Source organism: Notamacropus eugenii, chromosome 2 (genome assembly GCF_028372415.1).
Source record: "Notamacropus eugenii isolate mMacEug1 chromosome 2, mMacEug1.pri_v2, whole genome shotgun sequence".
Lineage (NCBI taxonomy): Eukaryota > Metazoa > Chordata > Mammalia > Diprotodontia > Macropodidae > Notamacropus > Notamacropus eugenii.
Window position 1 is genome coordinate 10,542,350 of NC_092873.1, and position 72,089 is coordinate 10,614,438.

The 72,089-nt window shown below is 35.8% G+C and overlaps 1 protein-coding gene across 1 annotated transcript; it reads right to left on the bottom strand.

Moving 5' to 3' along the window:
• Positions 1 to 1,363: 1,363 nt before the first annotated feature.
• On the bottom strand, positions 1,364 to 18,665 carry LOC140524351 (uncharacterized). Its single transcript, XM_072638743.1, has 5 exons — positions 17,577 to 18,665; positions 14,914 to 15,063; positions 10,652 to 11,449; positions 7,983 to 8,132; positions 1,364 to 1,519 (listed from the first exon to the last, which is right to left on the bottom strand). The coding sequence occupies exons 1-5, from the start codon at positions 18,312 to 18,314 to the stop codon at positions 1,403 to 1,405; spliced, it is 1,953 nt and encodes a 650-aa protein (XP_072494844.1). The 5' UTR covers positions 18,315 to 18,665; the 3' UTR covers positions 1,364 to 1,402.
• Between the last annotated feature and the right edge of the window lie 53,424 nt (positions 18,666 to 72,089).

Consider the following 72,089-nt stretch of genomic DNA (forward strand, 5'->3'; position numbering starts at 1 on the left):
AACTGACTTTGTGGAACAGGGGAGGCATTTCTCCCTCCCACTCAGAGGTAGTACTCTTAAAAGCAGTTCAATAAAAGCCCCGCAAAAACTAATTCTATCATAACACTGCTAAATTAAAGTCCTGGAAAATGCAGGACCATTTGGAGATTCTCCTCTCCCACTAATACGGCAACCTCTCTCCTGTGGTAAGAAGATCTGATACCTCAGCGGTGATAACTTCTTGCCACATTCAATTAGAAGTCATCCACTGGAATTCAGTTACAATGCAATTTGAAAGCATTAAATGCTTACCTTTCAAAAGTGTGACAGAATACAGAATTTAGACAGACTATGGTCGATGCTCTCATCCAAGTGGGATATGAAATAAATGTGCAGATAATGACAATATACAACCACGTGTAAGAGCTTTAGGGGAGTGTAATCGAAATTTCAATGTCAACTCTGATGGGGAAGGTCATTCATTACCAAAAACAGAGATCAGAGTAGGCCTCAGTGAGGAACTGCATTTGGGTGAGGATGAGTGTAGATACCATGGGTAAATATCACAGGCACAGGACAGATTTGGGAAAGCCCAAGGCATGTTTTGAAGCACAGAGAATAGTCCAGTTGAACAGGAGTGTAAAGTATAGAAGACAGAATAATATAATTGAAGAGAGAAAAGGCACGCTGCTGGCACATCGTGAAGAGCCTTATATCCCAGGTCAAGAAATGCTGTGGGGTCTAGCTCAAAAGTCATATACTTAACTTAGTTTGGCTGATCCCACAAAATTAGAAGATGCCTTTTACTCCTTCAGTCTCTGACTGCATTTCATTTCGACCATTCTAAAGCACTTAATACATTCTCATTTGCACAGCTTATTTGGGTCCCTACATTACCTCTTTGAATAGCCTACAATCACTCACTGTCAAAGCAGGGACTGCACATTAGTAATGGACCCCTGTCACTCCAGGACCAGCACAGTATTTTATATAGAATGGATGTTTGATAATACTTTTTGACTGAATGACAATTGAACAAATTAGATAAATAATGAAGGAAATAAATTAGGACAGAAAACATAGAAATTTACCTTAGAGAAGCATTTGTGTCCAGAAATAGTATACAGAACAAGCGACTGTCAAATGCTGTATAGTATCATTCCACCAAACATACTTTAAGGTACAGGTGCTATGCAGCATTTTACTATAGCTTCAGAGATGCAGGACACACGGTATATTTGTCAGCGGTAGGTTAGTGAAGAAAATGAAAATAAAAAAAAAAACCCCTTTGTTCACTTAGAATCATCCATGGTGGAATTCTTTAAGTGTTAATATACAAAATGAATTTGTACTCAGTATTTAACAAAAGAGTGAAATCCTTGCTTACTTAATGTTTCCTTTGAAAGGCCTGCCAAAAGGGGTCTTACCGATTTAAATCTTCCTCTAATTCATCATTTCTCTTCATTTGTAGTTCTAGAGAATCTTCCAGACATTGCTTCCACTCATTGAGTCTCGTGAATTTTTCCCTTTCAATACGAAGCTTTAAAAAAATTTTACAATGAAAAATATCACAATTGAACTGGCATTTCTCAAAGGGATTCTCTTCATTAACTCTAGCTGCAACTGTAAATATCAATTTAAGCATAGATTGTTAAACCAAAACAAATATGGAAAGATTTGAAAATGATTGATCTTCCTTGACATGACATACCTTTCCTGTGATTTCACTACAAACTATTTCTTTTCTTTTGAAATTTAAATCAATGAAAGTTCTGATTTGATTCAATATAGGTATTACTTTTACTGACAATATTCATAAATTTAGAAATGATTGAAATGAATAGGAATGAATAGAAAGTGGGCCAAGTTTCCCAACACACCACACCTTGGAGGAACATTGGCCTTTCCTATTTCTCTAGAGCCCATGATAATTATCCGTTCAGCTCCACTTCCCCTTTGCGTTGGCACACCTGACCCATGTTCCACACATTCCTATGTTGAAATGACAATGTATGTCTTTGTAAGTAAGGGTGTAAAACAGTTCTGCTAATCTCTTTGTACTGAAATAAGAGAGATGCAACGTGAGTAAATTGACGTTTTCTTTTTCTCCTTGAGTGGTTATCTGTTGTTCCAGATTATGAGCCAGGTGCTCTTTACTCTCTTGCAAAGAAAGACAGAAGCCTGCTCATTGTGGTGAATACTGCATGATTGTATTGTAGACTCACTCCTATTTCTCCTCTTTGCTTCCACATTTCTCCAATGAATTTTTACCACAGCTGCAATTTCTTCACTTCCTATTTCCATTTCATTCATCTATTTATCTGTAACTCTTCCCTTATTTATTTTCTATTTATCTGTGACTTAATTGGTATAGGAAATGCCCAGTCATAACGTTTATAACGTATCAGTACAAAGAGGTCCTGCCCTCAACCGACGTCTCAGAATCTGCAACTCTCAGAGTTTTACTGAATAACTTAGGGCACCAAAATTATGCAAAACTGGCCCAGGATCATGAAGCCATTTGTGTCAACATTGGGATTTCAACCTATGCATACGTCTGAGGCAAGATCTCTATTCCTAAAACGTAGTGCCTTTCTTCATTGCCATAAAATCAGTTATTCCCTCCTTACTAGTCTACTACAACTGCATTCTCAAGAGGTAGAAGTCATACTGGTATCCAAAAACTTTTCTTCTTAGTCTCTGACTTCACTGAAACATAGATCCTCTTTCTCTTCTGTGATTGGTAATTTATTTTCCCTATAAATTATCCTTTCACCCTGTTTCTCTTTCCTCTTCTATCTCATGGAGACCCCTTTGGTCCTGGATCATGACTTCAAGCCGAGGATCAAAGAGTGAGGGAGGTGAGCATTTAATCCCACCTTCTCATTTTACAAAGGAGGAAGCAATCACACTGGTGTTAAATCAGTTGCATACAGTTTAATTAAAAACAAAAGGGCTACAGAGTCTTTCTGTTCTAATTTTGCCCGCACACCAATCTTTCCTACAAAATGCTAAGCCAAGTACTATCAAACATCGTTGAGATCATGTTACTGCCATGTACAGGAACTTCTATGGGCTATCAGATTGAGGCTTAAATTCTCCGTCTTCTTTTCTCTTATATCTCACTTCATCACATTTTTCCAACTTTTAATTCTAATTGCTTTACGGCTCCCCTCCTCACACTCCTATGCTTTTCGTATTTTCCTATCGCTCCCTATCCTACTAATCCATCACTTTCTTAGCCTATTGGACTCCATTGCTCTCCTGTACTGCTGATCCCTTCCCAAATCTCGAAGGCAACTCAAAGTTCTCACTTTTCTTCAATGCTTTCCTTACTATTTTGCTTCAATGAACCTTGCCTTCACTACATTCTTTGAGATTTTTGTCTGCAGCATTGAGTGAGTATGCTATTCGGGTTAATGCCTACATTGAGAATCACCTCTCATTTTAGTTCTTTATTATTTCAGTGTCTACTGGTGATATATTGTATAGGGACCTAGCAGGAATTCACTAAATATTTTCAGGATAATCAACTGCACTATACTCATTTAGAACTATAAGCAGAGCAAAAATGGACAAGTCATGAGTTAGTACAGATTTTTTTATAAATGAAGAATCCAAGGTTTGAGAGAGAAAAACATTCATAAAAACAAGTTGTATGCCAAGAGGCTGAGCCAGGACGCAAAATTTTTAAAGTTCACCCTCCTATATATGCTATCAATAATTAATATACATATGAACAGATGTATAGATGTGTGTACGCATATATAAAATTCAGATATTCGGCAATTTTTCTTCCACTAGAGTTGCTACCTCAGCAAATTTGCTCTGGGAACTTCTTGTACTGAGAACAGGACTGGATAATACCATCTGCTCTAACCTCCACCTATAGTGATCTCTCCTTTTCATAAATGCTTACATGTTTACCATGCACTTAGTAGTTGTTTATATGCTACATTGTATTAAACATGAAATTCCTCTATTTGGCATTGGAATGCTAGAGAGACTGAAAATTCTTCAAGGAGAGAGTGCATGTCTTACACATAGCTTTTGCTACCTGCTCAGAACCTCTCATAGTGGAATTCACATATGGATTTTCACTAGTTGATGAGGTAAATTTTGAACAAGGAAGAAATTGTAATTTGACTAATTTTTACAGAGCGAAAACTTGGATGATCTGGGAAATTAGATTAGAAATGGGTGCTAGTTTGCACTGAATACCAATTACATGAGGTAATTCGTACTGACAAAGAGGGACTCTGACTTTTTTCTTCCTTACTTTACCTTCAAGGTCTCAGTCCACACCTAGTTTCTGGACTGCAGCCTGAAACTAAAAGGTTTGGAAGGGTAATATTTCAATCGATGTGTTCCACAAACAATGTGAGCGAAATGAAGACAATGAGGGATAGGGGAGTTAATTGGGAAAAAAAAAGTTGTTTCACTCTCGTACTGCGTTCTGAAACCTAGAAAAATGTCTCAAGGGTCAAATGCCAGAGTAAAGAAGTTTTTCTAAGAATGAGATTGGACTTTGTAATAATGTCATAGCTAAGGGAAGTATACGGAAATTAACGAGTTCAAAATAAGGCTTTTGAAAAATTAGGAGGTAGATATGAAAATTGGGGAGGCAGTGGTTATTTGTATGAAAATGACAATGGTCTTTTGTTTTCAGTGTAGAGAAACTAGCATTTAGTCAGTGTCTAACGTGTGCAAGGAACAAAGGCCATAAAGTTGAGTGATTTGCAATTATCATCTCATTTGATTCTCACAACAACCCTGGGAGGTAGGTGCTATTATCAACCCCATTTCATGTTTGAGAATACTGAAAAGATTAAGTGACTTGCCTAAGATCACACCAAGAGCATCTGAGGCTATATCTGTAATCAGATCTTTCTCAGCCCAGGCTCAAGATTTTATCCATAATTGCTGCCAATCCCCTTCAAGTTGAGAAACATCTCATCATACAAAATTCTCTTTTTGATCACTTTGGCTTAGATTTCCCTTGCTTTACCACTTATGATGGGTACTAATTTGAAAATATGTTTGAGGAATGTCAGAAATATCCACTTCTATACTTTTTGGCAGGCATAATGATGAATAGCACACACAACTAGATATAAATATGGGAAAGCAAATGAAAAAGGAGAAAGGCACTTGACCTAATAATGGAAACCCGTTAGGGGAATTTGATTGTGTTGGTATTCTATGCGTAACCTCCCCTTCATTTTAATAATTTCTAATAATAATAACAACAATATTTTTTTTACTGAATTTATATGTGGCCATTGGAGGCTCTGGGAAACCGAAAATATATAAAAAACCAGAATAGACAAACTCAAGGTGCTTTCGTCCAAATATCACCTTGAGCCAATTTTCATTTTAACTCCATTTTCAACCTAGGCAAAGCCAAGAAATGAATATAGAGTTTTGTCCTTCTTGTTTTTCCACTAGTAATACTACTATTATTACCAGTACCACTACTACTTCTACTAGAAGTACTACTACCAAATCTATTACAACTACTACTACTACTTTTGCTACTACAATAATAACAATTACTCTACTGCCAACATCCTGGGAAAAGGAATTTCTATGGAAAATAAGGAAGCATGAATACTCCCTGTCCTCAAGGAACTCCATTATAATTGGGTAAAAAACAATGAGATAAAGCAATTGATAGTTTGATAAGAAATGCGATCACCATAGGACAATCTATCTGTAATTAAATACCAGATTTTGTGGTATCAGATGAAAAGTGGATTTGAGGAGATTCAGGAATCAACAGGGGTGAAAAGCCCAAAAAAGCATTATGAGAAAAGAATCATACTTTTGTAATTCAAAAACATCTTGAATGTGAAGAGTAGAAAGGTTTTGAATAGGTAGCACAGATGAGGAAGTGTAACTAAACAAGAAGAGTAACTAAACAAGATGGAGGTATGGAGGTGGAAATCCACAGGGTGAGATCAGATTGATTAAGTTAGGGAATATTAATGAAAGCATCCATCTAATTACTTCAACTCCAATTTATCCTTTCCATGTACAATTTCTATATGTACAAAATGTGAAGAAATAACATTTTCTTGTTATTCAAGGAGGAGTTTGAACAGAAAGAAACAAAGAATTTGTACTTGACAGTGCTGTTTGGGGGATTAAATGAGAAAATGAAGGTCAAGGTGTTTCTAAAAATCAAGTATGATAGGAATGATTGAGCTATTATTGGTCCTGGGACAAACACCTCACTCTTTGCATAAGGACAGATAAACCAAATGGTCAACCACAGAAAGAGTGAATATAAGTATTAAAATTTACGTGTACAGATTGTGGAAGTTGGAGGAGTAATTCTAAGTCAACGGAAATTACAGACACAGTGTTCAGAAAATTGACAAAACTGGTAAAATGAGAAAGCAGCAATTCCCCAAACCACTTGGTAGTAGCTAAGAAAGAGAAGGGTAGAGAAGTGGAATGGGCTAGGTACTCAAGAGATAGCAGGCAATGAATATAGCAGTCTCTGGGTTGATAAACTCAAGGACCCCTACCTTCTGGGATAAGAACTCACTGTTCGAGAAAATTGCGGGGAAAACTGGATAACAATGTGGTGGAAACTAAGCATAGACCAATTCATGACACCATGCACAAGAATGAATGGGTACATGATCTAGGGATAAAGATTGATATCATGGACAAAGTGAAGGAGGAAGGAATAGTGTATTTATCAGATTTATGGAGAAGGGAAGAGTTTTTGACTAAAGAAAAGACAGTAAGCATTATGAAGGGAAAGGTGAATAATTGTGATTGCACTAAACTGAAAAGTTTTTGCACAACTAGACCCAATGCAATCAGGATTCAGAGGGATGTAGTACATTGGGAAAGAATTTTGACAGTTAATGTTGGGGACAAAGGCCTCATTTCTAGAGTATATAGAGAACTGAGTCAAATGTACCAGAATACAAGTCATTCCCCAATTAATAAATGGTAAAAGGATATGAACAAACAATTTTCAGAGGAAGAAATTAAAGATACCTATAATCATAGAAGAAATGCTCTCAACCACTTTTGATTAGAGATGCAAATCAAAACAACTCTGAGGTACCACAACACACCTATTAGATTGGCAAACATGACAGAACAGGAAAATAATAAATGTTGGCGAGGATGTGGGAGAGTTGGAACACTAATTCATTGTTTGTGGAGCTGTGAGTTCATCCACCCATTCTGGACAGCGCTTTGGAACTGTGCCGAAAGGGCTACAAAAATGTGCATACCCCTTCACCCAGCAATATACAGCAATATGACTGTATCCCCAAGAGATAATAAAAATGAGAAAGGACCCCACATGTACAAAAATATTTACAGCATCACTCTTTGTAGTGGCCAAAAACTGGAAATCAAGGGGATGCCCATCAATTGAGGAATGGCTGAAGACATTATGGTATCTGAATGTAATGGAATACTATTGCGCTATAAGAAATGATGAGCAAGATGACTTCAGAGAAGCCTGAAAATATTTACATGGTTTGATGCTGAGCAAGAGGAGCAGCACCAGGAGAACTTTGTGCACAGCAACCACCAAAGTGTGCAAGAGCTTTTTCTGGTAGACTTCGATATTCATAGAAAAAAAAAAAATTCCCAATGATGCCCTAAGGCAAAATGCTTTCCACATGCAGGGAAAGAACTATGGAATTCAATCGCAGAATTTAACAGATCATTTCTGTGTGTGTGTGAGTGTGTGTGTGTGTGTTATATTTTGTTTTGTTATATGATTTCTCCCATCTATTTAATTCCTCTACACAGCATGACTACAGTGAAAATGTACTCAGTAGGAATGTATATGTAGATTCTATATAGAATTGTATGGCTCTTGGGGAGGGAAAAAAATCTAAGTTTTGTCGTAGTGATTGGAGAATATTAAAACTAAATATATTGCTTAAAAATGTGAAATGTCACACTGAATATACTTTCCACTCATTTGTTTCCAGAACAAATTACTGATCTTTTTGCATACGTACTTGACTTTTGGTTTCATCTACTTCCTTCTGTAGTTTTTCCTTATCTTCATAATCAATTTCCTTAAATGATGTGACTTGTTGTGAAACTCCTGTCAGGGACTGATAATTGCAGGAAACAGGTGGCTCTCGCTGAAGATTTCTTACTCTAGCCTGATAGAAATATGTCCAAATTACTAATATTACAGATTTCATAAAGCAACATTAGCTCGTATAAAATAAATATAATTTTAAAATTCAAATCAAAAGTCTATATAATTTTGCATACAACTTAATTTCTTCAGTATGTTCATAATTATCAAAGATTGAAAGACAGAAATCTCTTAGGGATTAAGGAAACAACCTCATTTTGCAGGTGAGAAAAACTAAACTCCAAAGAGGTTAAATGAGTAACCAAGGTCCTAAAGGTAGACGTTTAGAAAGAAAAAGATTAAAACTTGGCTCCTGAGACAGCAAAGTTGTTTAGATCATATCACTCAACTTCCATTTAGCATGGAGCAAATGAGATCTTTCTACTCCCTCAGAATACTCCTCAGAAATCAGTACAGTCAGCCTGCTTTCCCCATTACGTCTTAATTGACAAGAATGAGACCACCTCCAAAGCTATCTAGGCACTAAAACATTTTACGTGAAATTCCCACGCAAAGTAAAGGAAAGAGGAGGGAAGAACGTACACTTTCTTATGCTTGGTAGAAAATGTAAAGGTTTCCCATTCCATTTTTCGGAAAAGTTGACTACCTTATTTCTGTGTGCCAGTCCGTAGAAGAAAGACATCTACAAGAAAAGGTTTTGCTTTCTTTCCTCTCATGGTTTACGCTGGAGAATGAACATAGGCACTGATATGCTTGTCAGGCTTGGTAAAAGCACTTAACATGCCCAAAGTCAAAATGTCAACAACAAATATGGGAGCTAGGTATTATTCACATCTTCAACAGTCTTGCTAAGCCTTCAAGGAAGTTGCTTTCTCTGTTCAGATAAGAGTTACACTCCTGGTTTCAGTCAATGGAGAAGAAACAGGAAACTATGGAAAATATGCTAGTTCTACACGCTATGTGTACATAGCATGTTAGAAGTACAGAGTTTTGGACATACAGACGTATTCATCCGTTCACATATATGTATATGTAGATATCCACACAGAAAAACATAACTGTATGTGTATAGAATGATATACTGCAACAATTCTTCTCCTCTTTCACTACAGAGCAAGGGGAATTATTACATAAATTATGAAAACCAAATGAAGCCAAAAATCAAAAGAAGCCAAATGTTTTTTTCTAATTAGACAAGATGAAGTACTTTGTAAAAGTCAATTTTAGTAGAGTCACGCCAAATTTTTTGAAGAAAACGTAAGGCTAAGAGAAGACAATGTAAAGTCCAGAAAGTAAAATTGGCTCAATTCACTGAATTTCTACAAGTAAACTGTACTCTATTATGGAATGACTAGATAAAATTTTAAATTTTTTAGATGAAATCATTACCCAGGACAATACGTGGTAGAATCGACCCTCACTGCATATATGAAAAATCACAGATAATGTGATCTGCTATTAGACTGTATAAATTATTCATATTAAGGAACTAAAAGGAGTGATTCCAGAACCGGCAACTTTGGAAACTGAGCAAGACTTGTTAGTCCAACCACAAAAAAAAAAAATAAAAAAAGAGATGAAAAAATAGTGGAGTACAATTAAAAAATAAGATTAGTAACTGAAAAATTAACGCTTAATGAAGAATCATAATGTTTCTGAATAGAAGCACTGTCCTAAATTTCAAAGAAAAGTAGTGGCTCGACTACGGAATTTCACTACAAATAGAATCCAATCGTTAATGTTTCAAAAATTAGTTCAAAAGTGTCTAAATTGAAACTAGTTAGACAGATGAGTATGTTTAAATTTTAATGAAACTCGTAAAGGGCATATTGCACAGTTATGTCAAAAGAGATTTTATACTTCAACTGTAATATTGTTCCTAGCATTATGTTGGAAGACTTTTCTTAAATTGCAGCATTTGAAAAAATTTGTGATATTTCAGTATTCAAATGGAATAATAGAAAAATTAATGAAATAAAAATTTATCTTTATTTGGATACTAGAGATTTCCTATACAAATATTTATTAAGCCAAATGTCATGGACTGCATGATTTCTTGAAGCAAAATGTGTCGTTACCTAAAAGAAGAATTTGTAAATTATTTTTATACTTTTAGCTTTTATATTATTATTTTTATGTTTAAAATTGCTTTCGATTGTTTGCTTTATTACTTACATTGTATTACAGTACATGTTATTTTCATTTTTATATTCATTTGATCTTAAAAATTATTATATTACTTGTTCTATTTATCATATCATGGATTCTCACTCTCAATTCTTATATATCAGAATTTGTACAATGAAAGATAATAGCATCACCAGCCTGTCGAATATTCAAATTCCTAAGATATCTTGATAAAAATTAAATTGAATTTCATTTCAAAACGACTAAAACTTATCCAAGCAAAATACTTCAAAAGCGAACCCTCTTGCGGCCTTCTCATTTTCATATTTCCACGTTTGCTCTCTGAAGTGGTTCCATTCACACATTAACTAATACTTTATTGCTCTCTTCTACTATAAGAGCTTGTTTATCAATATCAGCATAAACTTTATTGAAGAGATCAATAAATTGCACCTGGGCATCACTCATTTGCTTTTCTTGAATTATGATTTTCTTCTGTGTGTCTTCAAGCTCTTGCTGCAGCACCATATTTTCACTCTGGATTTGGCCTAATCTTTCTTGGAGAGATTCATTTTCCAAACTATATCTCTTGACTTTTTCCTTTAACACTTGATTTGGTTCTTCAAGTTCCTCTGCCTTCTGTTCAGCATGCTTCAGTTCTCTCTGTGTGTTTTCTAAAATGTATGTCTTCTCTCTGAGGGATTCATGGACATGGTCTAGCTCATTTTCTAAACTCTTGGCTCTACTTGCAGTCTTAGAGAGTTTTTCAGAAAGGACACCGTTATCCTCTCTTAGACTACACAAGTCATGGTTTAGTTTGTCCTTTAAATGAAGCCACTCATCTCTTTTACCCTCAAAGGAATCCTCAAGGGCTAATTTTGATAACTCATATTTGCCAACGATTTTAATCAACCTGGACGCGTATGATGCCCCATCGTCCTCTAGTTTCTCAATGTTTTGTTCTGCATTCTGCAGTTTAGAGTTCAGCATGGCATTCTGAGCTTTCAGAACGATTATTCGTCGACGGCACTGAAATCCGATTTTTCTTAACGCTTCTTTATTTAATTGTAATTTCTGTTGAAGCTCTTCAATCTTTTCTTTCAACGCTTCAGTTTCTTCTGTGTGGTGCTTTCTGGTGCGCTTATCCTTACTTTTTACTGTGTGTAATTCCATTTGGTGCATGGCAACTTCATACTGTATGATTTCCTTTTTTTTCTGCAGGTATTTTTCCTTTTCGTTCCTAAGAGGAACCTAAAGATAAGAAAAAGAAAAAAATGTTATTCAAAATAAAATTATAAATTCTGATATTTCCATAAAAATTCAAAATAAACGCCAAAGGTCCAAGAAGCATAGTGTCTTCAGAGGAAAAGTTAACTGAGGGAGTTTCACCTATTTCCCATTCTGTTAATTTGCGCAAAGAACAGGACTTAAAACTGCATCATAAATCGAAGATTTGGAAGGCGTTTTTGGACCGACAAAGCTGTCTTTCTTTCAGTATATTTGATTTCCTTTTCTCCATACATTTTATCTCACACTGCTGATTCTATTTCAGACATTTCAAGGTCTCTGGAAAGTACTTTCAATACATGATCTCACCTACAATTTGCACAACCTTTATGAGGGAAATACTTATATTTATTTATATTGCTAAGTGTGGAAAAGAAGTGCAGTTCACGAATTTGAAACTATAGATTATTAGAGCAAAAGGGGACACTACTGATGAGTTAGTACATCATTTTATAATTCAAGAACCAGAAGCCTAACGACAGAAAACCATTTGCTGAAAGTCGTGTGGATGGCAATGGACTGAAGCAGAACACAAAATCTTGGAAAAGTCCCCCTTAGATTGACAGTTTTACCAGATTTCAGACATATAATTATATGAACACACACATGTGTGTGTAATTCCATATGTGTACATGTATAATTTTGTGTGTACATATACACATCCACACAGGAACAGATATATCAATATAAATAAATATATAAATGTACATACATACGTATAAATATATATACATATATATATATATATACATATATATATGTATAATACGTAGGTATTCAGCAATTGTTCTTCCACTAGGGCTGCTAACTCAACCAATTTGCATCGAGTAATGTTCTCATTAATAAAAACATGAATGGATTAATACCATCTGCTCTAATTTCCACCTGTACTGATATCTTCTTTCATAAATACTTACAGGAATATCGTTCACTTAGTAGTTGTTTAAATTCTACTTTTTGCTACAAATGAACTTTCTCTCTTTTGTATTGACTTCCCAGAGAGAGTGAAAATTCTTCAAGAAGACAGTGCGTGTCTCACACACAGTCTTCGTATACTTCTCAGGGTCTATCACAGTGTTGTTCACATAATTATTATTCACTAATTGATGAAATAACATTTGAACAAGGGAGAAACTGTAATTTCACTGAAATCTTCCATAGTGAAAACTTGCGCGATCAGGGAAATTAGACAAGACATAGTGCCAGTTTGGCCAGAATGCCAATTAATTGACCTACCTCTTCCTACCAAAGATGGATTCTAAATTACTGCTTCCTTGCTGTAACTTCCAGGAGTCAGTTCACACCTAGTTTCTTGACTGCATCCTGATGCAAAAAGCTTTTGACGGTTAATATTTTAATCCAGGTCTTCCAGAAAGAAGGTGAGGGAAAGGAAGACAAGGAGTGATAGGGGAGCTACTTGGGAAACAAAACTTATTTCATTCCAGTGCTGATTTCTGACACCTTGAAAAATTTCTCAAGAATACAAATTCAAAAGAAAAGTAATTTTCAGAAGAATAAGACTGGAACTCATAATAGTTTCTTAACTAAGCCAAGTCTACTGAAATTAGCCAGGTTAAGAAAAGTCTTTTGCAATATTTGGAGATGCTTATCAAAATTTGGGATGTAGTATTATTTGTATAAAATGGACAATGATCTTTATGTCCTTGGAGCAGGGAAACTAATATTTCTTAAGTATCTAATACGTGCCAAGAACAAAGGCCATAACCTTAAGAGATTTACAATCATTATCTCATTTGATTCTTCCAACAACACTGAGAAGTATGTGCTATTATAATCCCCATTTTGTGGCTAAGGAAAGGGAGAAGAATTAAGTGACTTGCCTAGGATCACACAGATAGAATCTGTGGACACATTTGAAGTCAAATCTTTCTAACCCCAGATGCAAATTTCTATCCCTAATTCCCCCAACATACGTCTAAGTGGAGAAATATCCCATCATCAAAAGTTCTTTTTTTGCCTGCTTTGGAAGAGATACGTACTTACTATGCAATTTATGATGACGACTAGGGTGAAATTTGTTTTGAAGAGTATCCGAAATACCTCTTACTATAGATTGTGCCTTCTACAATGATGAATCCATACCTAAATACTTGGAAATGTGGGAAAGCAACTGACAATGGAGAAAGGTATTTGCTAGCATTAAAGGGAACAGGTTAGAAGAATTTGACTGTCATGCTATTGTACGCTTAACTGTACCTTCATTTAAAAAATTTCTGAGAATAATACGAGCAACTGAAAAATAATTTTGTTTTCAATTTCTACTTTGCTCTTTGTGGTCTGGAGAATTCAAAATTTATAAAAATCGGACTAGAACATCTTCAAGTATTTTAGTCCAACCATTTTCAACTGCTGGCAAAATCAACAAATAAACATTTAGTTTCCTTGTTCCTGTTTTCCTACTACTAGGACTACTACTACAAGTACTCCTATCACTAGAACTAATAGTACTGGAACTACAACTAGTACTACTTGTACTACAACAATCATAACAATTGCCTCTACTGACAGTGTGCTTTGAAAGCAAAGTTCTACCGAGAAAGAATGAAGTATCCATTGTTCTGTCCTCAAGAAACTTTATTACAGTTGGGCAAAAAACAGTTAGAAAAGGGAAGTGACAGTTTGTCAACAGATGTGAAAACCATAAAGCAATAAATGCTCACTTACATACCCAATTCGGTATTAGGTAATTAGGTGGTATCAGATGAAAAGCGGATTTCAGGAGATTCAGAAATCCTTAGGGGTGAAAAGTCCCAATGGCATTATGGCAAAAATATCGTGCGTTTGGAATGCACAAGCCTGTTGGAGATGAAGAGTAGATAGGTTTTTGATGGGGAGTGCAGATGAGAACGTGTAACTGAGCAAGAAGTGAAGAAGGTATGGAGCTAGATATGCACATGGTGAGATCTGATTGCTGAAGTTAGAAGATATTAATGAAATCATCCATCTCATTACTTTAATTCTCAATTGTATTTTGCAGGTACAATTTACATATTTAGGAATTGTGAAGAAACAACCTTTTCCTGTTATTCAAGGAGAAGTTTCAATGGAAGTATACAAATAATTTTTACTTCACAGCATTGTTTGGGGATTAAATGAGAAAATGATGGTAAAGGTCTTTCTAAACATAAAGAATCATAGAAATGATTTAGGCATTATGGGTCCTTGGAAAAACACTCATTCTTTGTGTAAGGACAGATAAACCAAATTGTCAACGACATCATGAGTGAATATTAGTATTGAAATTCATGTGCACAAATTGTGGCGGTTGTAGGTCTAACTTTAATTCAACTTAAATGACAGACAGAGCGTTCAGAAAATTTATACTGTTGACGAGCAAAAGGGAAATGTCACACTGCACACAATTTCCATTCATCAGGAACAAATTATTGATCTTTTTGCATACATACTTTACTTTTGGTTTCGTCTACTTGCTTCAGTAGTTTTTCCTTCTCTTCATAATTCCTTCGATAAAATGATGTAACTTGTTGTGAAACTATTCTCATGGATTGATAGTTGCCGGAAACAGGAACTTCTCGCTGAAGATGTCTTTCTCTGGCCTGATAGATATGTGTTCAAATTATTTCTATTGCTGATTTCAGAAAGCAATATTAGCTCATATAAAATAAATATAGTTTCAAAATTCAAATCAAAAGTCATTATAGTTCTGCATGCAATTTAATTTCATCAACATATTCATAATTTTCATAGATTTGAGATATAAATATCTTAGATGGTATTTAACAAAATTCCCGCATGTGGCACATGAGAAAAACGAAACTCCAAAGAGGTTAGTTGAGTTACCCAAGGTCCTAACGTTAGTCGTTTCTAGGGAAAAAGATTGACACTTGGCTCCTGACACAAGAAAGCTCTTTTGATTATTCTACTCAACCTTCATTTAGCATGGATCAAATGCGCACTTTCCACTTGCTCAGTATAATCCTGAGATATCAGAACATTCAGCCTGGTGTCCCCATTGACTCCTTTTTGAGAATAATTACAGCCCCTCAAAAGCTATCTAGGGACTGAAATATTATAGGTGAAATTCACATGGAAAATACTGGAATGAGGGGGGAGGAATGTATACTTTTTTGTACTTGATAGACACATTAATCGTTTCCCATTCCTTTTTTCAGAGAAATTAACTGCCTCATTTCTATGCACCAACATTTAGAAAGAGGAGGACATCTACAAGAAACGTTTGAATTTTCCTTCCTCTCATTGTTTAACTGGGGAGAAGGAACGTAGGTACCGGTACGCATGTCAGGCTTGGTAAAAGCGTTTGATATGAATGATTTGTTTTGCTCAAAGCCAAAATGAAAACAACAAATATGGTCACTAGGCACTGTTCACATCTTCAAGAGTCTTTGCTAAGCCTTCAAAGAATTCCTGTTCCTGTTCAGATAGGAATTACACTCCTGGTTTCAGTCAATCGACAAAAAAAAGGAAACTATGAAAGAATATGCTAGTTCTCCCACTAATCTATACACAGCACGTTGCAAGTTCAGCGATTTGTACATACAGACGTATTCATCCATTCTCATATGTGTATGTGTACATATACACGCAAGATGCAAAGTCATGTGTGTATAGACTGATACACTGCAAAAATTCATCTCTAATTTCATCATAGTGCAACGCAAATTATTGCATAAGTTATGAATACCAAATGAAGCAAAAATCAAAAGAGATCAAAATTTTTTCTCTAATTAGGCACGATGAAGGAATTTGTGAAACTAACTGTAACTAAAGTCTGGGAAGTTATTTTGAAGAAAACATAAGGCTAAAAGGAGACAATGTAAAGTTGAGACAGTAAAATGGGCACAATGTACTGAATTCCCATAAGGTTACTAAATTCTGCTTTGGAAGGATAAGATAAAATTTTCAACTTTTTTAGATGAATTATTTCCCAGTACAATATATGGTATAATGGACACTCATTGTATATATGAAAAATCACAGAAAATGAGAGCTGGTATTAGACTGTGTAAAGTTATTCTTATTCAACAACTAAACGGCCGTGATTCCAGAACTTGCAATTTTGCACATCGAGCAAGAATTATTCGTAAAACAATAAAAAAATACTGACATTAAAATATTACTAGTGAAGCACAATTAAAAAATAAGATTATTAACCCAAAAAGTTAACGTTTAATGCAGAAAAATGATCTTTTGGAATAGAATTGCTGTCCTCACTTGGAAAGAAAAATAGTGTCTAGACTAAGGAATTTCACTACAAATATAATCCAGTTGTTAATGCATCAAAAGGTAGTTGAGAGGAGTCTGAATTGAAACTAATCATATTGTGGAATATGTTTAAATGCTAATGAGATGTCTAATGGGAATATTCCACAGAATCAAACAAGAAATTTTACCTTTCAACTGTTATATAATTCCTAGCATTTTTGTGTAAGATCTCTCTTCAACTTCAGCATTTGAAATAATTTATTCCATTTCAGAGTTCAAATGGGATATTAGGAAAATTATTAAAATGGAAAAAATTATCTGCATTTATGAGGCAGCGATTTCCCCTACAAATATTTATGAAACCAAAATGTCATGGACTCTGAGTCTTCTTAAGGTAAAAAGCATTTTTTTATTTTTATTTTTATTTCGTTTTTATGTTATTATTTTTATGTATCACATTATTTTCATTTCTTAATTTCATTGCTTACTTTTTATTACAGTATGTTTAATTATTATTGCATTCATATTATCTTAAAAATCATGACATTACTTGTTCTATTTAGCATATTATGGATTCTCATTCTCAATTCTTACATATCAGCATTTCCCCAATGAAAGTTGATAACCTCACCAGCCTGTTGAGAATTCAAATTTCTAAATTATCTTGATTAAAATTACTTTGACTTTCATTTCAAAAAGCTATATCGTTATCCAAGTATGACATTTAATGACCGAACCCTCTTTCAGCCTTCTCAATTTCATATTTACACATTTGTTCTCCTAAGTGGTTACATTCACTGACTAACACTTTCTTGCTGTCTTCTACTAGAAGAACTTGTTTTTCACTATCAGTATAAAGTTTGTTGAAGAGATCAATAAACTGTACCTGAGCATCACTCAGTTGCTTTTCTTTCATCGTGACTTTCTTCTGTGTGTCTTCAAGCGCTTGCTGAAGCACCATATTTTCACTCTGGATTTGCCGTAACCTTTCTTGGAGAGATTCATTTTCCAAACTACATCTGTTGAGTTTTTCCTTTAACACTCGATTTGTTTCTTCAAGTTCCTTTGCCTTCTCTTCAGCATGGTTCAGTTCTCTCTGTGTGTTTTCTACAATATATGTCTTTTCTCTGAGGGATTCATGAACATGGTCTAGCTCATTTTCTAAACTCTTGGCTCCACTTTCAGCCTGAGAGAGTTCTTCAGAAAGGAAAGCATGGTTCTCTCTTAAACTAGACAAGTCACTGTTTAACTTGTCCTGTACATGAAACCACTCATCTCTTGCTTCCTGAAAGGAATGTTCAAGGGCTAGTTTGGACGCCTCACTTTGCTTATAATCGTCAATAACAGACATCAGACGAGACCTATATGATTCAATTTCGCTCTCTAGTCTCTCTGTGTTTTCTTTTGCATTCTCCAATTGAGAGTTCAGCGCTGCATTCTCAGCTTTCAGAACCTTTACTTGGCCACTGTATTGAAATCGGATTTTTCTTAATGCTTCTCTATTCCACTGTAATTCCTGTTGAAGCTCCTCATTCTTCTCTTTCAAAGCTTCAGTTTCTTCTCTGTGGTGCTTTCTGGTTTGCTGATTCTTAATTTTTACTGTTTTTAATTCCACTTTGTGCATGGCAACTTCATACTGTATGATGTCCTTTTTCTCCTGCAAATATTTTTCCTTTACATTCCTAACAGGAACCTAAACATAAGGAAAAGAAAAGAAAATGTTATTCAAAATAAAATGACTTATTCGGATATTTCCTTAAAAATTCAAAGGAAACGCCAAGGGGCCAAGAAGCATAGTGTATTTAAAGAAAAAGTTAACTGAGGGACTTTCACCTCTTTCCCATTTCTATCAATTTGCTGAAAGAATACGGCTGAAAACTGCTTCATCAACCAGAAGATTTGGACACCATTTTTGAACTCACAAAGCTGTCTGTCTTTCAGTAGATTTGGTTTCCTTTTCTCCATACATTCTGTCTCACACTGATGATTCTATCTGAGACATGTCAAGGTTTTTGGAAAGGACTTTCAGTACATCATCTCACCTAAAATTTGCACCACCCTTGTGAGGGAAATATTTATATTCCTTCATATTGCTAATTGTGTAACAGAAGTGCACTTCACGCACGTAAAACTATAGATTGTTCGAGCAATAATGGACACTACTGATGAGTTAGTACTTCATTTTACAAATCAAGAACCAGAAGCCTAAAGACAGAAAATCATTTGTCGAAAGCCAACTGGATGGCAATGACTGAAGCAGAACACAAAATCTTGGAAAAGTCACCCTTAGATGCAGAGTTTTAACAAACTTCAGACACATATTTGTAAAAACACACACATATATGTGCATGTATCAACGTATGTGTACATGTATATTTTTGTGTGTGCATATACACATGCACACAGGAACAAATATATCAATATAAATAAATATATAAATATAAATGTACATGTTAATATAGATAGATACATATATAGATATATAGATAGATAGATAGATAGATAGATAGATGATAGATAGATAGATAGATAGATAGATAGATAGATAGATAGATAGATAGATGATAGATAGATAGATAGATAGATGATAGATAGATAGATAGATAGATAGATAGATAGATAGATAGACAGACAGACAGATAGACAGATAGATAGATAGATATAGATATACAATAGGTAGGTTTTCAGCAATTGTTCTTCCAGTAGGGCTGCTAACTCAACCAAATTGCATCAAGTAATGTTTGCATTAGGAAAAGCATGAATGGATTACTACCATCTGCTCTAACGTGCAACTTTAGTGATATCTCCCTTTTGTAAATGCTTACTGGAAAATCGCTCACTTCGTAGTTGTTTAAATTCTACCGTTTGTTATAAATGAAGTTTCTCTATTTTGTGTTAACTTCCACAGAGAGTGAAAATTCTTCAAGGAGACAGTGCACGTCTGACACACAGTCTTTTATCCTGCTCAGGATCTATCACAGTGTTGTTCACATAGACAGTATTCACTAGTTGATGAAATAACGTTTGAACAAGGAAGAAACTGTAATTTCACTAAATTCTTACATACTGAAAACTTACACGATCAGGGAAATTACACAAGAAATGGTGCCAGTTTGGCCAGAATGCCAATAAAATGACCTACTTCTTGCTGCCAACGATGGACTCTAAGTTACTGCTTGCTTGGTATACCTTCCAGGAGTCAGTTCACACCTCGTTTCTTGACTGCAACCTGAAGCCAAAAGCTTATGAAGGTTCATATTTTAATCCAAGTCTTTCAGAAAGAAGGTGAGAGAAATGAAGACAAGAAGTGATAGGGGCGTTACTTGGGAAACAGAACTTATTTCATTCCAGTGCTCATTTCTGACACCTTGAAAAATTTCTCAAGCATGGACATTGAAAAGAAAAGTCATTTTCAGAAGAATGAGATTGGAATTCATAATAGTTTCTTAACTAAGCTGAGTACACTGAAATTGGCCAGGTTAAGAAAACTCTTTTGCAATATTAGGAGATGATTATCCAAATGTGGGAGGCAGTATTATTTATATATAGTGGACGTTGGTCTTTATGCTTTTGGAGCAGGGAAACTAGCATTTCCTACGTGTCCAATATGTGCCAACAATAAAGGCCATAAACATAAGAGATTTACAATAATGATCTCATTTGATTCTCACAACAACCCTGAGAAGTATGTACTAGTATTATCCCCATTTTGTGGCTGAGGAAACTGAGAAAAACTAAGTGACTTGCCTAGGATCACACAGACAGAATCTCCGGACACATTTGAAGTCAGATTTTTCTAACCCCAGACCCAAATTTCTATCGCTAATTCCCCCAACATACGTCTAAGTGGAGAAATATCTCATCATCCAAAGTTCTTTTTTAACCTGCTTTGGCAGAGTTACTTACTTACTTTTCAAGTTATGGTGACTACCAGGGTGAAATTGCGGTTGGAAGAATCTCAGAAATCTCCCTTACTTTACTTTGTGCCTTCCACCATGATGAATAGCATGCAGAAATACATGGAAATGTGGGAAAGCAACTGACAATGGAGAAAGCTATTTGATAGTATTAAAGGGAAGGGGCTAGAAGAATTTAACTGTCATGCTATTGTACGCTTAACTGCACTTTCATTTTAATAATTTCGAAGAATGATCATAGAAACTACAATACTTTCGTATTGAATTTCTACTTTTGGCGTCTGGGAAATTGAAACTTTATATAAAATCAGACTAGAGAAACTCAAAGTACTTTAGCCCAACCATTACCTTAGAACAAATTTAATTTTAGGTAAACTTGCAACTCCTGGCAAAATCAACAGAAAACATTGAGTTTCCTTGTTCCTGTTTTTCTACTGCTAGTGCTACCACTACAAGTACTACTATCACTAGAACTACTAGTACTAGAACTACTACTAGTACTACTTGTACTGAAAAAATAATAACAATTACTTCTCTTGACAGCATGCTTTGAAAACAACGTTCTATCAAAAATAACGAAGTCTAAATGATCACTGTCCTCAAGGAAATCTATGATAGTTGGGCAAACAAGAGGTAGAACACGGAAGTAATAGTTTGTTAACAGATGTGAACAGCATAAAGCAATAAATACCCAATGAGGTCATATCAAATGAAAAGTGGATTTCAGGAGATTCAGAAATCCATATGGGTGAAAAGTCCCAATGGCATTATGGCAAACGAATCATGCTTTTGGAAGGCACAAGCATGCTGGAGGTAAAGAGTCGATAGGTTTTTGACGGGTAGTGCAGATGAGGACGTGTAACTGTGTGTAAGCCAGAAGAAGAGTGTGAAGAAGGTATGGAGCCAGAAATCTACATGGTGAGATCAGATCGATGAAGTTAGAGGATATTAATGAAATCATCCATCTCATTACTTGAATTCTCAATTGCATTTTGCAGGTACAATTTACATATTTACAAATTGTGAAGAAACAACCTTTTCCTGTTGTTCAAGGAGAAGTTTCAACGTAAGTAAACAAGTAATTTCTACTTCACAGTATTGCTTCGGGATTAAAAGAGAAAATAATGGTAAAGATCTTTCTAAACATAAGGAATCATAGAAATGATTTAGGCATTATGGGTCCTTGGGAAAACACCTCACTCTTTCTGTAAAGACAGATAAACCAAATTGTCAAGGACATCATGAGTGAATATTTCTATTGAAATTCGTGTGCACACATTGTGGAGTTTGTAGGTCTAATTTAATTCGACTTAATTGACAGAGCGTTCAGAAAATTTATACTGTTGACGAGAAAAAGGGAAATGTCACACTGCACACAATTTCCATTCATCAGGAACAAATTATTGATCTTTTTGCATACATACTTTACTTTTGGTTTCATCTACTTGCTTCGGTAGTTTTTCCTTCTCTTCATAATTCCTTCGATAAAATGATGTAACTTGTTGCGAAACTATTCTCATGGATTGGTAGTTGCCAGAAACAGGAACTTCTCGCTGAAGATTTCTTTCTCTGGCCTGAGAGATATATGTCCAAATTATTTCTATTGCTGATTTCAGAAAGCAGAATTAGCTCATATGAAATAAATATCATGTCAAAATTCACATCAAAAGTCATTATAGTTCTGCATGCAATTTAATTTCATCAACATATTCATAATTTTCATAGATTTGCGGTATTAATATCTTAGATGTTATTTAACAAAATTCCCGCATGTTGCACATGAGAAAAACGAAACTCCAAAGAGGTTAGTTGAGTTACCCAAGCTCCTAACGTTAGTCGTTTCTAGGGACAAAGATTGACACTTGGCTCCTGACACGAGAAAGCTCTTTTGATTATTCTACTCAACCTTCATTTAGCATGGGTCAAATGAGATCTTTCTACTTGCTCAAACATTCAGCCTGATTTCCCATTACCTGTTTTTTGAGCATAATTGTATCACCTCAAAAGTTATCTAGGGACTAAAATATTATAGGTGAGACTCACATGGAAGGGAATGGAATGAGCGGGGAGGAATGTATACTTTTTTGTACTTGATAGCCACATTAATGGTTTCCCATTCCGTTTTTCAGAAAAGTTAACTGCCTCATTTCTATGCACCAACCTTTAGAAAGAAGAGGACATCTACAAGAAACGTTTGAATTTTCCTTCCTCTCATTGTTTAACTCGGGGGAAGGAACGTAGGTACTGGTACTCATGTCAGGCTTGGTAAAAGCGCTTCACATGAATGATGTGCTTTGCTCAAAGCCACAATGAGAAGAACACATATGGTCACTAGCTGCTGTTCCCATCTTCAAGAGTCTTTGCTAAGCCTTCAAGGAATTCCTTTTCCTGTTCTGATAGGAATTACACGCCTGGTTTCAGTCCATCGGCAAAAAAAAATCAAACTGCGGAAAATATGCTAGCTCTCCCGCTTATGCATATATAGCACATTACAAAATCAGAGTTTTGTACCTGCAGACGTATTCATTCATTCACATATGTGTATAAGCAAATATACACACAGAGATACAAAGTCGTGTGTTTATGGACTGTTATACTGCAGAAATTCATCTCTGCTTTCATCATAGTGCCAGGCAAGTTATTGCATAAATTATGAATACCAAATGAAGCCCCAAATCAAAAGAAATCAAAATGTTTTCTCCTATTAGACAAGTTGAAATACTTTGTGAAACTAAATTTAACTAAAGTCTGGTAAGTTGTTTTGAAGAAAACGTAAGGCTAAAAGAAGACAATGTAAAGTTGAGAAAGTAAAATGGGCGCAATTCACTGAATTCTTACATGTTAACTAAATTCTACCATTGAATGACAAGATAAAATTTTCATATTTTTTAGATGAAATTATTACCCAGTACAATATATGGTACAATGGACGCTCATTGTATATATGACAAATCACAGAAAATGAGAGCTGCTATTAGACTGTGTAAAGCTCTTCTTACTCAACAACTAAAAGGCAGTGATACCAGAACTTGCAATTTTGCACACCGAGCAAGAATTATTAGTAAAACAATAAAAAGTACAGAGATTAAAAAAAAATTGGTAGTGAAGCACAATAAAAAATAATATTAGTAACCCCAAAATTAACCTCTTTTTGAATAGAATTACCGTCCTAAATTGAAAAGAAAAGGAGTGTCTAGACTCTGGATTTTCACTACAACTATCATTCTCTCGTTAGCGTTGCAAAGAGTAGTTCAGAGGAATCTGAATTGAAACTCGTCAGAATGTTGAGCATGTTTAAATGTTAATGAGATGTCTAATGGGAATATTCCAGAGTATCTCAAAAGAAATGTTATCTTTCAACTGTTACATTATTCCTAGCATTTTTTGGTAAGACTTCTCTTAAACTTCAGCGTTGGAATTAATTTATTCCATTTCAATATTCAAATAGAATATTAGGAAAATTAATAATATAAAAAATTATTTGTGTTTATACACTAGCGATTTCCCCTACAAATATTTATGAAACCAAAATGTCATGGCCTCTAGAATTTCTTCAATCAAAATGAGTCATCTTATCTACAAAAGCGTTTTCTAATTTTAGTTTTATATAGTTTTTAAATTATTATTTTATATGTCACATTATTTTCATTTAAGTTAATTACTTATATTTTATTACAGGATATTTACTTATTATTGCAATCATATTATCTTCAAAATCACGATATTACTTGTTCTATTTATCATATTATGGATTCTCATTCTCAATTCTTACATATCAGCATTTTCCCAGTGAAAGTTGATAACCTCACCAGCCTGTTGAGAATTCAAATTCCTAAATTATCTTGATTAAAATTACTTTGACTTTCATTTCAAAAAGCTTTATCTTTGTCCAAGACATTTAATGACCGAACCCTCTTTCAGCCTTCTCAATTTCATATTTACACATTTGTTCTCCTAAGTGGTTACATTCACTGACTAACACTTTCTTGCTGTCTTCTACTAGAAGAAGTTGTTTTTCACTATCAGCATAAATTTTGTTGAAGAGATCAATAAACTGTACCTGGGCATCACGCAGTTGCTTTTCTTTCATCGTGACTTTCTTCTGTGTGTCTTCAAGCGCTTGCTGAAGCACCATATTTTCACTCTGGATTTGCCCTAATCTTTCTTGGAGAGATTCATTTTCCAAACTACATCTGCTGAGTTTTTCCTTTAACACTCGATTTGTTTCTTCAAGTTCCTTTGCCTTCTCTTCAGCATGGTTCAGTTCTCTCTGTGTGTTTTCTACAATATATGTCTTTTCTCTGAGGGATTCATAGACATGGCCTAGCTCATTTTCTAAACTCCTGGCTCCACTTTCAGCCTGAGAGAGTTCTTCAGAAAGCAAAGCATGGTTCTCTCTTAAACTAGACAAGTCACTGTATAACTTGTCCTGTACATGAAGCCACTCATCTCTTGCTTCCTGAAAGGAATGTTCAAGGGCTAGCTTGGACGCCTCACTTTGCTCATAATCGTCAATAACAGACATCAGACGAGACCTGTATGATTCAATTTCGCCCTCTAGTCTCTCTGTGTTTTGTTTTGCAGTGTCCAATTTAGAATTCAGCACTGCATTCTCAGCTGTCACAACATTTACTTCTTCACTGTACTGTACTCTGATTGCTGTTAGTATTTCTGCATTCAACTGTAATTTCTGATGAAGATAATCATTCTTTTCCTTTAAAATTTCTATATGGTTTTCTTTGTCTCGATTCTTAATTTTTAGTGTATCTACTTCGAGTTTGAGCATGGCATTTTCATCCTCTAAGATTTGATTTTTGTCGAACAGATATTTTTCTTTCTCATGGCTGTCAGGAATCTAAACATAATAAACAGAAAAAAAGTGCTACTCAAAATAAAGTTATGGATGCTGATTATTCCCTAGCAATTCCAAATAAACGCCAAGGTACCAAGAAGCATACTTTAGTAAAACAAAATTAAAATGAGGGAGTTTGCCCTATTTCACATTTCTCTCAGAGTCAGTTTTCACAAAGAACACATTTTAAAAGTGCTTCATTAATCAAAAGGCATGGAGTGTACTTTTAGGCCTAGAAAGCTTATATTTTATTTCCTTTGCTCTGTCCATTCTATTCCACGCTGATAAGTCATATTGTTAATAGAATTAAAATACTTAATATTTTCAAACTGCCTCTTCTATGTTGAGTTATTTTACTCATTTTCAGTGTTGTGCAATCTCTTCTGTATATCTTAGATTCTTTTCCCTTTCCCCCACCTCCTTTCTTCTTCTCTCTCCACTTACTGCCTTACACGGTGTACGATCTTATAGAGCATCAATATCTTGTCTTATATCTTATCTAGTATCTTGTATCTATACATACATTCCTATTAAGTGCATTTTTACCTTAGTTATACTCCCTAGAAGAATTAAAATGAACGGGGGAAACCATAAAACAAAATGTAACAGAAAAGACAATGCTGTGCTACATTCTGCGATCAAATTTCATAGTTGTTTCTCAGCATGTGGAAGGCATTTTGCTTCAAGAAGCCAAAGGGAATTTTTTAAGTCCTTGCAATGCAACGAGGTACTACATCTACAAGAATATTTCCTCACACACTCTGGTTGTTCCTGCATACAATATTTTCCTGGTGCTGCTCCTGTCACTCATCATCAGTTCACATAAGTCCTTCCAGGCCTCTCTAAAGTCTTCGTGATACATTGCCTTTGGTGGTATTCAGCAAAGTACTTCCCATACATTGTCTCACCTAAGCCTTGCCACACCCTGATGCGGGAAATATTGATATTCTCCTCCCCGTTTTACAGATTAGAACTTAGGTTAGGATACATTATTGAACAACCTGTCCATTATCACACTCAGTAAGTATCAGCAGCAATATCTCAATCCAGGTCTCTTCAGACTCCAAATCTAGCACACTTTTTTCAATAGCTTATTTCCTTTCAGCAGTTGATATTAAGAATTTGTCCTAAATGGAGACTCCTTGCCCTGGTACAATGAACTTCACTCCAGAACAATGAACTCATAAGTCTTATGTTTCTTAGTAGAAGTCTTACGAATAATCAATTTTCTCATGGATGTGTCGCATTTTCATAGCATCATTGATTTAAAACTTTTAGAAGTTATCAAGTTGAAATCTCTCATTTTAGGGAAGGGAAAAGTCAGGCCTAGAATGTGGTCCCCTACTGATGGTAACCTAGTCTTAACCATGACATGTTAAAGAAATGATGAAAGAATTATTGGGGCCAAATAATAAAATATGAGTATTGCACTCCCATCACAACCAAACTCCTCCAGGAGCGTTGGATCCCGTTCAGGACCAGAGAACAGAGTTTTGTCCAATAGCTTAGAAGCTGCATTCTATGATATCTTTTCTAAAAAGCCAGAAGGAGAGCATGAATTGGTCACAGGTGAGTTCAATGAAGCACTCCAGTGTGCAAGCACCAAAGGACTACTAAGGGCCAACAACCCAAATGGTTTACTTTAAACAACTGTTGAAAAACAGAAGAAAATGAAAATTTCTAATTTTGGCATTTGAGAAACTTGTGTTTCTATCATGCTGAGCAATGATGAATGTGAGCGAATGGAGGAATTCATGGCCCGGATAGAGCCTTATGTCAGAAACCTAAGTGAAATTTATTTCGGTGGCAAATACTTTTATTCCTTTTCTTTAATGAAAGATGAGGGAGACAAGAAGGTGAAATAGAGCAATCTATTAACATATATTTCAGAACCCTCACTCTCTTCCCTGAAAAGTACAAGCAGATGATATCGCTTAATCAAGGAAGAAAAATGGTTTGTGTTTGAGGTGTCACCTTCTACCTAGTTGCATTCCTTTCTCTCTCTAAGCTAGGAGTTAGTGACACTGATGTGCTGCCCCTTTCCTATGTCCAGAAAGGAAGAGGCACTGTTGTGCACCAGGAACTTTTTTCAGTAGACGTAAAGTTGGGTCTCGGGAGAGATCATTCAATTAAAAGAAAAAGAAACGGTCAAGCAAGACAAACAGTATTGTGCTGATTGTGGTCACTAGCTGTGTCCTGAACTATCTGTTGCAGACAGATGGACGGGACTGAGGATAACAAAGATGTCCCAAAATGAAGAACCGAAATCTGAACTTTCAAAATATGTAGTTAGATTTGAAAATGACCAAAGTAAATACCTCAGAAGTCTGAGTGATTTTGGAAGCAGTTGTTTTGTTTTCTTTCTGCTTCGAAAGAGGATTGTTCAGAATCCCACTTTGCAAAGCTATAACATTTAGCTCCGGAAAAAGTGGTCCTTGAGTTTCCTTTAGCTCTTCTTCGTCCTGCGGACAAGAAGTTCATAAAATTTTCATCACCATTTTCCTTCAACAGTCAGCAACAACATTTTACCTTTAAATGGAATACAGAATCGGACAAAGCACGGAAACTAACTTTAAAAACTCAAAGAAAAACAGGCTACTGAAAAGGAAAAGCAACAAGAAGGAAAGCAATTCAAAGTTGGAAAGGAACCTCAATCACTCCTCAGGGCGATCCACACCCAGGGTTAAGTCCTTAACTCTTACAAGCCTCAGCTTGAAGTCTTCACAGGTGAGGATAGATACCATATCTCAAGTGAACTCATTCGATTTGTGGATGGTTCTCTTTGTTGGCAAGTTTTTTCTCATTAATCTTAAAAATGTACATTTGTGCAACTCTTATCCATGGCTCTTAGCTCTTATCCTTACACTGAAGCAGAGCAAGCTTCGTCCTTCTTCCACATGACTCTCCTTCAAAAACTTGAACATAAAAGGATCAATAGCTCTATTTTCTTGAACAGATCCTCAAAAGTCATGGTCCCCAAGGGCCTTCCTCATCCTGTTTGCCATTCTGCTTATTAGCGAGCATAATTCTGAGGAAGCCACAAATGAGTTAAACAACATAAGCCTATCTACTTATTCACTTCAGAGTAGAGAGTGCTTTTCACCTTCTCTATTTTGGTAGCTATACTTTTCTGAATAAGATGCAAAATTACGCTAGCTTTTGGGTTCTCAAATAACATCAATAAATCAACTTTAGTTTAGAACTGGCCACGATTCTTATATCTTTTCAGGCAAAATGCTATCTAAACCTATTTCCCCCAACTCATACGTATGAACCTAATTTTGTAACTAATTGTATAATTTGACAGTAATCCTCACTAAATATCATGTTATGAATAGGCTCAGTCCAGTACTCTGACTTACTGAGAATTTGCATTTCCTCCATGTAGAAAGTCTGCAATAATTTTAAGTAAATCAACACGTAAATAAGTAAAACATAAAGACCCTAGAGACCAATAAACTCTTCTGAAAGCCTGAAGGATGTGTGCTAAAGTGTAGTGAAAGGAAGAGAAAAAGAGAACGAACTTGCACTTGCATTGCCCAAAGTATTTTCAGATAAGGAGACTCTCTCTAAAAATGGAGAGGAATCCTCTGGAACTTATGTTGCTATCAAAGTTGAGGATAGAGCAGTGGTGTCAAACAGATCCTCCAGTACTGAGTTCTATGGACAGATCTGGGGGACTTTGAAACCTTTGGCTCAGGGTTAGGTGAGATGAACTCCGTGGCAACATTTGAACCCAGGTTTCTCTGGATATCAGGTTAGTTCTATTCACTACGCCATAGTGATCCTCTACTGTGAGATATACTTTAAAAAGTACTAATTTCACTTTACTCTTTCATGGCTCTTTAGACTGCAATTTTACATTCTAATGCTACTGCATGGGATATATATTTTTTTATATTCATGAGTACATATCTACAAATGATTAGACCCAACTTACTTACACTAGACATAAAAATCCTAGTCCTTTCTCAAGATTAAAAAGAGTATGATGTTCACTTCCCCACTCCCAGGGAACCCACAAGTTTTCTTACCAAGAACAGATGGAAATAGTGACTTTAAAATTCCAATTTACCTGTTTCGAATGATTTGTTTCTGTTCTCAATTCCAGGTCCAGAGTTCTGAGAGGGTATTGAAATTCCTGTCTTAGCTCCACTTTTTCACCACATCGTTCTTTTTTTCTGAACTGGTGACTCATTTTTAGAACTAGCTTTTCTTCAGCGTCTTGCTCAATTTCTTCTTGCTTCCCGGGAACCCTAGAAGAAAATTGTCCTTTTTCAATGACAATGCAGTAGAAATAAGGAAGAAATACCATTGAATATACTCATCTGGATTTCTAAAGGAAAAGAAGATTAATTTATTGGGAACTCGATCTATGTAGAGAACTCCCTGTCAAGGAACTCCCTCTGTTCATGCAGAGTGGTCCGTGCTCTACACTTTTGAGTTGACCTGTTTCTGTTCCCTATTACACTGAGAATAAACGTAACTTGCACAGGCTCACAAAGTCAGGATGTGTCAGAAACTGATGGAGTTCTTGGGTGCCTGTGCTTGGACACAATTCTAAAATCACGTTTCTCTTTCAAAGTCGCATTTCTCCCTAGCCTCAAAACATTATCTCAGGCAGTTTCTCCCCAGTGCAAGAAAACAGCCTGTCACAGCAACAACTATTATCTCCTTACCTGATACAATAGCCAGTTACAACCATAGAATTCAGAAGTTTGAACAGCTGTGTGCTGGCTGAACAGTCTGTGAACATGGCCAGAACGACATTGACTACTCATTGACCCATCATATGTTTCCTCGATTTAGATATAGGAACACTCCCTTACATTTTTCTTGTCCAACAAGATATTCGTGAGACCAATCTGGCATCCGTTAGTCTGTCCTGACCACTAGTGGACTTAGGGATGTTTCAGTCCTAAAACCGCATCTCTATGCAGTTGCCACTCCTCCTTATGCTATTTCCCTGTGAACTCTGCGTATAATACCTGCCAGGTAGATACCAAAATTGCATGTTCCTTTAACAAATAACCTCTGCTTAACCATTGCCTAGTCTCACCTTGAGTCATCTGCTTAGCATATTTGGCACATGTTTTCCTATAGACTATCGTATATAAACTTTACCTGTACCCAGCTAGGGTTGCAGTTTCCCTAAGAACCCTTGCTGCTGAAAAGTGTCAGAAAGCTTTACCTTGATGTCAAAAATGTTTGAGTTTGTGAATTCATTCCAGGTGACCTGCCCGTGGTACTCTGGTCTTTGCGTGGCACTTATTGCCCCTCTGCCAGTTGTCATCAAAATCAGAGGGGAACCCATTTTTTTTATCCAGGCTGCTCCAGGGCATTTTAATTCTATCAAAACTGTATCATATATTCACTTGGATGCTTTTGTTTCTTGTATTCAATGAAGAGAAATTCCATAAATTGTATGGAGCTGGAACAAAAGATTATTTCCAAATTCCCGAGTTCTGATACATTTCAAATTCGCCGGTGAAAAGTGTAGAGGGGGATGCATATGAAATTACATCCATTTTTCCATTACTATTGATTAGTGAAGTGATTTTTTACTTCATGTTGAAAAAAATGAAACACAGCTACTTGTGTTACAGTTTTCAAAATTCACTACAAATGCATCTCTACCTGATATCCACAGAGTAAAAATGAGTAAGTAGGGTTCATTCATAATACTGTTTGAATGAGGTGGTATTTTGGCCTTCCTAACCTCAAATCCTCTATCACATTTCTTCAACGGTAAGAAAAAAGCTTCCAAGGATTTGTTTAAAATCATGAGTTCCATACCTCGTGCTACGAAGTTCTCTTTTCCATTCTGCTTTTTGTTGCTCTAAGTCAGACACCATTTGCCTTGTTTCTGATAATTCTTCCCGCAGTCCACAAATCTTGTTTTCTAAACTCTTCACTTTCCTGGTGAGTAATGGACAATGTCCTTTTTTACGTACCACTGATCGATCATATCTAAGTATTGCATCTTCATTTTTCACAAGTTTAATAAAATCTGTACAGAGAAAAACGCAAGTCAATAAAAACATGAGTATTTTAAAATCCGCTGAACCGTAGCAGTATACTTAGAATTCAAATACTCTGGCAATGACAAAATCATATCCACGTATAAATCCTCACATATTGCAAAATAATGCGTTGTCAAAAATTTACATTGAAGATGACAATAACCTATTTCTATGTGTGCACTGTAGGCAATGAAACACAATCTCTAAGTGACAAATTAATTGATATAAAAAAATCTGAAAGCTCAGAATTCTTCACAATGAAAGAAAAATATTTGTGAAAAGGAAGTATTTTGAGGTGTATTCTGGGTGGGACAAATAAGATTCATCCAAGGGATTATATACTTAATATCTACATAATGAAAATATAGTGAATTATTTTAGAAGTATAAACATGTTTTGCTTTACATAATTGTATGGAAACACTGTTTCCTCTTTAGAGATTTATAATATCAACAAGTATGTAATATTCACACATTGAAATATCCATCCTCATTTATTCATTGGCGAAACCTCTGGTAACTTGAAACACCAGAGGAAGGTCAAAAATGGTTCTGAGCACTAAAGAAAATAGCTGCCCCTTTATTCTTGAGAGACATATGGAGTCAAATTGAGACCTAATCCAGAGTTAGAAATGTTCGTTATGTCGTTACAGTTTCAACGAACTTGATTATTGGGTTTTCCTTGGGAACTTCCAATTCTTCATATATTCATTCACTGTTGAACTGAAGTGAGGCAACAAGAGAGAACTCAATTGCTGGATGTAGACATACTGGAGTAGAAGAGAAGCTGACACTGAGGGAACTGGTTAGCTCACCGATTCAAAGAAAAGAAGGTACTGAGGCACCGAGAAGTTAAAAGACTTGTTAAGATTCGCACAACTGGAACGTGTTAAAGGCAGAATCTGAACCTAGCTATTCACGGCATCGTGTCCAGTACACTATCCTATATGCCATGCTGAGAGAAGAATTATAAAAACTAGGCAGAATATTTACAAGATGTTTGATATTTGGGGCCATTTTATGAAAGATTATCATATTTTGACTATTCTTTACATGAAAGAGTTCACTCCTTGAGATCTTTATACTCGTAGTCAGTTCAGTCTCTTCAATGGTTCTCCTATTATCAACCAATATTACTAACACAGATTATATAATATAGCACTTAGAGGCTTACAAAATACACCTCCTCCAACAACAATCCTGTGAAGTATGACATTTTATACGTTATGAAACTGAAGTTCCACGTTTAAGTGTGTGCACTACAGACAAAATCAAGGCCCTGTGCAAATGTGTAATATCCTAACTTTCCATATTTAATTCTTACAGGTATATATTGTCCAGAAAAACTGGATTTTTCAGTGTCACTTTTTTACCTTTCTACTCAGAGTTTCCATGGTTGAAAATGTTCATTTCATCTCATTATTTTCCCATGATCTCTACCTACTGAATTCATACTCATTCTTTAAAAGTCAACTCAAATGCTACCTTCACACACAGGTTATTTATTTTGTAATGTTGATAGTCTTTCCCCCACTGAACCTCAAACAGCAATATGACTGTGCTTCTCAAACATACATATATATATATGCATATATATGCACACATATATAGTACATATATACGTATATGTACATATACATATATATATGAATATACATATTAATTTTTGAGTTATCTATGTAGGCTATATTCCGTACTAGATTGCACATTGAATGAGGAAACTTATCTAAACTTTGAATATTTAGCACACAATAGGTACTTAGTGATTCTTTGGTGAAGGTCTGCCAGAGATTAAGCTGACCTCTACTTTGCTATGAGAAAATGGGTTAGGACTTCAGTGGTATCTTCTTGCATACACACACATCTTTGGTTTCTGTTGAACATTGTTATTTTCTTAGGAAATTGTAAAACGTTCGTACCATCACAACCAACACTAAGTTGTTCCATCACTAACAAAACATTCTTATAGTTTAAGGCAGGTAAATCATCACCCTCTGTAGCTGTGTCAGAAGACTGAGTGAGGTCATCACAATTGTTTGCATCCATCTGTACTGTGTCCTGTAAAATACATGACAGCAGGGGAAAATTAAAAAAACAAATATTTAAAGAACAACAATGGCTAACATTTCTGTCGCACTTTCAGATTTTCACAAAACTTCGTGGCATTCTCACAACCATTTTGTGAGACAAGCAATATTCATAATCATTTTACAAATGTAAGGTGGCTTGTCCAGTATCATAGACTTAGCTAGGAATCCAAGGATGGATTCAAAATTAGGTCTTATTGACCCTACCTAGTATGCCACCTAACCCAATTAGAAGCTACATTATTTAGGAATCTTGTGAAAATTATCATATATATATGATATCATGTATGATATCATATAACGTATATAAAATAACGATATATAAGCATATATTATTATATCATATGTATAATATATATAATCACATCTTCCTGATTATAAACATTCTTCTTTAATATATAGGGAGAAATGAAGTAAATTCCAGCTTTATCATCAAATTTCTAGCATTCACAATGGACATATTTGACTAGGAGACAATTTCTAAAATTATTCATTTTCAGATTAACTATTCCTATTCGTTGTCACTGAAACATGCATTATTTTCTAAAGTTATTGCAAAAAGCATTGAAAAGTAAACCAAGTTATGAAAGTCTTGCAAGCAAACTAGCATGAAAGGCACTTTGCATAATACAAAATATCAGAAATTGGAATATTATTATTACATACCTGTTCCAGGTCACTTTTATCAAAACTTTCTTGACTTTCCTCTGATGATCCTTTAAATTCCAATTATTGGGTTAAATGGGCATTAATGTCTAAGTAAGAGGTGATTTTATTCAGAAGCATTTTTCTCATAGAAATGAAACCTCCCCCTCTTATCAGCAGTGGCAATCAGGACAGCTATAAGTTATCCATTGTATTCTCTTTTCAAGAAAGGAATGAATATAAGAAAATTCGATTTCACTAATCATGCATTCATCAAATTATTCTGTAATCTCAATCAACTGCTGCATTTTAAGTAGCTTGTGAGATGTTCATTTTATACCAAATCACAGGAAGCTGTGAGGATTGATTTACGTATTCATTCCAGATGAAATTGTAAAATTTGAAAATTAAAGGTAAACTAATGAACAATGGTCATGTGTGATCATTTTGGTAGTTAGGCCAGGAGTAATCAATCCATTGGGTTACTTGTTTTTCTCAATGATGAAAGAGCAGGAGAGAGGCTTGCTAGCCTTCACGGAATGTGGGGAATATATTATCTGATATCTGCCCTCCTTTTCACTGTCCAAGTAGTAGAGTTATTTATATTCATTTGTCAAACCCTTTTGTCTGCCCTGGATCTAACCTTCTACAGAAACTGCTGATTCCAAGATTAGCAATGGTCTCTAAAGGCTAAATCTGATAGCCTTTATCCTCGTTCTTACTCTTTCTTGACCTTACATGGTCGTGATCACATACTGTTCAAGTTCTATGCTTCATGGATAACCTCCTCTGATGCTATTTGTTAGCAACTCTCATGATTTCTTGAGATAGGGTCAGAACACGTCATAGCAGACTATATTCACATTTTGACAATCTTACTAGACTGACGGAACAGGGTATTATTGTCATTATACTTTGCCTCCCTTTCAGAAAAGCATTTGACAAATTCCTACAAGTCATCTTTCTGGACAGAATAACAAACGCAAGTACAAGAACAGGATAGAGAATTACATAGAAATGGTTGTCAGAATTTCTTGGGAGTTTTTTGGATGATGTGCTTTCTCTGAATCAATATAATAGCCGTGAGAGACAAAGCAATTTTAGATTTCATCAAAATAGAAATCACGTTCAGAGGAAGGGAGATATAAATCCAGCTGACCCCTGCCTTCGTCAGACCACACCTAAATACTGTTCTGTGTTTTGGGCACCATCTTTTGGGACTGGCTCCTGGATCTCTCAGCCTGTATGTCCTCCTGGAGCTTCAAATTCAACATGAACAAGTCTGAACTCATCATTTTCTTTTCTCTCCATTCCAGCTCTTAAATCTACAGTCTTTAATACTTTTTATCTTTGGTAAACGCATGCCATCTTCTCAGGAATATGGGCCCGTATCTTTGATACTCCTCTCATCCATATATGTATGTGTGTGTATGAAGAAACATACACATGCAAAAGCTGCTAAGTCCCTGTTGATTCTACCTCCATCACATCTGTCATCCTCTCCCTTTTCATCAGTATCAAAGAACCCCCATTTCACGAACTCCTCAACTTTTACCTGGATTTTTGCCATAGCTTACTAAGCAGTCTTCATATTTCTGAATTCTACCTTCTCTGCTTCCTTCTACACAAAGTCATCAAGTAATCTCTTTAAGACACTGAACTGGCCATTCTCTTGCTCTCAATCCTTCTGTGGTACCTTATTGCTGCAGTTCTCGGGGCTATGAAACCTTTCTTCCACAACCAATACCCTTTCTCCTGATCTCTCACCCCTCAATTTTCCTGGAGCAGTGTAATTCTTCTCCCTTACCTTCCATACTGCTGACATTTTAACACAGTTTGTACGTTGTACCCCTTCAGAGAAAGTAAATTTCTTGAGGCAAAAAAACTGTTTGTTTTTATCTTTCCATCGTCCAATAAAGCAGCAAGAATGTGATATTCACATGATAAATAATCGTTCCTTAATAAATACTAACTTGAATTGCGATAATACATACATAACTCAATTTATGTGGCTTTGGGAAATGTAGAAAGGAGGCAGCAAGTACAAAAATGCCACTTGAAATACGGTACTCATAACACAATAGCAAAAACCTGAAAACTGCAGGGCACATCTCCTATTAGGTGTGATTTTTTGAAAATAAAAATCATTTAATCTCCTACTTGTAAAAAAGGGGAAAATGAGACAATACCGTCAATATCATCTGAGTCATCTAAGTTCCTTTCTTCCACTAAATCTGTAAGATAAGTAGGGAGAAAGGGAAGGAGAAAAGGATATGAATATTTACGTTTTTAAAAATATACTTTCTTTCTTCCTAAATTATAGAATTAGGACACTTACATGACTTTCGTTTTTCCTGAACTCCATTTCCCAGGTTATCATTCGTGTAATAAACATGCTTTTCTGTAGTGGGTTGAATGGACTATGAAACCAATAAGAAGAAGATAGTTATATTGAAAGCTTTGAATAAATATCAGATGTAAATTAACAGTATCATTTTTATTACCTTCACATTTTGATGTCTCTCAAGAGAATCTGAAAGAAAAAGAATGAAAGGTTTATCAACAAGTGTATTTCAGCAATATAATACCATCACAACTTCCCACAAAACGAATAGGCTTGTTGGATCCCAGTATGTGAATTAAAGAATGAAAGCCATAATTTGGTGTACTTCCGGTTATGGCGTTTGCATCACAGCAATTAGAATCAATTATCAGTTCTTGAAATAAAACAAGAATATAGTGTTAACACAACATGCAACGCACATTTCAAATAGACCCTACTTCAAGGGTTTTACATATTTGTATATGGAGCAGTACATAACATGCTCCACAGTGACACATGTAAAGGTGATTCTTTTGAAGGGATGGATACTCAAGATTCCCAGGGGGCTCTTATGAAGTTGATGCTGCAACACAGCATCATATCTTCCAAACAATGGCAGTGATTGATGCAATTATATCACAAGGGACCCCAGTGTGGATGATTCCTTAATTAGTTGTATAATTTGGAAATTCGCGTAATATGTAAGCAGTCACAATAAGGTACTTTCAAACAATGTATAAATGATATTCTTATCTCAGAAATAAAGAGCTAGAATTATGTTTTGAATACATCCACTTCGATGCACACTTGTAGAATAACAGTTAATAATACAGTTTCATTTCTTTCCTTACCAGTGCTGCCTACTGGCATCTCTACACCTCTGGTATCCATTAATTTATCAGTCTTAAAAGGTTTTTCTTTACTCATGACGGAAAGTGCCGTCCACAGCCAGAGAAAGTACTAAGGAGTGTGAATTCAGAGTCAAGCAGACAATTTTCCTTTCGTTTTATTTTCTTTGTCATGGCTCTTCCCATTCACTCCAGTTCTTCTATATAACATGACTAATGTGAAAAAACGTTTGATAGGAAAATACATGTACAGCCTATATCTGATTGCAGAATGTCTTGAGGAGGGGGAAAGGGAAGGAGGGGGAGAAAATGTAAAATTAATGGAAGTGTATGTTCAAAACTATAAAAATATAAAAGCTACTTTTTAAGTTTAGTTTATCCATATAGGAAAGAACGTATATAAAATATTTTTAAGACATGATGGAAAAACTTTTGCCATTTGGAGAGTTATTTCAAGAAAGAAAAATTGTTTTAGTCATCTCCTTTAGTAATTCAAAGTTATTAATATATAAACACCCTTTCCACATATGTATTTTACCATTAATGAAAAAGAAAGCTATGTACATGTTGGAGATATATCTCAGAAATCAAAATTTGAAGCTTTGAAACTATTGTATACTTTTAAAATATCATTTGTTTTCAGTATTCAACAGTCATTTCCATATATCTTAGATTCCCCCCTCCCTGTAACCCCGTATCTCCCCATGTCCATGCTGAGACAGCATACCGTTTGTTATAGATTCTACACTTACATTCCAATTCAATATATTTTCACCTTGGTCATGTTACATAGAAGAGTTAAAACGAATGAGAGAAATCCTAAAACAAATCAAAACAGAATATAAAAGAAAATGATCTGCTTCATTACGTGATGAAATTTCGTAGTTCTTTCCCTGCATGTGGAAGGCATTTTGCCTTAAGAGACCACTGGAAATTATGTAAATCCCTGCATTGCAATGAAGTGCTACGCCTAGCAGAAAAATTCCTCCCATATAGCGGTTGTTGCTGTGTACAAAGGTCTCCTGGTTCTGTTCCTTTCACTCACAATCTTTTCACATTACTATTTCCAGGCCTCTCATTAATCTTCCTGTTCATCATTTCTTATAGCAAAACAGTATTCCATTACATTCCTGTGCCACACTTTATTCAGCTATTCCTTAAATGATATGCATCCCGTAGAGTTTCAGGTTTTGACCACCCAAAGGAGAGCTGCTATAAATATTTTTGTACATTTGGGACTCTTTCTCATTTTTGTGATCTCTTGGGGATACAGTGTTAGAAGCGGTAGTTCTAGGTCAAGGGCTGTGCACATTTTTTAGCTCTCTGGACATAGTTCCAAAATGTTCTCCAGAATGGTTGGATCAGGTCCCAGCTCCACCCACAAGAGATTAGTGTTCCAACTCTCCCACATCTTCTCCAACATGCATCATCTTCCTATTTTCTCATGTTACCCAACCTGATGGCTGTGATGTGGTATCTCAGAGTTGGTTTGAATTTCATCTCTCTAATCAAAAGTTCTTGAGAGCTTTTTTTTATATCACTCTAGACAGCTTTTATTTCTTCCTCTGAAAACTGCCTATTCATAACCTTTGACCGGTAATGGGCTGGGGATTGACTTCTATTCTTGTACATTTGACTCACTTCTCCATCTACTTTAGAAATGAGGCCTTTATCACAGACCCTAATTGCAAAAATTGTTTCCCAGGTTTCTGCTTTCCTCCTAATCTTCGTTGCATTGGGTTTGGTTGTAGAAAGCTTTTCAGTTTAATGGAATCAACATTTTCCATTTTGAATTTCATAATGCTTTCCACCTCCTGTTTAGTCAAAAATTCTTCCCTTCTTCATAAATCTGAAAAATAGACTATTCCTTGCTCCATTAATTTATTTATAGTATCAATCTTTATTAGTATAGCATGTATCCATTTGGAATTTATTCCTGTGTACGGTTTTGGGCAATGCTCTAACCCTAGTTTCCACCACAATGTTATCCAGTTGTCACAGCAATTGTTGTCCAGTAGTGAGTCCTTATCCCAGAAACTGGGTTCCTTGGCTTTCTCGAAGTGTAGATTGCTATATTCTTTGACCACTGCGTCGGAAGGACGTAAGCTATACGACTGGTCTGCCCTTCTGTTTCTTGGCCCGTATCAAGAGGTTTTAATGATTGTTGCTTTATAATGAAATTTGGGATCTGGTAGATCAAGGTCACCTTCCCTGGTATTTCTCTTCATTAGTTCGCTTGATATTCTGGGCCTTTTTCTCTTCCCGACGAATTTTGATCTTATTTTGTCTAGCTATAGAAAATAATTATCTGATAATCTGATTGTTATGGCACTGAATAAGTAAATTAACTTAGGTAGAATTGACATGTTTTTTTAACATTGGCTTGGCCTAGCCATGAGCAACTAGTGTTTTTCCGCTTACTTAGACCTGTCTTTATTTGTGCAAAAACGGTTTTGTAATTGTATTCAGATAATCCCTGGATTTCTCTTGGCAGGTAGACTCCTAAATATTTTATAGTGTCTAACCTAGCTTTACAAGGAATTGTTCTTTCTATCTCTTGCTCTTGAGCTTTGTTAATAATATATAGAAATGCAGAAGATCTGTTCATTTTGCAACCTGCAACTTTGCCAAGTTGTTTATGATTTATCATTTCAAGTAGTTTTTTACTAGAGCCTCTGGCATTCTCTAAGTATATCATCATATCATTTGCAAAGTGAGATAGCTTAGTTTCTTCTTTGCCTATTCTAATTCCATCCTTTTCTTTTTCTTCTCCTATTGCTACCACTAATATTTCTAGTACCATATTGTATAACATGGGTGATAATGGACATCCTTGTTTCACCCCTGGTCTTCTTGCAAGTACATCTAGCTTATCTCCCTTGCATATGATGCTTGCTGAAGGTTTTCGGTAGATACTACTTATTGTTTTATTATTTTATGGGAAGTTCCATCTACTCCTATGCTCTCCAGTCTTTTCAATAGGAATGGGTGTTGTATATTGTCCAAGGATTTTCTGCATCTTTTGAGATAATCATGTGGTTTCTGTTAGTTTTTGACATGATCAATAATGTTAATAGTTTTCCTAATAATGAACCATTCTTTTCAAGGTAAGTTGCTGTATTTTTTTTTTTTTGCTAAAATCTTTTTTAAAATTTTTGCACCAATATTCATTAGAGAAATTGGTCCAGGATTTCCTTTTTCTGTTTTGGCCCTTCCTGGTTTAGGTATCACAACGATATTTGCATCATAAAACGACTTTGAGAGGACTCCTTTGCCAATTTTCCCAAATACTCGATATAATATTGGAAGTAACTGTTCCTTAAATGTGTGATAGAATTCACTTGTTAATCCATCCAACCTTGGAGATTTTTTCCTAGGGAGTTCATGGATGGCTTGTTCAATTTCTTTTTTCCGAGACAGGGTTATGTAACTACTCAACTTCCTCTTTTGTTAATCTGGGCAATTCACATTTTTTAAAATAGTCATCCATCTCCTTTAGATTGTCGAATTTATGGGCATACAGTTGGGCAAAGTAATTTCTAGTTAATGTTTTAATTTCCGGCTCATTGTAGGTGACTTCAACCCTTTTCATCTTTGATAGTGTAATTTGCTTTTCTTCTTTGGTTTTGTTTTTTTATTTTATCAAATGGCTCAAAGGTTTCTCAATTTTGTGGTTTTTCATAAAACCAACTTTGAGTTTCATTTATGACTTCAATAGTTTTCTTAATTTCCATTTTATTAATCTCTCTTCTGGTTTTCAGTCTTTCTGATTGGGGATTTACTTGGGGATTTTCAATTTTTTCTTGTTCTGGCTTTTTCACCTGCATGCCCAATTCGTTCATGTCCTTAGAGGAAGAAATTTTACATCTTTAAATTCCTACATCAGCCATTGTCTATTTTGAAATATTAAATGACTTTACTATATATCAGTCCAAAAACGTCTTAAGATGTTGTTTAATATACAAAACTATATAATTACCTTTACTATTCATCAGTCCACAATATATTACTAAATTCAAAGCTTTTTTTTAGCAGGGGTTTCTTGTTTATTAAGTATTTACAATTAGTTTGACAAGAGGAATTGGTTGCATCAATGAACATATGCAAAACTTTTTATTAACTTTGGGAATTTTCAATTATTGATATATATGTATATGTACACGTATACATAGATACACACACATACATAAATATGTATGTATGTATAGTCAAAGTCAGGTCCTCTGGTACGCTGAAATATGGGGCCGTGCTCTAGAGCCCTTCTGGAGGGGAGCACAAAGGTAAATGCATCAAGAAACAGGTACTACTGTGCAAGTTTTTGTATATAGGATTATTGTTGCACCTTTGATTGTGATATTGCCTACGTGAAAATTAATATATCCCTTCACCTTTCAGTGCTCAAGTCAATTCTCTGCCACCCGAAGTTTCACAGAAGGTGCTAACCTGCACTTGCAGAAGGAGATAATTCATGCCAACGGAAATACAAGTCTTGTCTTTATCACCAAAAAGAATTGTGTGATATGGGCTTGTATCCTGAGGCAGACATTTATATAACCCACTCATTAAACTGAAATTCATCTCATTGTTTCCTAAAGCTAAGGACAAGAAGAGAAAAGTAATTAACAAGAGCACTGGATTTCTTAATTCAACACAATACCTGGCAGAGCCAGGACTAGATCACTTAGTCCTAAATCCTGCCTGTCTTATCTAGCTACACTACAGCACTGTCTGACTTGGGAAGGACAACTTTTATTTGTCAGCATTTCCAATTTGTATTACCCATGAAGAGTTGTGCAACAAGATGACATTACTCAATTAAAGTAATGGCTTCATGAAAAGAAAACTGAATATCAATCATCAGGGAGAGAGAGAAAAAAGACTTTTGGATTGCAATGTTTTGGGATAATTTGTGACTTTGCTACCATAACCCTGAATTAAAATATCAAAGAAATGAGAATTACTGATTAGGGAATGCTCCACCCCAGAATACAATAATTTGTCAAAATGCCAGAAAACCAGAAAATTTCGAATTTCTCTGACAAATAATTTGGGCTTATTCTCAATTAATGTGAACAAAAGAAAACAAGAAATAATTACAAGGAAGGAAGATGTTGCTTCAGGGAACGAAAAATGACTACCAGGCCCCAGGATCGGAACTCTATCACACTCATACTTCATGATAAGAGCCTGGTTTCCTTTGCCAATATGATTTATAAGAAAATGTGTACGCAAAGGGTTCACTACTAATAAAACTCAAGAAAATATGTCCTCACTTTATTACTACTCTCATCTTCCCCTCAAAACAATGAAGATTTGAGGTTCATGGTCACAGCTCAGTGACTCCTCAAGTTCAAAAAAGTCATCACCAATTTTGTCTAATGCTGCATGAAGCTATGCTGTACTGCCACACTCGTGTATCAGATAACAAATTTTACTAATTCTTGGATGAACATAAATGAGATAGAACAAATAAATGTCTTATGGTACAGAATTTCAAGGAAAGCATACATATTTAATAAAAATATATTTAAAAAAAGAAATTTTTTTCTTCCTATTCCTATCCCTAGTTGTTTGAAGCTTTTAAAATTCTAACCTTACTATGGTTGCGCTTACACTCTGATTTGGGTTTCTATAGAAAATGATTCTGGTTATTATATATTTCATAAAGTCAGTGTCTGCATTCAGATATCTGTCACAAACCTACTTATGAATAGTTCTATCAGTAACAATCCTTTCAGTTTTCCCTATATTTATTTCCGTCTTGTAGACTATAAATTTTCTTGTTTGATGAAATTCATAGACATTCCACCTTCATTGAGTTTCCTAAGTACAATTATTTTTATTACAATTTGATTTGGAATTTCAAAAAATTTGATTAAATTTCTTTCTCTAGATAACATAATAGAAATTGAGGAATACAACTTGACATTTTTAATCTTAAAAGTTCATTCTATTTGCATGTATGTAGCTAGAGATATACTATTTTACAAACGAAGAAAACGAAGAAAAATGAAGTTCATTCATCACCTGACAAGCTATAAGCAAGGAATGTTTTCTGAAAAGGATGTGATTTTAGACTGTACTAGATATACTTAAAATTAAATACTGTTTCTTGTGCCATTGTGATTTCTTATTTCTTTTAAGGAACGATTTACATAGCTCATCTCTTTCAGATCTGTAGTGTAATATGCGCATGATCACACTTTCTTTTGAGCTCTGTTGGCATGAGCAAGGCATCTAAGCTAACTGCTCCTTAGTTTCATCACCATTCAAATGGAAGTAAACAGAATACCCACACTGCTTTTCTCACAAGGTAAAGGGTAAATTGATTTGAAACAGAAAACTCATAAATACGGGATGAAGTTATTATTGCAAGCCCAGGTCATTGAGATTCCCAATGGCCCAGCTGGCAGGATTCAATATTAGGCAACCACTCAGAAAAATCTCTTCTCTTTGAAAGTTTAACGGCCTGAATCAGGAGATTGGAAGTGTTCCTAGGATGATGTTGGAAGTGGGCACATGTGCAAATATCTACCAAAAATCTAGGAACATATATGTATTACCTTTCAAACCTTTGTCCCCTGTTCCCCCTAACTTCTGTGTCTTTTGCATCCTCTTTGGTATCTCTGAACTGAAAGCTTTATGAACATTTAGAAATGTTGGAAACGTTTAAAATGTATCCATTTCCAAAGCTTGGATAAGTGATTTTCATAGACTTCCAAAAAGGAAGAAGGCTTTGCTCTCCAGCTGTTTTACCGTTCTGCCTTTATATGTCCAAATATTAGATGAGCCCATCTGTGTCGGTGTGCCTCTGTGTGTGAACATGCTACAGTTACAGGAGACGTTTACGTACTTATTTTTCCCATGTTTTAGCATCAAAAATAACTAATATCACTACATATAATACATGTGAAATATGTTCAAAATTTTTCACATGATTTCATTAATTACATTTAGAACAATGGAGAAATCTGATAATTGTTATTGTAACTTGCTTAAAGAAATTTTTGGAGAAAGCAGACATTAATAACACAAAATACCTTGAGGCTGTTTTGTTCAGGATAATCAACCTACAAGGATAATTAAGTAAATAACCAAAAATAGACCAATTCCTACCCTTTAAAAGTATAAAATGGAAATAGAACATATATACATATATTTATATACATAAATATTTAATATATATGAAATTAAAGATTGCTCTTTCATTATTTTTTAAAATTAGCTATTTTTTTTAATTTGTCACTCTTACCTTCCTGATCGTTGGCAGGTCCAGTCACGGTAAATCTGGAATCAGCAGCCCTTTCCAAACTGCTGATTTGGAGTGAAAGGGGCTGATTAAGTGCCTTCTGTTGTCCATATTGATAAATTAGTTCGTAATGACTATGTACAAAGTAAAAGATAAAACAAAATATTTCTACATCAACCAAGATAAAATTATACGTACCGGGTCTCTGCATACCTTAGACTTTAATAATCAGATTATCAGCAAAATTGTTGTTATTCTTTTGATAAAGTCTGTAGGGTATAGCTAATTATTCAGCCTAAACCTAGTATACATGTACTCAGAGTCACAGTAATAGAGAAGTATAGATTCAGAGCTTTAGATCATCTACTCCAAACACTTTATTTTCTAGATTAAGTAACTGAGTTCCAGAAAAGGTTAACAGTTCTCCAGGGTGACCCATAAAGTGAGAGGCATCATTTTTCCTCAGGTCCTCTGATTCCAATTAGAGCACTCTTTCCCCTGACCAAACTGCCTCATTGTAAATTTTGATGTTGATTATTATATTTATTACTTATTCTCTTTAGCTGTCACTCACTTTCAGGTGTCCAACATATCATGTGGCTTTTCCTAAAACTAACTTTAAATCTACTATAACTGGAGGTATCAGCAAAGATTAAGAAACAAACAGGAAAAAAAAACCGTGTCTTTAAAGCAGACTTTATAAATAAATTTTTGTGAAGTGAACTTTTGGGATGATCAAATACTAAAATGTATGGAAAACATTGGAAAACCTTATAGAACTATAAAAATGGCACCTATCATCCTCGTTATCCTTACTTCTGAAAAATCTGATCTCACATACCCTGACTCTACTTTGTAACTCGTCTCATGCTTATGTCCTCCTGAACTTGGATAACCGAAATTGGCCTTTGGACCAACTTCTTCACAGTGCCTTGAAGTATGCTTGCCAGATGCTTGCCATATTATGCAACTATGAAAGTCCCAGACAGTCTCCTTTGTATAGAGGAGAAATGATTTTAAATGCAATTCCATACAAATTATTAGAATTAAAACGTTGATACTTACATGGAATGACCACTGAAAGCAGCATGTTCCTCAGCTGTCTGTCCAAATGCATCTCGGCAAGAGAGATCAATATCATATTGAAGAAGAAGACTGACTACACCTGTTGGTTTACAACGGGCAGCAATCATCAGGGCTGTTCTAGAATAACAAAGAAACCATCGACATTTCAGAATTTAAAGGAGTCACACGTAATTAGATTTCTCTCGATATGTTGCAACAAGAGGATATCTCATATATGAGGTTATACGCATGTGCAACATGAATACTTCGTGAGGGATGAGTACTTTTTGTGCTTATATGCAGCATGAAAAATGGCAGTTAGGAAAAGAAGGAAAGACAGGATTGAGAGGGGTATTTTTTGTCCTCTTAGAGTTCTAGCAGGAACTGTCCAGTTCAAGATTTTCATGACAACAAGAAGGTAGTGCATCAGAGTAACTTGTGTACAAAAGTGAAGAACTTTCAAGGGAGCCTACACCAAGTTTCCACTTGTTTACTAGCCTTGAAAGGAAAGTGGAGGCTCTTTGAAAGTAATGTTTATGGACAAGCTCATGTAACTGAAGAAAGGTTCATCACCAGATAGCTAGGACCATTGGATTTCAGGAAGGCCCATTAACCCATGAAGGCAGTTGATAAAGAGTTAGTGTGATTACAAGCTGCACTAGTAGAGAAAATATCCAAAATCGTGAAAACAGAGATCTTCTGAAGTTCCGAGTTTGTGTTATGTTGAATAATTCACTGTCTTTCTGCCTAAGGCAGTATTGTAGGTATATCAGTAATGTCACGTAGAGGTGTGCTGTTCCTTGATTACTTCGTGATAACTCATGGGGCAGCGAGGTGGTGCAGTGCATAGAGCACGAGTGCAGGAGTCAGGAGGACCTGAGCTCAAATCTCACCTCAGATACTTGACACTCACTAGGTGTGTGACCTTGGCCTAGTCACTTAACCCTAATTGTCTCATCCTGGGTCATCTCCAGTCATCCTGATGAATATCTGGTCACTGGATTCAGATGGTTCTGGAGGAGATGTGAGGCTGGCAACCTGCACAGCCCTCCCTCGCTCAAAATAAAGTCAATTGCAAGTCATGGCAGTATTGCCCTGATGGCATGGTCTTCCTCTGCAAGGAAGGGTGAACACTCACGCAGTGATAACCGATATAATAGGCTAACTCTGTGGAAGGTGGAAGTAGTGTCAAAAATATCCATGTAATGTAAATATATTATATGGGGAAATTATGGATATTTTAAGGTATATTCAAGTGTCAATAAACTCTTTATGGCAGGTAGAAATGTTGATTCTGTTTAAATGTTTTTCTCTGATCCAAAATCTCAATACCAAACATAGCAAAAGGAACGAGTACAATATATTTGGGGGTGGCGCGGAATAAAGGATTATGGGAAAGATTGAAACTGATGGAGTTATGAAATATAGTATTAGCTCTTAATATTATCCTATCTTTTAAAATATTAGGTTTGTTTTTTAAAAGATTATTTTTAGTTTTGCGATCCAAGATGATGGAGTAAGCAGTAAATCGCCATAACTCTCCAATATTCACCTCGAAACAACCATAAAATACTGCCCTCAAACAAATCCTGCCACAGCAGAACCATCAAAGGTATAGGGTGAAACAATCTTAGAGCCCCCAAACCTTGGAAGATTGACAGGGAAGTTCTTTCTCACTTAGGTAAAAGGGAGCATACTCCAGGACAGGAAGTATCCCAACAGGGCAGCAGCAAGCCTCATCTCAACAAAGCAATGGTAGATTCGGAGTCCCAGTATAGGGAGTGGGCAGACTCCAGTTCTAAGAACTGACATGCCTCAGAATAGACTCAGCCAAACAGGTAGGGTCTATCCCTACAGGTGATTAAGGAAACAGGCAGCCACCAATGGTTACAATGCCAAGAACTTCAGGGTACATCTAGGGAAACTCAAGAACACTCCACCAGTCGTAGCACATGACAAACATCAGCAGTAGAACTCCGGGACAGCATCAGGTAAGCTGCCAGAACCCTACTATCTGCAGCAGTGCCTTTCATTCCCACTCCCATCCCCCGAGCAAACCACCGTAAAAGAGGGCTCCCACACGAGTCAGCAAAACATTGCAGCACCAGGTAAACAGCCAGGACCTGGAGACCCTGCTACAAAATTCTGAAACAGTGCCCTTTCCACATTGTGAGCAGAGCTCAAATTGAAAAGAAAGGGGAAAAAAAGACGAGCAAAAAGTCATTGGAAAAAATGACCATAGGAAGTTATTGTGGCCACAAAGAATGTGGAGGAAAAAAATTCAGAGAAGGAGAATGACGCCAAAACACGTATAGGCAAAATCGCAAAGCAAAAAGAGAAGTGAGCTCAATCCCAGAGAGAGCTCATGGAAGAGCTCAGAAAGGAAATTAAAATCATATAAGAGAGGTAGAAGGAAAAGTGTGCAAAGAATTGAGCGATGAAAGAGAATTGTGACAATATAAAATACTTGGGAATCTCTCTTCCAATACAAACCAACCAACAATGAACACAATTACAAAACGTTTTTCACTCAAATCAAGTCAGATCTGAATAATCTAAAAAATATCAGTTATTCATTGGTAGGCCAAGTTAATATGATACAAATGACAATTCTACCAAAAGTAATATCTTACTCAGTGCCATACCAATCAAACTACCAAAATTATTGTATAGAAATTAAAAAATAAAATTCATCGGGATGAACAAAAGGTCCAGAATACCAAGGGAATTAATCAAAAATAATACAAGTGAAGGTGATCTATCTCTACCATATATAAAATTCTATTGTATAAATCGACAATCATCAAAGCCACTTGGGACAGGCTGAGAAACAGAGTGTAGGATTAGTGGAATATGTTTGGTATCAAAGAACCAGGGTCAATGACTACAGTAATCTTCTATATGAGAAATCCAAAGATTCCAGCTTCTGAATTCACTAGTTGACAAAAAATGCTGAGAAAACCGGGGGAAAAAGTCTCATGACAGAAAATGTTATTCACATCCAGAGAAACAATTATGGAGTCTGAATGGAGGTGGAAGCATACTATTTTCTCTCCCTTTTGGTTTTTTGTTTTTTCTGTCTTCAGATTTTCCTCTTTTATTCTGCTACTTCTGTCAAACATGAGCAGTGTAGAAATAGGTTGAATATGATTGTACATGTACAGCCTATATCAGTTTGCATAACATCCTGGGAAAGGGGGAGGCCCAGGAAGAAGAGCAATTTGAACTCAAAATTTGAAAACTGCAAAAAATTGAAAAGTAAAAATAAATAAATTTTAAAAGAATAAAAGAGAGAAAATGTGACAATGTAAGTGCTTCCATCGTCCTCAAATATTAAAAGAACCAGGAGAAGGCTTCAATGCCTTTCTTGGATCCTCTATGTGGAATTTCTGGTATTAGGACAAAAATCCTGTAGCATAAGAAAGTATGGAAGGACTAAAATCTCAGCCAGTGGCATAAATATTCACAGTGATAAGGTCACAGGATCATGAAAGTCAGTCATCTTATTATTGTATTGATTTGTATTTGTCAGTGCACATATCCTTAAGAACAATGAAAGGAAGAAGAAGGAAAAATTACACACATCAATTCTCATGATTGACATGAAGATTATTTCATGTAGAGAATCAATTGCATCACGAGTACACAAAACAGCTATGTGATGATCTTAAGTCATTGAAAATCAAACAATGAAACCTGAGAAAATAAATCACTAATTGATGGTGGATGGCATGCCCACATGAATGGCTTTCTCTGCTGCAGAAGCATAAATAGTAGCCCTTTTCATAATTGATGTTTGTGCACATTGTCACCCTTTCTCAGTGATGAACAATTTCAATTATTGTTGCTCACTAAGAGTTCCCTGATTGAAGTTGTTCTTATTCCTCTAATAACAGTTACCTCTTTTTTTCTTGGAAGCTTTAATTACCGTACCTGTCAAGCCTATCCGATGTATTCACATTTGCTCCATTCTTTAAGAAAAGATCTACCATATCTCGGTTATTTTCTTTAACTGCAAGCAAAAGTGGTGTGCAGCCTTCCTGCAAAATCATATTAAAGATCAAGTTAAGGTATGCAAGAATTGTTTATATGATAGAATTCAGTTGAAGGCATGTTGTGAACATCCTGTGAACTTGCTAATGACATGCTAAGGAAGTAGGCTACAATGGAACTCTGGAATGAGAAGAGCAGGGCATAAATCCAGCTTCTGTTAGTTAATTTCCATGTGACCGTAAGTAAATTATTTCACTTCTTTGGGCCTTAATTTCCTCACATGTAAAATGAGGGAATGAAGTTAGATAGCCTCTGGGATTGCTTCCAGTTATTAATTTGTGATCAGGACGTAGAAAACCAGGATGTGTAAGAGATTTTCCTAATCTTTTAGGGGTACCTTCCTTTCCTCTGTCTTCATGTCATGATCAATGATCGTCTGCGTGCAGTCACCCTTATTTCCCCAGTACTTGGCCAAGCTACAACTAAGTTCTGGTCAGTTTTCAAGTTGCCTAGTTCTCTTCATCCTTTCCCCTGAAGTGTGTTACAACCAGCCTCAAAACTCAAGAAAATCTTGCCTTAAGGTGGCTGAACCTTGAAGAAAGTCATTCTCTTGATATTTTCCCTCCCTTCACAACCCTCCTAATGTATATTTTGATTTTTATTTTCTTTCTTGAGCAGCAGTGACGAAGAGTCAAACCTTTTCTTAAAAATCAGGAGATACTCAATAAGTCTAGAAAGGAAACGGCATAGTGTGTAGGAAATAGAAAAAAAAACACACCTACATACACTTAAGAATTTGTTCTTGTAAAATGTCTGTCTGCAGTTTTATGCTGAACAAATTTTTAACAGAATATTTTTTAAAACATTATGACATTTCTTCTTGACCAATTAACATTGTACTATCATAGGTAAAGGTTTATATGTAAAGTATTGCAGACAGATATTTGATGGAACCTTTGAATTCTGGGTACCAGACCTAATATAGCATGCAAAGAAAATTCTAGAGAGACAGATGTGGTGGACTGAATGGAGAGCCAAACTCAAAATCAGTGAAACAGAGATTCAAGGCCTGCTGCTGAGACACTTAGAGTGGCTAGGTGAGCTTGGGAAGTCACTTCACATTTCACCATTACAAACCATTCCCTAAGTCACGTTTTCATAACTTTTTGTGTGTGTGTGTGTCATGCACCCCTTTCCAGAATAATGCTTTTAAATACCTAAAATACAGAGAATGCAAAGGAAGCCAATAACATTGAAAGAACTATAAAATAAATGGTGATTTTTTTTTGAAATTAATGGATCCCAGGTTAACAACCCTACTCGAAGATTAAATCTTAGAACAGGCCCTGGTCCAAAGCAGTCGAGGGAAGTTCCTCATTAAGAGTTCCGTTGTGAATGGAGTCTCCTCCCCGTTTTGCCTGGCCATCAGAAAATTCCCAAGGCCAATGAACTTTGACTAGAGATGGATTTTAAGATACTTGCATTAAAGAAATGCTTCCAAGAATATAATGTGCATTGGAAAATACCTGATTTACACATTTGATCTCAGAAAATATTTTCTCACACAAGAGGTAGACTTCTACCTTGTTTTTTGCTTCCATGTCTATTGTATGTCTAAGCAGCTTTGCTGCTATGGCTGTGTTAAGTCCAGAGGCAGCATAGTGAAGTGCAGTGTTGTCATGGGTATCCATCAGAGCAGGGTCTGCACCATAATCCAGCAGGATCCTTGCACACTCCTCCTGCTGACACTGTACTGCCTGTGAATGGAATGTAGAGAAAGAGACAATCAATACTCTAAAAAGTATTTAGTATACTAAAACATCTTTAGTGATATTTAAATAATTTAGTAAAGCACATTTTCTTACTCCAAACGCATTCTATAGACCAGCAAGGTTAACTAGGGCATACCTTCATTAAAGATGTCTGATAGTGCTTGTCACGCAGGTTTATTTTGCATTTTCTCTCTACTAAGAGAGACACAACATCTGGATGGCCATTTGCAGAAGCCAGGTGTAGAGGTGTGCTATGAAAATGAGAGCTAAGTCAATGCTTGGTAATTACGAAAATCAAAATTGTACTCTTGTTAGGTACTATACTTGTAACATAAAATGCATTATTGTTACTCCGCCTGAAATCGAAATCGCTGCCCAAATAAATATAAGTGGCCACCCTTCTCACCCGAGGACATCTACAATGTGCATTAGTTCTTCTGACCGGATATGATGAACAAAAACGTCTGGGAAATAAATAGCAGACTCAGAAGAACATTTCACTGGAAGAGAGCAGCATTTGCTCCCACCACGTCACTGAGAAAGAGTAAGTCAGCTGGAAGCAGACTACAAGTAAAAGGAAGGAGTTTCCCCTCCATTAAAAATGGGCAGGCAGGAGGGTCAGGGGTCACCAGCACTCAGAACTTGGGATCCAATCTCCAGGAGGCAGAGCCTGCGCCTGCTCTGGCCCAGGTGCTCAAAGGACAAGTTTTCCAAGGATTAGCCAAGGCACATGCAGACTCGTGGAGGGAGGGTGGAGGAGGGGGTGTCTTACACTGTTCCTGGGGGGGGCCATCCCTTCTCTCACCCCCAGCGCCCTCTCACCGCTTCTCTTTATCCAGATCGTCCACGTGTGCCTGGCCCAGCAGCAGCAGGTGCTGCACCCTGGCCACATCCCCGAAGGAGGCAGCTTTATGGATCTTCCCGAGGTCCTTCATTCTGATGACATAACCGGCACCTGGGACCAAGGGTCGGACCTCGCTGTCTCTCCTGGGAGAGGAGGAGCCAGATGGAGACCGCTCTCTCCTTCTCAAGATTTTGAAAATCTTCCTCATCCTGAGGGCGGGCTTCAGAGATGGTCTGGAGAACTCACTTGGAGACCCTCAGCCTTCTCCGGGAGCTCGCTTACTCTCCAAAACACTTCGATAGTCAGAGACTCCAAGGAAACTGCGTCCAAACAGGGCAACAGTTAGAAAGGAATCGATCCTGGAGATGCTTGGAGCCCTAGCAACGCCTCGAGGGAGACCGAAGTGCGCGTGAGCTTGACAGACGCTCAAGGCATGCGCACGCGCCCAACGGGAAAGATTAAGCCTGCACGAGTGCTCACGTGCCAGGTCCATTAACTCTCTGCTGGAAGGCTCCAAAGGTCATGATCGCGAGGGTGGCTGGGCCCAAGGCTGGCTGCTTCCCCTGCTAGAGGTTCTGCCGGGTCTCGCGCTGGGACAGGATGCATAGGGGCGGGGCTGTGAAGGGGTGGAGGAGACCTAATGGGAAAGCTGGAGCAGCTGGATTCAGAGGACTTGGATTCGAATGTCGAACTCCGGACTGGCTCTGTTGTTTCACTTGGGAAAGCACCTCCTCTCCCAGCCTCAGTTTCTGCGTCTGTAAAAGGAAGAGGTGATTCTCCATAGCCCGCCAAGGGTCTACAAGGCTTTAAGAATTCGTTGACGCCCCGACTGAAAACGAGTAGCATGTTACTACTCTGATGTCTGGTAGCCTAGGTTCCTCTTTGCTCTCATTCTTCCTTTTCCCTTCTGACCTTCAGGAGAGGAGGGCAATGATTCCTCAGGGACAGGCTGCCTGGCACGGGGAGGGTGGAGCTGGCCTTAGACAGGAAGCCCTGGGTTCAAGCCTAGCTTCTGCAAAATTATCATTGCCCTAGATATGTCCTAAGTAAGGGTAGGGGAAGAGTGGGTTGCAGCAGTTTCTTGGAAAAAGTGATGTTCGTTTTAGCTGATCATAAGAAAGGCTACGGTAATAGAATAATACAGTTTAAATCTCGCAAGTTAACAGTTCCATTCACCTCTGGGCTGCAGGGTCCCCGTCCACAAGACTATGATAATAATGGGGGCTACATATTAAGAGGAATATTGATAAGTTAAGAGTTGTGATTATGGTTTGTCCTTCCTTCTGATAGAGGACCTTGACCTCAGTAAGAAGACAACATGACTTATACTTCAACTGGATTGGAGGGAGGGCTGTGCAAAGCCACCAGCTTGATTTTCTCCTCTGGAGCCATCTGAGTCCACTGGCTACATATCGATCAGCATGACTGGAGATGACCCAGCGTGTGCCGAGGAAACTTGTTCGTTTGAAATAAATGTCTTTTCAAATTCTCACTTTGAGTGAGGCAATGCCAGTTCAGTGAAGAAGCCTGTTTAAAAGGTAAATCAAAGGATATCTACTTTAATGGAAATTAAAAAAAAAAATTCAACTCTCTTCTCTCCTGAAGAGAAACAATTATTATTTACATTCACTCTGAAGCCAGGATGGCCAAAAAATACTCATTAAGTGGTACTTCGTCAGCGACCTATAGTTCACTTAATCAGAGGCAGAGTGAATTGAGTTGAAGGCATTATCGTTAAGAAGCGAATCCAACCAGTAAATGTCCGGTAACTATGTAGGTTTGAGTCATGAAATCTCACCTTTCTTTGGGCAGAACCCCCTACAGGAAAGAGGTGATACCCTATGTCGGGGAGAAAAAGAGGAGAGAGGACAGGACGAGCTGAGTAGCCCAACTAGAACTGCTCAGCTGGGTCCCTATTGAGCTAAAGTGAGCTACTCACAGGCTTTGGTATCTCCTTTATTCTTGAGGAGCAATAGAACTTGAAGAAGATGATGACACGGCTTACCACTGAATTGGATTTCAATAAGGAATGGCTGTGCAAAGTCACCAGCTTCACTTTCTCCTCCAGAACCACCAGGGTTCTTTGGCCATATATGAATCAGGATGACTGGAGAAGGCTGAACTCAATTCAGAGACAAGTGATATGGATGAACTAAGAATGAATAAGACAGTTGAGGGACGGCATGATGTCTAATTTCAGATCCGTGAAGAGCTGCTGTGCTGACTTGGGTATCTCTAGAACAGATTGGTCAAATCAGTGATGAAAGGTGCCTAGTTGTGACTTTTATAAGAAAAATGAAAATTTATGGCAATGGAATGGATTGGTTGTGAGACAAGTTCCTTCAGGAGACACTGTCTGACTATGTGTGACTACTACAGACACAATTCTTACATTGACTGCAAGGTTGGACTCTGGAATTTATAATGTCTCTTCCGACAGGGATATTTTCATTCTCTGTATTTGTTTGTATCGTCCTGTTGCAGACTTCCATTAGAATAGATCATGAAAGCTGCCTTGGTTTTGAAGGTACATATAATGCAGAGCAGATTGGCGATCTTTATTGATGTTACCTCAGGAAGTACTTGCAAAGGGGAATACAAACAGCTATGACCACATGGTCTTTGGCTTTTCCCCTTTTTTTCCTCTGCAGCTTTCCATTCATGATGTGAAATTTGTACTCTGCACTACTAACATTCATTCTGTTCATTCAGGTCCATGATCACTGGACTTCTGAATACAACAATAACGGATACTCACAAGATGATGTCCTTTTCTCCTCCTCCTCCTCCTCTCCCTTCTACTTTGCCTCCTTCTACTCCTCCTCCTCCTCCTTTTTCTCCTTTTTGTTCTTCTTCTTCTTCTTCTTCTTCTTCTTCTTCTTCTACTTCTTCATCATCAACATCATCATCATCTTCTTCTTCTTCTTCTTCTTCTTCTTCTTCTTCTTCTTCTTCTGTTTCTTCTACTTCTTTTCCCCTTTTCTTATCCCTCTCCCTCTTCCTTTACCTTTAACTTTTTCGCTCACTTTCCCTTTCCCTCTCTCTCTCTCCTCCCCCTCCTTCTTCTCTTTGCTCTCCTCCTTTTTATTCTCCTCCTTCGGTAATGGTAATTTAAATGTAAACATCTTTCCCATTCCTTAATATGATCTGCTGAGGTCACATTCTTCTTTGTCTCCTCCTCCTCCTCCACCTCCTCTTCCACTTCCTTCTCCTAGTCATCAAAAATATCCACCCATCACTTCCTAAAAGAGATCTCAAATTTGAAACTGCAAGGAACATTGTAGTCAAATTCCAGAATTATCAGGTGAATGAGAACATACTGCATGCATTCAGAAAGAAGCAGTTCAAATACCATGGAATTACAGTCAGGATCACGAAGGTCCTTGGAACTTCTACATTAAAAGGTCAGAGGCTTTGGGATATGCTATTCTGTAAGGCAAAGAAGGTTGGACTATATCCAAGGGTCAGGTACCCAGCAAAAATGAGGGTGATCTTTCAGTAAAGGAGATGGATATTAAATGAAAGAAGGGACTTCCAGATCTTCCTGATGAAAGGGCAGAGATTGATGGGAAATTTGACCTTCAAATACAAGACTCAAGGGAAGTATGAAAAAATAAACAAGAAAAACACATTTTAAAAAAATATCAGCTTATTCAATAAGAGAAAACTGTTGACATACCTATGTGGGACAACAATACTCTTCACAATCTTGACCATTTTATCTTTATTCTGACATTTAAAAATCTTGAAAATTTTATCTTTATAATGACATAGACAGAGGCTGTGGGTATAAACTAACAGATGTGACAAAAAAAGGAATTAAGTATCACAAAAAGATTGCAATGGGAGAAGGGCAAAGGAGGACGCAGAAAACTGTAAATTACTCCACTTAAAGAGACACAAAAATATATGACTGTAAAGGGAAAGAAGGGAGGGAGATGAGCATTGTTTTTACTTTGCTCTCATTAGATATGATTCAAGAAAGGAAGAACATACTCAGTTAAGTATGGAACCTAACTAGGCTCAGAAGCAGTAAGAAGAGGAAGGGGAAAGAAAAAGGACGGGGTCTTTAGAAGGGAAGGAAGACAAAGGGAGCACCTCTGCCCTTTCTGAGAATCAGAAAGGGGCAGCTCATCAGTGTCACTAATACCTACAGGGAGGAAGGAATGCAACCAATAGAAGGTGATATCTCAAACAAATTTCTTTCCTTCCTTCATTAATTGATTTCATCCGTTTCTGCTTTCATAGGCAGAGGGAAAGAGTGATAAAATGCATGATAATAATTTGATCGATTTCACGATGTTGTCTCACACATGTTCCATGAAAGAGAAGGAACATAAGGATTTGTAACAGGAATAACTTTCAGTTAGATTTCTAAAATAAGGCTCCTTCCATTACAATGATTCAGTAATTGACATTCATCATTGCTCTGTATGATAAAAAATCAAGTTCCTCAAATGCCAGATTTAGGATTTTGCATTTCTTTTATCCAAAATCGATTGGAAGTAAATCATTTAGCAAGTAAATCATTTAGCCCTTAGTAGTCCTTTGCCGCCTGGGTACTGGAGTGCTCCCTATTCATGGTCTCCTCGTGACTTTATAGAAGGAATCTCATAGAATGGATCTTCTAAGCATTTTGAGATAGCTTTTCCACCTATCCTGAATGGGGCCCAGTTTGCTTGAACTGATGGCACTGCAACATCAAACTTTTATACTTTGAACTCAATAATTCTTCCACTATTCTTTTGAAATTTGATGGTAAAGGAAGTTTAGGTTACAATCTACTGACCACACTGCGGGTCTCACTTTTCCCATCCTTAAAAGAGATGTTCAGACTAGAAAACTTCTAAAAGTTTTAAATCAATGATAAAATGAAAATGCTACAGTTCTCCCAGAAAAGAGCTGTTTCTCAAGACGTGTATTAGGAAAGTTTAAGACAGTCATCATTTCATTGGTTTGCAGCTAAGATGATTGTACCAGAATAATGACTCTAAATATAGGACAAATTCTTATCTTCAACACCTAAGAGGAAAATAACTTTCGCAAAAGAGTGTTAGACTTCGAGTATGAAGAGCCCTAGATTGAAATACTGCTACTAAAACCTACTGAGTGTGATGATATGGGCGGGGGGGGGGGGGGGAACATTTAACAAGTTTTCCTCACCTAAGTTCGATTCTGTAAAATGAATTGAACAATATGAATATTGCCCTCATAAGTGTGTTGCCAGTCTGAAGTGAGATAATGCAATGAAAGTCATTTGCACAGAACCCTACTATGCCTGTGCAAATAGTAGGTATTGTTACCTTTGTCATTACTGTAGGATGAATCAGTGTGGTGTCCCATCGATAGAGCAAAGGAAATGAAATATGCTGAAAGGCAGACAGTTTTACAGGCCTAAAAATCCAACCCACATCTTCAGATTGATGAAGCACCTTGAAGACCTATTCTTTGGGAAACCTGAGTCTGACCGAAATGTGAAATACGTGCAACTCCCTCGATTTACTTTTTCTCCGTATGCTTCTTGGCCCCTTGGAGTTTGTTTTGAATTACTAAGGAAAACTCAGAATATACAATTTAATCTTGAATAGCATTTTTTCCCCTTTTAATTGTATTCAGGTCCCGAATGATAGTAATGAAAAAGAAAAATATCTGCTGGACAAAATTGGAACCCTACAGTACAAAGTTGCTATGCTCAAACTGGAGCTAAATACAGTAAAAATTAAAGATCATGCAAAAGAAAATCAAGATCCAGAAGAAACTGAGGTTTGAAAAGAAAAGAAATATGGGCTTCAAGAGGAATTACAACTGAATGAAGGAGCAGTAACAAAAATCATATCCCAGTAGAGTGGACAAGTAAATGTTCGGACAGCTGAGAATGTAGTGTTGAACACTAAGGTAGAGAATGCAACAAAGAAAAATAGGAAAGGCTAGAGACAGAAACGAAATCATACCACCCCTTCTACTATTGAGGTCATGAACAAAGTGAGACATCGAAACTAGCCTTTGGACATACCTTTCAGGGAGAAAGAGATGAGTGACTTCATTTACAGGACAAACTAAACCATAACTTGTCTAGGTTAGGGAAAGGCAATTGTGTCCTTTGTCAAGAGCTCTCTACACCTAAAAGTAAAGGCAACAGTGTAAAAAAATGAGCTGTACCATGTACATGACTACCTTAGAGAAACGATAGCCATTTTGGAAAGCACACAGAGAGAAGTAAAACAGGCCCAACATAAACGCAAAGAAACTTGAACACACAAAGCAAGTGTAAAAAGAAAAACTGAACAAATATATTGTCAAACATAAATCTATCCAAGAAAGATTAGCTTACATCTGGAGTGAAAATATATTACTTCAACAACAGCTTGAAGATACGCAAAACAAAGGCATCATTCAAGAAAAGGTATGGAGTGATGACCAGGTAGAATGTATTGATGTCTTCAGCAAAGTTCGTGTTGATACTGAAAAACAAATTTTTATGGTAGAAGAGAGAAATAAAGAGGTAATCAGTGAATATAATCCCTTAAGAGAACAAATGTGCAAATATGAAAATGGGAAAGCAGAAAAAGAGATAGCTCCTTATTTGTCATAGTTTGATAAGCATTTTCTTTTTAAAATGAAAATCAAAGTAATTTTGATCAAGATAAAAGAAGATTTGAATTTTCAGTCTGCAGATGATACTACCTTTCATTGAAAAAATACTGATATGTAGGAAAGGAGAATGAGAAACAATAATACGATGAATATGCTACTAAAATAATAATGTAGCACTGTGTAATAAAATATGAACCTAATCATTATAAGAAAAAAATAATTAAACAGAATGTAATAGAATATAGATATTTAAATAACTAAATGGAAATAATTTCAAATATGAAACTGATAGAATAAAAATAAAATTAAAAAGAAAAGTATGAAAATAAAATTTAAAAATCATCTTTCAAATAAGATGACTCTTTTTGATAATGAAATTATGTAGCCCATGAAATGTGGCTTTCATAAATACACGTAGGGTTAATCCCTTGTGCATAAATACTGATGAATTGATGTCTCTAATAATATGCCTACTTTTCCATTTTAATTCTGCCATGGAATAAATTACATGAAATGCTATACCTGAAGAAAATCCTGAAAAATTATGCTAGCAATTATGGAATAATTGAAATGGTACATCTGAATTTTGATTGTGTGGAATAATATAGTTACACTTTTCATAATTACTTGAAAATATTTATCAGTCGATCTATGTTTAATTCCAAACACTTGGAAATAATTTTAGAAATATTAATCCCTGGATCATATTTTTAATGTTATTCCAAATGCTGTCCACTATGTCCCTTTAAAATTTTGGACGGTGATGCTGTTCAAAGATATTATGATTCTGCATTAAGGATAAGTATTTTTTCTACATTAATATTTCCAATTAAAAAATGTTCTTTGCATTGCCACTCCATATTTTTATCTCACTATTTTTTCTCTGTTTTACTAACACTTCTTGCTAAATGCACACAATTGTAGTTTCTTGGATGATTGCCTTTTATTTTTTGAAGATGGTTAGTCTTTTGTGGTATGATAGCAGTTCTTATTATTTGAGATTTCTTCGCACATGCAGTGGGAGGCCAGACTACAACAAATTGTGCTGGGTAAAAAAAATTTCGTATAATAATATATATATTTAATTTTAATATATACGATCATGTGATTGAATCTCATGATTTCATGCTAGAACTTAATTTGTTTTTAGGCATTCAATTCATTATGCCAATTTTTCCTTTCACAATTTTATATTGGCTTCCTTTAGTTTATGTTTCCTTTCTAAAACTTCCTAGACTTTAGTTAAATTTTTTTTTACATGATACTTAATTTTATCTAATGATGGAAAAATATTAATTTCTTTTGCTTTTCAGTTTTATTTGCTATTAATAATATGTACAATAATTTATTGTCTAGTGAAATAAATAGGATTTTATAGCATATCTGTATATATCTATAAAAATACAACTGTGTATTTGTGTTGTGTGTAAATACACACACGTATGTATGCAGTTTTGCTACATTAGGGCATGAAATGAAATGAAATGATTTCCCTTTACTTAAGTGGTGGAATTAACATATTTTCCCCTTTTTCTGCCTATTGACTGCAGCCAAGAGCGTACTTCCTATTCTAGCAGAAAAAGGAATTGAATTGTATGTTTGCCAAGGACAGTTCAAGATGTGAATGATAGCGAATGATCTTTTTTTCTGTTTTTCTTTTCTTTTTTCTTTTTTTTTTCTTTTGGCTTCCAGAAATCCAAATCAATCTGTTCATGTGTTTTTACCAAGCTTGACTAGCGTATCAGTGCACATGTTCATCCTTCAGGGAAAACTATGGGAGTAAAGAAAACGCAATTTTTACAATAGATGTCCTTATTCAAATAAAGTACTCTACTTTTTTGAAAAATGGAAAGAGGAAACCCTAAAGTTTCTATGTAGAATAGGAACCTATAAATTCTTCCTTTCCATTGCCCCATCTTCCTTGTGAATTGCACTAAAACAAATTTTAGCCCCTAGGTGGCCCTGGAGGTGTTGTAAATCTCAGAAAGTGGTAATGGGGAAATAGGGCTGAATGCATGACTTTATGAGGAGTATACCGAGAATGTAGGAAGATAGCCTTTGATCCATGCTGAATGAAGGATGGGTGGTATAGTCAAAAGAGCTTTGTAATCTCAGGAGCCAAATTGCACTTCATTTCTCTATTAATTGCAACCGTTATGGCCGTGCGTAACTCATTTGGCCTCTGTGGTGTAGCTTTTCTCATCTGCAAAATGAGGTGGTTGTATTCACTAGTCCCTGAGAATATTTCTAGTTCTAAATCTACCAAAAGTGTGAATACATTAATGAAATTATGTTGCATGTCATAATATTTATATCTGTTAATTTTTAAGGTTTATTCTTCTTATATAAGCTGATATGAATTTATGAACTAATTAATAGAAACAATGCGAACATATTTCTATTAGGTTACAGTAAGAAAGCTTCAACTAGAACTTACTCATTCAAAAAAACATCCAGGACAGAAGCTTAACTAGAGGGTAAATCACTTTTTGGAAATAATTTGGGAGATATGAAACAAAACTGCAGAAGGAAATACATCAAAATAAATGCAACGTATGTATTCAAAAAGTCAATAGTTGCTCATTGATTAATGGAAAGTGTTTTCAATGTAACTTCAGTTTTTACCATTATTATCTGAACACTGCGTCTGTCGTTCAAATGGACATAAAACAAGATTGATAAACTCCACCATTTCTACTCTTCAATTGGGATAATTATATTCACTCTTTAGGTGTTTGACAGTTTTGTTTTTCTATCCTTATGCAAAGAATGAGGTGGTTTCCAAGTAACAGTACTGACTAAGTCATTTCCATCACTTTATATTTGGAAATTCCTTAATCTTTATTTTCTCATTTAATCCCCATAACAGTTCTGTGAAGTGGAAGTTGCTTACTTCTAATCAAACCACTTGAATAAGAGAAAAATGATATTTCTTCATAATTTGTAAATATATAACTTGTGCATGCCAACGGACATTGAGAATTAAATTAATTAGATGAATAATCTTATTAATATTCTCTAATTTATTCGTAATGATCTCACCGTGTTGCTTTGCATCTCCACAACTTCAGTCATGCTCTTCTTCTTGCTTAATTATACTTCCCCATTTCTGCTACCTATCCATAATCTATCTGTTCCTCAGCACCCTGATGCACGAATACCTCTTTCACCTCCAAGATCCTTTTGAATTCCAAAAGAATGATTCTTTTGCTACATGCTTTTTTGGACTTTTCAGTCCTATTGATTTCACAGTCTTCTGAATTCCACTTTTCATCTCATACCACATGATTTCCTATTTAACTGTATACTGATAGCCTTATGTTGTTCCTGTTATCAAACTACCATTCTGTGTGCCTAAGGCTTGTTTCCTCAACTAGACTGTAATTCCTTCAGGACATGGATTGTTTATAAAACGTCATCTTCCATAGAATTTGTTTTTCACAGCTTGTTGGAAACAAAAGTCATGGTCATTATTGTAGTAGTAGTGGTGGTAGTGGCATTAGCAGTAGTAGTCATCTTCATAGTGGTAGAAGAAGAAGAAGCTAAGTAAATGTTTATTTCTTGACTTTACCCTGAGTTGAAAGTTTAGCTAACATTAAAATTGTTCCAAGGTCATTTGTGGACTGTATTTGGAATAGTCCACTTTGAGTCTTTCTAGTCTCATTTTTTATTAGTTCCCAATTCCCTAGAGTCTCCCCAGTGGCAAAATAGAAATTCAATAAAAAATGTTTTACTGTTACTATTAATGGCACTACTACAAGTACTACTACTACAACCACCACCAATACTACCACTACTACTTCTACTACTATTACTAGAACTACTAGTACTAGTACTGCTACTACTACTACTACTACTACTACTACTACTACTACTACTACTACTACTACTAAAATTATTATAATAAAGGCTAAGGAAAGCATAGAAGAGTTTCACAGTCAAGTTCCCTAAAATGTTCCCTTTGTTATTGCAAAATACATTTCTCTATTATCAGTTGTGTCTCACATTTTTGTGCTTTTAAATGTAATATATTCATCATTACACCAGCCAAAAATTACAGAAATATATATACTTGGTATCCTTCAAAACCTATTTTCAGTCTTGTACCCATTTTCAATGGTAAAGTAATAGAAATCTATGCCAGCACACTGAAAAATAAAATTTTCGACGACGAGGTTGTTCTCTGCTTGGAGGTACGTTGCTGGAATTATGGATAGAATGTTGGCCTGGGGTTAGAATGACCTGAAAAATATTTCTAAGTCTCAGAAATCAATACTGGAATAAAATATGTTTTGTTTCCCAATTAACTCCCCTACCACCCATTCCTTTTATTACCGTCGCATTCTTTTTGGGACACATTGATTAAAATATTAGCCTTCCAAAACTTTTGTCTTTAGGCTGCAATTGGGAAGGTACGTGTGAACTGAGCAGTAGAAGGTATAGCAAGTAAGCACTAAGTTAGAGTCCATCTTTGGCATTATGACTTAACTCACATGATTGCCTTCCAGGGAAAACTGGCATCATTTCTTCCCTGTCTAATTTCCCTGACTATGCTGGCAACTAAGTTTTTACTACATAAGAATTAATCCAAATTACTGTTTCCTCCTTTTTCAACACTTCATCAAATAGTGAATGCCGGTTATGTGAGTTAAACTATGGTTAATTCTGACCAGGTTACAAATACTATGTGTAAGACATGTCCTCTTTCCTTGTAGAATATGCACTTTCACTGGGAAGCCAATGCAGAATAGTGGAAGTTCATTTATAATACAAGGTAAGATATAAAGAACTACTCACTGAATGGTATATATGTAAATATTTATAAAAAGGAGAGACCACTATAGTCGGGGGTTAGAGCAGGTGGTAGTTAAGCCAGTCCTGTTCTTCCCTACACAAAAAATGGTCAATGAAAATTTGCAAAGTTAGCAATTCTACTGCAAGAACAGTTGCCAAATAGCTACATTTACTGTGTAGTATATATTTGCATGCATAATATCTATTGATACGATACATATATACTAAGAAATACCTGCACTTGAAGGTGACTTTTCCAACATCCCCAGGCTTGGCTCAGCCCCTTGCTGTCCATATGAGTTTTCACAAAGGGTTTTCTGTCTTCAGGCCTTGGTTTCCTCATTTTCAAAATGTTCTAATTGACTTTTCATGTTAGGGACTGTCTATATTTACATCCACTAAAGGAATATTATAAATGCAGCTTTGCAGTCTAATAACATTAAATGATATCATTTGTATTGTGTGGAGTAGGACCTTCAAATACTTCGCTAGCTCCTTTATCCAGATATGCAATTAAAATTACAAAGACACAAAAACACATCAGTGTAAAACGTTTTTCAAAAGAAATTTACTTACGTTTTAGATTTTGGATTATATTGGTGGAAGCTATCTGGCTTTCTACAAATATTAAAATATAACCAAAACTCATTTGGGGAATATTTTACAATGAAGTTATATTAATGAAGAGCTGATCTTGAATATGCATCTCTTGCAATAGGGATGAAAAGATAAGTTAGGCTACTGTTTCTCTGCTTTTGTTTTTTAAGAAAATGTTGTTGGATGACATCAAGAATTCTTTTTAGATTTATTTCCTTCTCTGTGATTCAAAATAGTTTAAGGCACTTGGTCAAAATTAATACTTTTTAATTATATAATATTTGAGCTATAAAGAGTTTGACTCAACTATCCTGTTCATTCACACAGATTAAAAAAAATACTTTTGGAAACAAGTAAAAAGAAATCTGGAGAATCTGAAAAAGGAGATTTTCTTGACAAGGGGGAAGTGGAGCAAGTATAATCTGAAAGGGATAGACAAATTAATAGGTTGAAAAATAAGGTATTCCATAACATAGAAGAATGTGAAATATCTTCTCTTTATATTCCTCTTGAAGTAGTTAGAACATGTAGCATGTCATTGGAGAGCTACATCCTTGAGATTTACATCTTCCCCATGACTGGAAAGCAATACTTTCTGTTTAAGTCCTAGTCACATGTTTCTTGCTCCTCTTAGGAACTCAGTAGATAAGTTGGGGAATTTATATTTACATGAATCTTCTAGGCTCCAGTGACTTTCTATCTAGATTTGTATGTTACAAATTTTTCACCTTCTGCCATTATAAAATTCATGTCCAATAAAATGTATCTAAATATAGTGTGTTAAAAGCACCTATCAAGGATTTTCAAATTGTCACGTGTGAGAAATATCAAGCTTGTTTTGCTCATCAGTGGAAACTGCAAAGACACAAATTTTGATTTCACGTATAGACAAATTTTCTAACAATTGGAGTCTTCCCAAAAGGAGATAGACTGTTTGAAGAAAGCAAATGATGGAAAGCCTTTCATGTGCAGTCTTGCCAGGGCCTCTTAGAAATTCTGAGCTCCCTCTCATTCTCCGTTTCTCTAATCCTGAAGATAAAAAAATATCCCCGACAAGGAGGACTGAATCATAAACTATTTGAAAACTATTTGAAAAGAGATTTGAAAATTACCAAAAATAGGTGAAACAAAATTTGATTGCAAGATGATTACCGCTAATATTAAGAAACTTCACAATACAACATAGAGTTAAAAGTGAAGGACTTTCTCTATGAAAAAAGGGCTCGAGTTGGTTTAAGGGAAGGAAAGACTCTAGTAGTCTAAAGATTTTCATTTCATTCCTCCAGTAAGTGGGTGAAAACCTTTTTAGTGCACTATGTCCTCTGCATCGCTTTTCTATTTTAAGGAATCAAAGACCTTCCCCCAGCATGAAGAATAAGAAATTGACTCATTCATCTTAAACTCTTTCTTTTCCTCTTCTTCTTTGTCTAATTTTGTTTGCTTTCAGTGTTGTACAGTCATATCCATATAACTTAGATTGTTGTTTTCCTCTTCCCTCCTGCTCCTTTCCCCATGGGTTCATCAAGCAATAGATTGCTACATTCCTTGACTTTGTGTCTTGTGTATCTAACTTATTCCCCTGATCTAAGATTCTATTTCTTAGCCAAGTGGTTTTCATAATTATTGCTTTATTTTATAATTTGAGATCTGGCAGAGATAGGCCACCTTCCCGAGCATTTCTTTTCATTACTTCCCTTGATATTCTGGACCATTTGTGCTTCCAAATGAATTTGGATATTATTTATTCTATTTCTAGAAGATATTTATCTTGTGTTTGGTATGGCACTTAATAAGCAAATTAATTTAGGTTGAATTGTCATTTTTTAAATATTTTATCTGATTTAAACTTGATTTGATTATTTGGTGTCATGGGTAGAAGGGAGGAAAATCAAGGAGGGAGAAAAGTTTGGAACATAAAATTTTACAATAATGACTGTTGAGAACTATACATGTAATTGGAAAGAATACTACTAAGAGTAATAATGAAAACATTAGAAGACTATTTGAATGTGAGTTACTAGTTTTATTAAGAAAGAGAATGAAATACCAGAGAATTAATAATTAAACAACTAAAATGTGACTACATTTTGTTCATTTGTACATTTGTTCAACATCAAATCATCTTAACCACATATGTAGAAATATGCCAATTGCATTTTGTTGAGTATTCTTTTGCTGTGGTCAATCAAATATTAGAATCATAAAGCTTGAGGTATAAGAGATTTCAGAGGACATCTCAACCAACGCCATTATTTGAGATATGAGAAAAATGCAGGTGAGGAATGTCAACTGACTCTCCACATTCATACTAGAAATATGAGGCGTGGGATTTGAATCCAAATGATCTGACTTCAATCTGTGGGGTTTTTTCCCCATTAAAGAGTGCCTGCTTCTCTTAAGTTAAAGCATTAAGTATAATAGAATATTTTCCAACTCCTGGACATGTAGGCCTCGGTCTTCAGTCTTTCTCTGAACAGAATGTGTTATCAGTGGTCATGTGGCTCTCAGATTCAGAGTAGAAGCCGAATACTCAGGTTTTATAACAGCTTTTACATTTTTCATAGACTAATTTTCCATGTGTGCGAAGAATATTTTCAAAGAATTGTCAGAAAGAAAAAAAAAAGAATGCATCTTTCCTCCTTACATGATACATAAAGCTTTCAATGGTCCTGGAAAGCTTTGGTAACAGGATAGGGACGCTGGGGAAGGGATTTTACATCTTCTGAAAAATTGATCAAAAAATCATTCTTTAGACAGGGTGGGAAGGTACATATATGGGAAGAGATTGTAAAGTCAAACGACTTATTTAAAAACATCTAGGTCAGCCTAATGTCCGCTTTATTATCAATTGTTATATGTCCCTTTAGCTTGCGTAGATTGTTATTTCAAATAGGTTAGATATATTTTCATTTTTTCTGCAGTGGAGGATAGTGGCATTTATGATCTAACGATTAACAAATTCTGAGATAAAATTTTGCATGTCCTTAAGGAGACAAGTGATAGGAGTGTTTAAAATGATAAAATGAACAATTAAAGGGCATTTGTTTGTCATGCTGTAGACTCGTATTTCTGTGATATAAAATCGTTATGAGGAATAGGGACAATATCTGTAAGGGTAAGAACTGTACGGAGAAGTGTAATACAACTGAAAACACAGGAAGGAGGCAGTTTATGAAGTTATTGAAAAATCAAGTAAAGGATTTTGTATTTGATCTCAGAGCTAAAAACGAGCCAGTGGAATTTATTGTGTAGAGAAATGAAATGATTAGAAGATTTGGAATTAGGAAGACCACTTTGTCTGCAGAATAGGATATGGACTTGAAACAGGTAGTGACTGGAGGCCAGCAGATCCATTAAGAAGGTTCCTGAATAGTCCAAGAGCCAGTTAATGAGGGTCTGTATGACGATGATGGGATATATACAAGAGATGATGTTTAAGGTAGAAACAAGACTCGGTAAGAGATCTGATATGTGGTATGAATGCAAAGAAACAGTCCAAGTGATGCCAAGGTTATAAGCCTCAGCGACTGGAAAACTTTACCTAGTGTAAGACAGTTCCTACAATAAGGTCCAAAAAAGAAAAGAAACTCCCTCAATCAGTAAAAGTTTCTCCTCCTTGACGAAGGTAATATAAGTTTGGAATGCAAGATCCTTTTAAGGTTATTAGTACAACGAACTCATAGATAGTACAAAAAAATTCATGACAAATGCTTGAGAAATTTGAATGAATCCCTTCGTGACGTCAGAAAGGGGAAAAATAACTCTGATGCAGGATAGATCTTTTATGTCCAAGGAATTTCAAAGTGTTTTTTTAAGTAACGCATTAGCTTTTTAAGAAAAACAGATATTGCACTTTGGATATGAAGAATTACTTTAGAACTGTTGAAATTTTTATTACAACTCAAAGGTTCTTAATCTGTATTGTAAGAGTCTACGTTAATGTTCAAAAGGCTAACAATGTGCTATATTTCAAAAGGCATTGGTTATGAAGGTCGCAATGGAATCTGCAGAGCTAATCAAGTATAAGTCATTTACAAAGACATCCAGAGAGACGAAGTGACTAAAGTTACATAGCTGGTCAAAGTTCCCATTTCCTATGCAATCATTTTTCTCTTACACCTATACCTCTTGCTCATCAAAATGTTTAAGATGTGTCATCCTATTATGATTAATCATAGAGAGCAACAAAAATAAAGAAATGAGATAGGAGTTTTAGTAATTCCTGAATTTTTTACAGTAAATCGCAGATTCTTCAATGTAACAACTTCTGAATTCCTAACATTCCTATTAATCTGAACCTCCTCTCCCACAGCTACTCTTTCCCCTCCACCCTTACCCTTGTTGTAAGCTTAAGGAGAAAAACGGTTAGGAGCTTTTTTTTTTCCACTGGAGCAGCGATGAAAGGAGTGGTATCAGATATTGCAGTCTGCCGAGATGAGGAGACAGACTTCTCTTTTCATTTTCTGTTTTTCCCCATACTTGCCATCACTAGTTCCATTATGGGTACAAAATTAGAAAGTTTATTTGATTTGGGCATTGATCGTCTAGTAGTCTCAGTGAGTGGATCAAACATTGCTCAGAAAAGAGTTACAAGACACTAGTGTACATATATTCTGTTAGACTGTATTGCATTGCATTGCAATATATTATAGTTATTTTTATATTTTGTTATGTTACATCACGTTACATCACATCACATCAAATGACATCACATTACATCATCACATGATATATTATGTCATATTTTATGATATCTTTTTATTATATCATATATTATAATTGTATTATGCCATGTTATATGGTATCACATTAAATCACATGGTACTTATAATATCTCATTAACTTATTATATTTACTATCTCCTCCCATTTATTCAGCACCTCAAAATGCTATTATTTACAAAGTTCACTCCTCAGAACAACTCAGTTAGATAATATATAGAAGTGGATGTAGTAGACAATAAGGAAATATGCAGGAGAGAGTGAGGAAATATGAAAATTCTACTCTGAAGAATTTAACAAGATTCACCACTGTCGCACGGGATAACGGCAGTGATAAACTGGAAAAGGGGAAATGTAACACAAACTACGTGCGAAAATATACCTAAGAATCAAGAACTCAAAGTGACCACTCAAAAGTCTAACACCTATATAACATGAATATTTTCCTTAGTCGAGTAGGGAGACAACAAATATAGTGAACATTCATATACTCACTCACACACACACACACACACACACACACTCAGAGACATACACACACATGGAGACATTTATCTTATAAGAAAGGAAATCATGGGTTACTGTCATAATAATTACTTAATAATGAATTATCTCTATGTGGTTTAATCATGTTCTTGGTAGAGGCTAATCTTGGTAGAGAAAAGCAGTAGAATTATCTTTGAAGAAAAAAAGGGGATATAGCATGGAATTACATCAGCTGCAACACCAGAAATATAAACATTCAATGTCAAGTATTTTGAAATGGTCAAAAGGAAAGATATAGACCCTCATCTATTTCTTTTTTAAAATCATTTCTTCAATATATTTTGCTTTCTTCCATCACCAGAATTTTTCCTAGTGTCCTTTCCTGTACCTCCAGAGCCATCTCACATAAAAAATAATATTTTCAAAGTAAACTATAACAAAGAGAACAGCTAGGAAAAGTTCAATTTAACAAATAAATCTGGAAACATAACCAATATTCCACACTGATGAACTTCCCACCAGTGTAAATAAGTGAGGTGGGAGTGCCATTTTAACTCTTCCTTGGGAACAGGCTTATTTGTCATTCTACCACATTCACTTTTGATTGTTTTGTGCTTGTGGTTTCATTTACATTACCATAGTCCGAGTATATATTGTTTTCCTGGCTCTGATTTCTTCACTCTGAGTCAGATCATGCAAATGTCTCCATGATTCTTTGTTTTCATGATATTTGCAGTTTATTATAGCACAGATAAATATCTGACTACATTCATGTACCATAATCTGTTTAATTATTCTCGAATTCTTTGGCATCTACTTTCTTTTCGATTCTTTTCTATGACAAAAATTAGTGCAATAAATATTGTTTTGTGGATGAGGACTTGATTCTTGTCAAAGATCCTAATAGTGCAATCTCTGGCTCAGAAAGTATGAATGTCATACCCTCTTTATTTGCACAACTCCAAACTGCTTTCCAAAATGATTGAACTACTTTGCTGCTCTACCGGCACTATGCCTCTGTGCTTACCTTCTTACAATCCCATACCTTGCTTTCTAAGAGTAGCTTGATGCTTTATGAAGGCAAAATTCTTACCACAAGGAGAATGTCCGGAAACTTCATTTTCTTGCCAGTCAGAGATGGCCAGGGAAGGGAAGGGCAACGTAGAGTTAGACTACAAGCCCAACTGTAAGAGTTCGTAGAAAGTTAACCAATCAACAAGAGTTTCATAAGCATTTACTATATGCTAGTCACTGTGCTTAGGGCCAAAGAACATAAGATGACAAACAACATAAATTCACAAAACAGTGAGGATGAAAAGCAGTAGGGGGAAAAGTTAGTGTGGAGTTCTTAGGGTTCTAAGTCGATTCATAAGTTACAGTGGATGAAGAATATAGAGACGTGAAATGGAGCAGGTCTGAACATTTTTTCTGATTAGTGGTGATAACGGAACTACAACATTTGAATTCTACCTCTTCTATGCCCTATTTAGAATGTGAGGAAATGGCAACAGCAGCTGAACAGATAAAACTAGGAAGAACACTTGGATCTAACCAACATATCCAGAAGAATTGCATAACGATAAAATTTACAATCAATTAAATGAGTACAACAAACTTTTGATGGAACTGAGGAATATGTTTTCAAGGTATCTGAAAGGAGGAAAGAGTTCAGAAGGAGGGAGAGGCTCCTTTCCTTTTTAAAATGTGACTCAAAAATACAGCAGCAATTAAGCCTCACACACAGTCCTCATCATGATAAACCATAGGAATGGACTGTGCTTGCATACAAGGTATCCTGGATGGATGCATCATAAGGGAAGAAAAGGTTTTCAGAGGTTGTTATCAAGGAGACCATACCTTCTTAAATGGACGTGTTTGGATATCTTTGTTAATTTGTAAAAGTCCTTGACTCAGAAAAAACGTTTAATCTTCTCCTGAAACATGATATCCCCAATCCTATGCTAAAATCATACAAAATTCTGTAACAGAGGCAACCAGTCGTTTAACAGAGGACAAAACACAGACATATTTGCTTCCTTTATTTATCTTTTTCTTGAAGGATGTCCTTTGAAGATTGAAAATGAAAGGATCCCAATCTATTCAATGAAATTAAACAAAAGTATTTTAAAAAAAATATGTAATTTATTTATTTTTCAGTTCTCAACATATAATTCCACAAGAATTTGAATTAAAAATTTTCTCCCCCCTCTCCCCAGCCCCTACTCCAGGACAGCATGCACCCCATTCACCCCTTCCTCCAGTCTCTCCTGCCTTCTAGTACCCACCTTCTTCATTCCATTCCCCTTCACCTCTATTTTCCTGTAAGCAAAAATAGATTTCTGTAATTCTTTGCCTCTACATCTTCATTTCCACTTGCATGCTAAAGCAATATTTAACATTTAGTATTAAAATTTTGAGTTTCATATTCTCTCCCGCCCTCTCCACCCATCTCGATTGAGATAACAAGCAATTGAAAGTAGGTCATATATGTCTAACAGTGCAGGGCACTTCCAGATAGTTTGGTTTTAAAAGACTTACCACATTACTCTCTGTCTTATCCTGCCCTCCACTTATTCCATTCTCTCCCTTG

Bases quoted from the DNA above. Each gene is read 5' to 3' on its own strand.
- LOC140524351 (XM_072638743.1), bottom strand. From the start codon at position 18,314: ATGCACAAAGTGGAATTAAAAACAGTAAAAATTAAGAATCAGCAAACC. The intron at 15,064-17,576 runs GTACAGTTTATT...CATATCTATCAG, and splicing joins AGCAACTGAGTGATGCTCAG to GCCAGAGAAAGACATCTTCA. The intron at 11,450-14,913 runs GTATGTATGCAA...TCTTATCTTTAG, and splicing joins TAGACGAAACCAAAAGTAAA to GTTCCTCTTAGGAACGAAAA.